Source organism: Terrapene carolina, unplaced genomic scaffold, assembly GCF_002925995.2.
Source record: "Terrapene carolina triunguis isolate 2854851 unplaced genomic scaffold, T_m_triunguis-2.0 Scaffold31, whole genome shotgun sequence".
Classification (NCBI taxonomy): Eukaryota; Metazoa; Chordata; order Testudines; family Emydidae; genus Terrapene; species Terrapene triunguis.
In genome coordinates, this window is record NW_020664382.1 from 3,748,647 (window position 1) to 3,820,735 (window position 72,089).

A 72,089-nucleotide genomic window follows, 5' to 3' on the forward strand; every position below is an offset into this window, starting at 1 on the left:
AACACTTGAGAAAATTGGTAATGTCAATAGGGGTTTAGGAAAGAATGGCTCTTTGAACATTGTTTGTTGCTTGTGATGTTACTCACAGAAGAAACTGGCTCAGATTCTGCCGCATCAGAGAAAGTGAATGTTTCAGATTCTTTCAAAACACACGAAACTACGTATTTAATATCAGCTAAAGATGTTTTCATTCTATTGGCATCTTACAAAGAAAAACTGTTTTCCAACCAGCCCTTTGAAAGTCACTTTTAAACAGCAGTAAGGAATCCTAACAGGTTATAGATTCATTGTTCTGCGTTAGGGACAGGTTCTGATTTTAGCTGCTGTTATGTTGGTGATGTAATAAAATGCTACAGTGCAGTGGTCTGAGGCGAATACCACTGTAAGTATACAGTTTAACAGGGTGTTCGTTGGGTAACAGATGCTTTTAAATAGACGCATGTGGCCGGGGTGGGGGGTGGTGGGGAAAGGAGAGGAAGGTTGCTTGATTAATGAAGGGATTGTGTTTGACTTAGGAAGCACCAGTCTGAGCTTCACATGCAGAAGTAAAAACACTTCTTCTGAAATTTTTGCTTAAGTAATACAGATACATTACATCCCAAGCTACATTTAAAAAAAAGTTAGTTGTAAAGTCAAGCACCCAGCTGTTAGGAAATATCAGGGTCAAGGTTGCTGTACAATCTCATTTCAGCCTCCTTGTGCATATGCTTTATGATACAGTCTTTAATTACATGGGGGAGGGATAGCTCAGTGGTTTGAGCATTGGCCTGCTAAACCCAGGGTTGTGAGTTCAATCCTTGAGGGGGCCATTTAGGGAACTGGGATTAAAAAAAAAAAAAAATCTGTCTGGGGATTGGTCCTGCTTTGAGCAGGGGGTTGGACTAGATGATCTCCTGAGGTCCTTTCCAACCCTGATATTCTATGATTCTATTCTATGATTTCTCTTCATAATGGAAAATAATCACTCAGGCTAAAAAGGGGTAACAGTATTGTGGCTAAGAAGGTTGGAATGCTGACCTGGAGAACTGGATTCGATCCCTGCCACAAAGTTCATGGGATAGGGAAACAGTCACTGACAGCACACTTGTCACAGGTGGTCACGATTGGCGTGTTCCTTATTTCCTGACTCCCCAGCTTGAGATACCCGAGGTCTGATTTGCAGAAGTGCTGAGAACTCATCGCTCCAACTGAGATCAGCAGGAGCTCTGCTCTGAATATAGAGTGCTGCAAAATGGTGGGTACTCAGACAAATCAGCCCATGGTTTCTAACATCGGGCATCCAAAACTAGCTCACATTTTGCCAATTTTGCCTTTGTCTCTCTCCCTGAGTTCCCTATGTGGAACATTAGGATAATAATATAACCTCACCTCCCAGGGGCATTGTGAAGATTAATTAATTAATGTTCATAAAGAACTAAAGTCCAAATCCTCAGAAGTATTTAGCCTCCTAACTTCTATCTATTTCACTTGAAGTTGGGAGCTTAAATACCTTTGAGGTTCTCTGTCTAAAATACTGCAACGAGAGCATGTCAGGAAATCAGTAATTGTGTATTCAGTGCAAGCTTTGGATGGTGAGCAGGAAATAAGGCTTGGGAACGCACACTGAAGGGAGAGAATAAAAAGAAATACTGGCTAGCTGCTCGTTCACTGAGCATGTCCATCCTGTACACTGAACAAGGCAGGGGTCCTGTGGGGAAAATGATATCTGTCATGTAGTTAAAGACTATCATAATGCATATGCATAAGGAGCTGAATTAAGTTTGCATGGGCAACATTTATCCTGACATTTTCTAACTTTGGAGTCCTTGACTTTGCAACCATAACCTTAGAGCTGTTCACAGGACAGAAATTATATTTTGCAAAGGTTTGAGATTTTGAAATTTGGCTTCGTTCTGAATCAAACCAAAAACTCAGATTTCAAAAAATCTCTGAAGGAAAATTCTGTAATTTTCATTTTTAATTGATCAACATGTTTTACTTTTTATATTGTATTATTATAAACAGAATTTTAAAATGACAAGTCTTTTCAAAATAAAAAAAATCTAAATGTTTTGTTCTGAAAGTGTTGAAACAGGACATTTAGATATTATTGGAACTATTTTCCCCCAGGTTTTTCCTCCAAAAAGAATTTGACAAAATCAATAGGATTTCAAGGAAGCATTTTGATGGATGAGTATTGTCCAATGGAAAGAGGTTCCATCTAAGTTTTTCTGACCAGGTCTACTTAACATTCTTTTACTATACATTTAGTTGATGTAATTATATATATTTTTGTACGGTCAACAATTGTGTTTATCTTTAATTAAAAAAAAAAGACTAGTAACCAAGTTCTCGTTCCTACAGACACTTAAGTTAAGAATCTAGGCAGCATTTTTATCTTCTGTTATAATGAAGGTGTTCTCCTGTAATCCACCGTTCAGTGTGCGTTATCTGCACTGGAGCTGCAGAGGGCATAATCCACCACTGGATTTAGGGGACTTAGTCCCCAGTTCTGCAAGGAGTTTTGCAGAGATCAATCCTTGCACCCGTGTGGGACATAACTGACTTCAATGTTCCTTTGCAATGATGGCCTTTAGCTCACGATGTAGAGCCTCTTGCTTCTATATTCAGTTCCCACTGACAAAGAGCATGATGGTATTTACACTAAGTTTTTTTCCTCAATAATTAAGAAAAAACAAAAATCTAAAAATACTACAGTCTATGTTTAATGAGAAAGAAAATGGAATGAATGGCTTTTCTATAATGGTAATTGGAGAAGAGCCCAAAGTAGCACACTGATTTGACCCCTTTTCCCCTGAAATTTGGGGAAGTTCAGATCCAGACTTGGCTTTGAACTTCACAACCCAGAACGATTGCTAAATTAGGTGAAACAACAACTGTCTTCACCCTCCAAGCTTTGGGGAAGAACGGATACAGTGCTGAACTTAGACTCAAGACTAACTGTAGGATTAATATTACAGCCCATGCAATTGCTGAACTACCAACTGCTCATTTTAATGTGTAGGTTCAGATGAAAGCACATGCTAATTTATACAGCACTGTACTAGGATTTTTTTTTTTTTTAAACTGGTTCTCCCCAGCTACCCAGTTTGTCCAGTACTTCAGACGTGATCACGTCAAGGAGGGGTTGCAACTCCTCAGTGCCAAAGCTGCTAGTTGTGCTGGCTTGAAACAACCATTAAACTCCTTAGGACTGAAGCCAATTTCATTATGAATCATGGATATTGTGGATTACCACATACTAGCCTTAAAGGACAAATAACTTTGCTACTGCAGGAATAACAGTCTCGGGGAGATCAAAAACAAGGAGGGGAAAAATGCCTCCAGCCATGAAGAGTGGGACGAGGATTTTATATTACCTACTGTGACAGTGCACGACTCACTGCTGCTGCATCTCCTGCTGGTCATCTTAGGGAATTAGCGTTTCCAGCCTCCAGAGCACCCTCTGTTGACCAGTGTCCTGCTGCCACTGGCCCCCATGTCCCTTCTGGTCCCCTGGCCCCTTTACCCTGGGGCTGCCCTCTGGCAGTATCCCCACCAGTCTCTATGGGTCTCCCCTCTCAGGGGAACCCCCAACCCTCTAACCCCACCTTGCCTCAGTCATGGCCTACTGCCAGTCACTATCTAGCCCACACTCACTGGGGCAGGCTGCAGTGTAAAAGCCACTCATCATAGGCAAGGGGGTTTTGGACCTGCTGCCTCTGCCTACCTGTGGGCTGCCCCCTGCAACCCCAATACCTAATTGGCCTTACCCTAAGCCTGCAGCCTGGGGGGGTTTCCAGGCCAGAGCTCCCCAGCTCCTCTGGCCTTCCCCCAGCCCTGCTCCAGTCTAGGTACCCTGGTCAGCTTCCCAGGCAGCCAGGTCCTCCTCTTTCCATGTAGCTAGAGAGAGTATGTCTTAGCTTCTGGCCCCAGCTCTCTTATAAGGGCCAGCTGGGCCCTCATTAAGCCAGTCACAGCTGTGGCTGCTTTCCAATCAGCCCAGCCTTTCCCCTGCCACAGCCGTCTCCCAGGGCTGTTTTAAGCCCTTCAGGGCAGGAGCGGGGTGACCACCCTGCTACACCGATGCACATACAGCAAAGCAAAACCATACTGTTAAACGTTGTTGCTCGTGTGATAAACGAAGGACATGGGTAAGCTCCTTCATACAGTGGCCCAAAATTTTCAAAAATGGGTGCCTAAAGTTAGGCTCCCAGGACCACATTTAGACACCTAAAAAGTGGCCTCATTTTCACTGACTCTTATGGGTGCTTCTGAGCACTTCTTAAATCAGGGCCAAAACTAATCATTAGGAACCTAAAGTCAGGCTCCTAAATCCTTATTTTAGGGGCTTAAAGAAGTGGCTTGATTTTGCCAAAATGTCCAACATCCAGCAGCTTCCATTGGCTTCAGTGGCAGCTGCTGGGTTCTCAACACTCCTGAAACTCAAATGCTGAAAAGTGGTGCCTAACTTTAGGCACCCATGTTTTAAAATCTTGGCCATGGACTCTCCTCACTGACATGAGAGAAGAAAGAGGAGAGAAGAACTAGCCAAAAGAAATAGTGCTAGACCATGAATGAATACACAACTGCTGCATTCATAGAGAACCAACCTCCTTATTATTAACAGCTTCTATTGCACAACATACTGTAATGCTACAATATTTAAACTTCGGAATGACTCTTGTGAGCTGCTCCTCAGATTCCAAATACAATTAGCCCCAAACAGAAACTATTTTTCCTTTAAGGTTTTATTAGAAAAAGTTTCCAAATAAATTAAAGGAGTGAAATAACAAGCATGCCTCGTTAGCCACAAGTCCAAAAGTTCCCAAGCCCTAGGCTACTTCAAAGCATCCCTCAAAAATAACAGGCTTCCTGCCAGCCTAGGGATTCACTCTATGCTGGAGTTTATAGACCCACAGATGCTGCAGTTACAACCACAATACTGTTGTTTTGTAGAGACACAGTCAGCATAACAAGTTACACAACTTTGTTTGTGTTCACACAACTTCTCTATTGTCACAATCATGGTTTTGCACCTAGCACTCTTACCATGTTTTCATGAGTGCATTCTGAGCAGCTATGTTATATAGTACCTACCATCAGTGGCTTGGGCTAAAGACTATGGGTATTCACTCCCCCCACCACCACCCCCTCACACACCCCACTTGGGATTATGGGTAGGAGATACACCTCCCAAGTATTTAAAAGCAGAAGTAACAACAATAGCTTCTCTCTTTTGCCCTTCCAGCCTTTAGAAGAAATAGCTTGATTAGTTTATAGGTTTTTTTTAAAAGTTTGTTTATGTGCATGGATATGTTTGTGTGAGGGGATATGTGAAGAAATTCAAGGAAAATTAAGAGAAACAATGAATTTTGCCTTTATCTCTGAAAGTGGTGAGGTCCATGGCACTTTTGATCACATATGGCGGCAAGTTCCATAGTCTATGTCCAGCTCTCCAGAAAGTTCTGCCTCCTGCCACATTCATAAACCTCTCCATGTCAGTCATCAGTTTTTGCTCCAATGAAGTGTAGCTGTCATAGAAAGTGGGAGGGAGAAGAGTTATATCAGAGAGCCATGGAAGGCTTCAGATATCAGGATAGTAATCTTAAATTGTACTCTGCGTGAAATGGGGAGCCAGGACAGCGAGCGGAGCACAGAGGGGCCATGTTCATTGCTGAGTAGATGGGCTGCTGTGCTTTGAACCAATTGGAGCTTTATCACTATGGCTTCTCTCTGAGGTAGGAGGCTGGGCATCACAAATGCATATCCAGCAAAAGAATGTGCTGGGAGTTTTAAACCACCCATCATCTATCTTCTGGATGATGTATCTAGCAAGGCCCTGTGCGATTGTTTACATACAGGGCAGAGATGTCCCCAGAGCCAGGCACATAATGTTGGGACCCTTATCTTGTGGGAAAGTGCATTGTGGCATGTCTAAACTCTCAGAGCTATGGGAAGAAGGATGACTGGCTTTTCCAGATAAAGTGGGAAGGTTGGGGTGCCCAGTGACATAGCAAAATAGTTCTGTGCCTGACCAGGGGCCAAGCCATGTAGCATGGATGCAGCTAGCAGCTATGGTATTGAGAACTGTCCCTTTAAGGGCTATAGCTTCCCAGACAGGAAGGCTGTGGGAGGGGTGCTGCGGAAGCCCATGATCTGTCATTCAGAGACAATTTGGAACTGGGTCACTCAGTGAATAAAGATCTTTTTCAAGTATCTTGGGCCTAGAGTAACTACTAAATAACACAGCAGGGACAGCACAAGGAGAAGTAAGATTCACCAGTTAACCAATTATTAACAGTGTGCGGTGTGGCTACAAACCATATTTTTAGCCAACAGTGCCTGTAAAGTGGTGAGGGGAATGGTAAAACCTTACTGTAAAGGTGAAGCCTAAATCAACTTCTATTAGATCCGAGCTCCACCTTTTTCCAGTGCCTTCCAAATTGTCAGGACTATTGTAAAAGTTAACTTAATTTTGTGGCTGCAAATACCTGGGCTCAAATTTTGCCTGTGCCACTTGCACATCAAAACACAGGGAGGCCAGGTCTCAGTTCAGCTGAAAATATACTGCACTAGGGAAAGCACTTTCCATTGGAAACATGTAAAGAGAAGTGAGATCCTGCCTAGGCCTTGCTAGTAATGAATCATGGTAGATAACTGAATGAAATGACTCAGTCCCTATGAGCTTGTAAAATCCAGACAGGTAAACAGAAGTTACAGTGGGCAGAGCTCCACCTTCTTCCTCTCCATAAATGGTGCATGTTGTGTACTTCCGACTTACCTCTGCTTGATCTGAAGAAGTGTGGCTCAATTTTCTTCCCGACAGCTGTGGTAGTGCATATCTTCCTTAGATATGCCTCGAATGGTGACGCCGTAGCATGATGCAATGTGATGATGGAATGTCACATTATTATTTTTATTGCCTAGTTATACAGTCCCATAGATGTACAAAGTGGTGTAAAATGTGATGAACAAACATCCAAGTCCTGGTTCCAAAGAACTTGTAATCTACAGCTACTACAACAGTGAACAGCATAGAGCAGAACAAACACAGGGAGGGGCGTGGCCGGGTCCCACTACTTTTACAGCGTGATTGTCTGCCAGAATGCTAATGATCAAAACCCCTATAAGCTGTTCCAAATGACAGTCTGCAGTGAGCTCACCCTTTTCCCTTTGGCCTACTTTAACCTGTCTGTAAGTGTCACATACCCCTATCTTGTACAGGGGTACATTCATGTTCTCAACATTTGCATCTCTGGCAGTGAACAGGTCTGAATAAAATAAACTTCACCTGCTATCAAGACAAAGCCTTTCTGTTTTGTTTTATAAGGGCTCACAGAGAACATTTATGCTTGTCCCAGTGAAGCAAATCATTTGTAGGCTTAAAGGACAAAGTTCCCTATGTAGGTGATATGGCTCATCTGGCAGCCCTGAACTTTAGTTCTGAGAATAACACCTACGCTGCTGGGCGACCTGCCAAGAGCTGCACCCACATGGGAGTCAGCTCAGCCAAGATGAAAGAAATTAGCACTAAACCAGCATGACTCTTCTTTCTCTCTCTCTCTCTCTTTTTAAGAAAGCAGTTTAATTTTGGCGCCAACCCCTATCTGTATCTTTTTGATCTTTTCCTGAAACTTTTCTGAGTTCTTCCTAAGGATTCTGAAAACATTCTACAGCCCCTAAATAAACACTTGAGAAGGCCAACGCTGCTATGATTACTGCTAATGTTTGGGTATAAAATGAGTATTAAGCAGCAAATGTCCATACCCTACGACAGCAATAATACTCCAATCTCATCAGCATCCCCTTCCCCTCCAGCAGACTTTGTACCACTTCCCTTGCTGCTCTCTACACCTTCCTGAACTATTGCTGCTATTGTTATTCATTATTTGTATTATGGTAGTGCCTAATTGTGGCCTCAATCAGAGATCCCATTGTGCTGGGCACTGTACGTGTACACACACACACACACACACTGAAAAGACAACTTCATGTCCCAAAGAGCTCACAGTCTAAGACCATTATTAGTGTAATAAGCAAAGGTCGCAGCACACCAGGCCACAAAAACCTCCCCTCCTTTAAATCAAGAAATGTGTGATAGGGCCAGGAATAGATCTTGGGTTTCCTAACTTGGTCTGGGGCTTTAAGCGCAAAGCTGTCCTTTCTCCTGAATTTAGTCTTGGTTCAAGACCTTATCTTCTAAATTTTAGCCTGGGGATGATTTTTAAGCAAATAGTGAGTTTGTATTGTAAAAGCTGACACACCTTAACTGTACTATATGCATCTGCTAGCAGCCGCTGCTATAATTATTGCTACCTTATCAAATGTTTTGGCTCCTGATGCTATCTTGTATGTTCTTTGCTTACATCATTGCACCTTTGAGCAGCGCTGCTAACATGTACTCCCCTTATTGCTTACTACATTATTTTCTAATAGGGGCGTTTCCAGCAATAGCTGCATATGGAAGACTCCATCATTAATATATATATAATAGACTAATATATATAATAGACATCCATGTTAATATATCACTCACACTCTGTGTAGGGCAACAAAGGAGGAGTCCAGACAGGGTGAGATTAACTGTCTGAATAGACTTAGCGAGGCTGTAGCATGAGGCTGTACTAAAGAAGAGGGTTACGAGAGTCCTCCAACAAAGTCAACAAAAGGCAGCAGATCCTGTGATGGAGGGATTGTACAGTAATGTGCTTTTAAAATAAAAACAGAATTAGCCAATTCATTTAGCTTAGTTTGAAAGTAAAAGCGGTGTTGTGAAAAAGCAGTTCAATCACAGTAAAAGACCATGCTGCCCGAAGCCTCTTAGCGAGCCAGAAAGCAGGATAGCCCAGTGAGCGTTTTGATTTCAGTAGCATTCAAATTCTCTCACAAAGTCTGTCAGCTGTAATAAAGAGATGAGGCAAAGGCCAAAGCTTGTGTCAGTTGTGCTTATTGTTAAAGACTATTAATTGTGAGGTATGTATTTTCCATATTAGCACCTTCACCTAGTGGTCTTGGTATTGGGAGCATTAACGACTGAGACGATCACACTATGGAAATTCTGGGCCAGGGGTCTGGCCCTGCTCAGTTCCCTTTGGTAGCACAAAGGGGACTTAAAACTGTCCTATCTTGGCAGCTGAGGATTTCCCCCAGGATGGGGGAATCCCTGGGTGGTGTGAAGTTGATGTAGCCAATTCTGTGCCATCCCCTTCTGGGCCTTGCCCCTGATGCAGGGGGCATTCCAGGGACGGGAGGGAGGCATAACGGCAATCCAGCAATCACGGCCACCATAACCACCCTTAAGGAACCATTACAATCCAGCACAATTTACAGCTAGAGACTAAATAAGCTATCCTCAGGATTGAAGTACAGGGAGGTGGGTGGAAAGTCTTCTCCAGTGCACCTGGGGAGTCAGCCCTGTGAGTGCTAGTCAAGCTGTACTGGAGAAGGTTGGGGTTATGTGTAGCTTCACTGCAGGGCTTTTCCACCCCCTCTTGCAGACTTAAAAGAACTTTTGGATGGTATAAACAGCTTGGAACAAGTTTGGTCAGGTTTTAACAATTTAGTGGCGCTTAGCTGAACCACTGTTCTGGCAATGATGAAGTGCTTCTCCTTATTCACACTCTGTTTATTGCAGCTCTTGTGCAGTTGTTTTTAATCTCCAGGGAACTTTGACTAGGATTGTTGCTATTTTCATTCTTGGAGGGGAAGAAACATGCCGTATATACTCCAAAACAGGTTCAGCTTGCAAAGGCTTGTTCCGGCACCCCTGTGTTCTTTGCAGTTTTAAGCAAGTTAAGGACAGGGCAAACTATCAAAGGCAATTGAATGCTCATACTGGATTGGGCTTGCTTTTGTCACAGTGATCCCACTAGCTCAAAAACAGCTGTTGGTTGAAATGCTCTGCAAACAATAAAAGGTTATTGGTGGCTGTTAAAACTATTTATCTACTGGGCTGTATGGTCTAGAACAGTGATGATAACATTGTTGAGCACAAGTACCAAGAATGAAGCATTGATTCACCAAGTTACCAGCAGTGATGGGGCTTCTGTTGCCTCCTCCATCCCCTGCCTGTGGCATGACTACAGTGGAGTGTCACAACACCCCATCTCATCTTAAAAGGAGGAAAATCCAGTCCTTCCCTTTCCCTCCAGTCTGACACTGAAACTGCTACATTTGCTTCAGGTGGATTGCCCCTACACCTCTGTTCCACAGCTAGCCTGCTCTGCACCATGCCATGAGCTCACCCTTCAACTTTTCAGGACCTGCTTCTGTCTTCCCAGCCCCTGCTCCCCACTGAAACCACGTAACCCTAGTCTTCTAGCACTGGGGTAAGGGGACGCACTAGACTATCCTTCTCACAGAGCTCCAGTTTGGAAGCCTAATAAACCAGAAGAGGGAGGAAACAAGTTTAGCTTGTTATTAAACACTTGTTGTTTCTTCTCCAATGGTAGCTTGCCCTAATACCATTTTGAAAGAGTAACATATCTGGTTTCTCTTGGAAAAAGCTTTATGCTCCCATAGGCCACCTAGTATTTTATTTCTTCTTTTTCCTGTGGTAATGTTGCTCTCAGGCCAAAGAGGCATCCAATTGAACCACAAATCTGGCTGCAGCATCTGTGCTAGAGCTGGTGGGAAACATTCTGGTGAAACCTTCTTTCATAGGAATTGTCAATCTGGCAAAAGCAAAATGTTTAGTGAAGATGGTTCCATTTTAAGTTCGGATGGAACCCAAGCAGGTTTCTGATAGAATCCTCTCTGGTTTTCTGCCAGCTCCAAGCTTGGCTCTTTGGTAGCCTGCCTGCCAGGCTGCTGGGTACCCCAAGATTTCTGAGGTCTGTGGTTCTGGAGCAGCACTGGGGTCCATTCACTTTTGTGAAGAACTTTTGAACTATTTCTTTTTTGTTCCTCATCAGAATGAAACCACATTTCAAAATAGCAAATTTCTTCACAAATGGGAAGTTCCTTTCTCTGTCCAGCTCTACTGTGGTCGTTGATGTACTGGGGGTTCACATATTTGCCTTTTTAGTGCCTGGGAGAGCCAGTCATACTCCTTCATTCAGCCCTCTTTATTTAGTTTGATCTGTTCTATTAATTCAGCCAAGAATGCTGCTGATCAAAACTGTAGAACTAACTTATATTGCTCAATTTACACAACAAAATATCTTATGCATTTCTTGGTTCATGGTGGCAGACTTTCTAGGCTATTTTGTACTTTTTCCACTAAAGTTTCACAAGGCCTCTTCCTAGCAAATATTCCAGGTATTTAACCTCTTCCTGGTCCTATACACATGTTGCTGGGTGTACTCTTAACCCTGCTATCTGTAGATCTTAAGGTACCTTCTCCAGTTGTTCAAGATGCTTGAGGTACTACTGTGAATGACAATGTCATCCAAATAGACTGCTGCATAGGACTCGTGTCCTGTGAAAGGCAAAGATAGTGTGCCAGTAACCCTAGCTTAGATTCAGGGTTGAGTTATACTTAGCTTTTCCTGTTCGCTCGATCAGTTCATCAATGAGAAACACGGTATATGAGTCAGCTTTGACAGCACAGTAAGATTTAGAATATCTGGAGCTTTGTATCTTGCCTTCTTTGGTATTGAAGCTGTTGAGCTTGAAGGATTGATCCCTCCTGTATCTAGCATTGCCAATTCTTCTTCTGGTAAGAATGCTAGGCATGAACTGGTTTTCTACACTTTTAACTCTTAAATAGCTGAAGAAAAGTTCTCTAACATATAAAAAAAGTAAAAACAAATTCCCCCTCAAGTTATCTTGAGACCTTGTATGCCAAATGTCAGCCCCAAATGAAGTGTCATGGCTAAATGTAGTTAATGATTAAAACAGTTTAGTTTTGGCAGTGTGCATGGTAGGCTGTGCCTTTAATACCAGTGCATGGGAAGTGAGGAACACAACCCTGGTTACCATAAACAGTCATCTCACCCATTGTGTATTAAAAGAAGTTGCTTCACTTGTTTGAGATTACCATCAAATGGAGTGAAAGACTCGAGCTTCTCTGAAATCTGGTTGTCCAAAATAGTAACATAGTGCAGAACCTTGAGACCACCAGGCCAGCTAGATACTTCTTCAGCTGATGTGTCACACCTGGAGAATCTAAGCTAATTTCCCCAAATCATCTTTTGTTGCAGTCAGCATTCTTACAGTGCATTGCATAATTGTCTGCAGATCGGTGTTGTATGGATTTTTTCATAGGGACAATCTTGAAAATATCATCAAAGCACAAAATCAAATCACAGTTTGATGGCATTCTTTGAATATCCATCTGGAAATTTCATACCACACTCAGAGTACAGAAACTACGTATGAAAGGTATAGGTTGGTTATTTGTTATGAACTATCACTTCATTGTCGCCATTTCATTTGGTATCACTTGCCTTGGACCAACCACTCATGTTGCAGAAGAATGACTTCTTTCTTTTATGTTTTGTAAGGAGAGTCATAGTGCAACCTTCCCCTAGCTCCATAAAGAGGAACTCTGCACGGTGTATAGTTGGCTCACTCTCTTCCTTGCCAACATACTTCCCCACAGCAATTATTTCCCCCAATAGCTCATATTCCTGACATATATGGTGAATTAGGGCAAAAGGATTCTAAATGAAAAGGAACTGGGGGCTTCACTCACCCCCTCCATCACAGCAGTGTTCCACCACCACATAAAACTCATATTACCAAATGGTGAGACAGGTTCTAGATGTTTCTAGTGCTGAGGTGTTTGGTGTGGATTACACACACACTTTCTAGGAGCAAGTGAATGCAATGATCCATAGAATAAAGGCTGTGAACTCTCACTTTAGAATTGCTCACTGCATTGTCTGGAGCCAAAATAATTCTATGGCGGGAGCGATGCTATTGGAGTTTAATGGTTTTACTGAATCAGTTCATGACAAGTTAGTGGAATGTTTCAGCGGGAGAAAACATGGTATTTTCCATAAGGTTTAATAATGGTCACAAGAAAGTGAAACAAGCCATACAAGTTAACAGAAAGTACAACAGAACTCTCTGGCTTGAAGTTCAACCCAGTCCTATAGCCCCTGAGTGTAGCACCCAGTCTTTCTGAAGGCACCCCACTTCCTGGCTTCCAAGCAGCCACTTTTATAGCTCTTCTCCTGAGCACCTGTGCCAGGGAAGGGAGATGATGACCTGGAGTTATCCTTTGTTCACTGGGGACCAAGTAATGCCCTTATAAACTGTCATATGATGTGTGAGGTAGTTGGTAAGCTTTCACATTTAAAATATTTCCTCTTGGTTTTGCTTGGGTGTGTGAAATACAGTGTAGCCCAACATCACAATGGAAATTATATTGCATATACTGCACTTTAGGTAAGGTTTTTATTTCACCAATTTAAAGGCCTTTTTTATTGTAAACAGCTTGGATTTATAAACCGACCAACTGACAAAAAGCCTTTGATTCATGGCTCTATAAAACCATGCAGGAGGAGGAAGTGTTTGAGATAACTAGATAAGTTGGTGTGTCACTGTATAACCATTTTGTGCCCTATGAAGATGACTTTTAATAATGTCTATTCATGTAGCTTTGCACACAGAAGAAAGGGAAAGTATTGGCTTTGATTGTTTAATTATTTTGGCCTGCAATTTGACATTTGCCAATGATTTTGCTTTACTGAGTTATTCAAGAGTTTTCTTTTGGACCAGTTTGGGCTTGGTTCTCCACTGTGCCCAAGCAGAGCCCTGAGACCAGACGAAGGGGACTTTCAGGAGACAATAGCTGGTTCAGTTGGAGTGAACTCTCTCAACCTGATGTGACACAAAGCAGGATGCTGATGGTAGGGACCCTCAGGAAACAGCATCTCAGGTAGTTTTGAATGTCTGTAATCCTCTGTTTTAATGACAAAGTATCCATGGCATTTATATGACCTGAGCCTGCTCCCTTATTGAATTTGTGTTGGTCATCTTGCCTTATATGTGAGCTGGCTACCTATGTGGTGAATCATGATCTAGCTTCCCCTAAAGGCAGTCTAACAGAAGAATGCCTTACACTTGTTGACTCTCAGGAGTCAGTATGAGAAAAGAGGTGGATGACTATTGAGAAAAGAGATCCTTCATAACTCAGAAACATTAACACCAGTGCTTGATTCTCCTTTTCCCATTAGCCCGCATCATTAAACATGCACAGTGTACTAAGGACCATGGTGCCAGCCAGAATGACCACAGTCGATGGAGTCACATCAAACATCATGTAGCGAAGTTCCCAGATCTGGTTCAATCCTGCGAATCCGCAGATCTCTGGAGTGGCTCTGCAGGTGGCCCCAAATAGGACTGGGTCGTGCTCTCCTTTGTGAGTCAATGGAGAGTTTGATAGCATAGTTTGCTGGGGTGTTTTTGTCCATCCCAGTGACAGGACCGGAGAGCATGCAGTGCTGTTTTTGAGTATAAGGAGTGACTGAGGGAAGACCAGATCTTTGTGAGATTGTGACAATTTGCATAAAGTCAAACCACTTTATGCTCAAGGTTTGGCACTGACAGTGCATATGGAATGCCTCTAGCTGCCCCAAATAAGCCTGTAAGAGGGCCCAGGTTTCTGACGCATATAGCAATACAGGTAGTACACAAGTTTGATAGATCCTGAACTTTGCCTCAGTGCAAAGATGTTTCTGCATCCGTAAGTGAGACATGGATGCAATGTCTCCTGCAATGTCATGCAGGAGACAGCAAGACCTGCTAATGGGAAAATGTCTGGGTTGCTGTGACCATTTGAGTTCTGTTTACACCTTAGGTAGGTGAACGTGTCAACGCTCTCCATGGTACTTGACCCCACCTGCATCAGGGGTTCTGGTGGCCCAGCTCTGAGGTTCTGAACCTCGCTCTTCTGCTATGAGATATTCAACCGCCTAGTGCAGGCAGCACCTTGGAGACATGGTGGGACACAGCTGAAATTCTGTGACTTCTCCCCAAGCAAGGCAGTATCATCGGCATAGTCTTAGTTGCTACACACTGTGAACAGATTTGGGGGGCAATCCAGACCAGTGAGGGGTTGTGTCACCGCTTACCCTGTAGCCCTGGGTGCCTCACAATGCTTTGCTACTGTAACTCCTGGGACACTCACAGTCAGCAACAAGCATGCAGGTCATACCCTGTGTATCTGTGTATAACTGCAAACCTGATCCAACAACTCTGACCCCAGTAGCCTACCAGTAATACACCAGTCACAGTCCCTGGTCTCTATCAGCCTTGGTTACTACTTGCAGGGTGACCCCAACATGCTCTCAGCTCTGAATTTTTCCAAAACTATGTGCTCTGTAATATTCAGCCCTCTCCTAAACAATTCAGAGAAATAATAAGGTTCATTTACTCCTCTAAAGACCTAAAAACAAATCACAGCTTATTAACTTAACTGGGGTAAATACACCCTTCCATTTAAACACAGCACTAAGTTGGTTTATTGTAAAAATAAAACAAATTTATTAACAATAGGACATAGGTTAAGTGATGCCAAGTAAAAGGAATAAAGTTAGAAAGGGTACAAGCAAACAACAGTGAAAACACACATCTAAACGTCTAACATTTAATCTAGCAAGGTACAGGCTTTGTTTAAGATGTTTTTTCTCACCTCTATTCAGTTCCCAGAGACTTCAACCTCCCCTTTGGTTGAAGGAACCATCTTTCTCAGCTTGCAAGAACGCTGGCCTCTTGCATCAGTCCAGTGATGGATGCCAAAAATGGCTTCTGTCTTTGCTTATATCTTCCAAAGTTCAATGAATTTGTTTCAAGAGGCAGGATGACCTCATGCTGCTCTTCACTTCCTGTGGGCTTCCCATCCCCCTGTATATAAATTGGGTTTCCATTGTTTTGATTCCACCGTGCTTAATTTACATAGGAGACAGGTAGATAGCTGCCTTCTTTCCTGTCTGCAAGGGAACCTGTTTCTCTCTGTTTGGCCACAGACTTCAAAACACAATATCATTGAGTATCTGTATTTCCTCATATAGTGTTAATACATACATTTCACAATGATTTTAATCAACAGTGTGTCATTAGCTTTCAGAAAAGACCTCACTCTATACAGTTTTACAATATCATGATATTGTATACAACTGGTTGATTCAATTGTTTATCACTTGAGGCTCTGCCCCCTTGTCTTTATAGACCAGTAAACCTTTGAAATGTGTTCTTTGAAAAGTAAAATCCAGACCAAGCTTCTGCCTTCTGTTGGCATGTGGATTCCATGCTATCTTCTATCCTGCTTGTTAGTGTGAGGTTTGTCTCCACCCCTTGTTAGCCTGATAGGTCTGCTTATTCGATATGTAAATACATTCTCATTGTCTTTCAAAGTACTTTGGTAGTAACTCCCAGGTGGGGAAAACACATTCCTTTGTCTAGTGTAGACCTATTTACCAACTCCCTTTGGCATGCCAGGTTTTAAACACACTTTAGTAATCATTCCAGCATATGTCCATAAAGCTTGATACACACTGCATACATACATCACACAAGAGTATTAATGATTAGTGAGTTATTAGTTTTCCAATGACATATTACATGACACTTTTTAGATACTGATTATAACCATAGTGAGTTGGGATACACTGAATTGGTCAGGCCAGCTGATACCAATGAGCTCCTTGCTCTCTGGCAAGTAGCAACTTGGAGAGGGTGGAGCTGAAATTCTCTGACTTCCCCACAAGCAAGGCAGTGTTATCTTCATAGTCTTGGTCAGTAAACACTTCTTGACTAACCTAGATTCCAACATGTGGAGCTGCAAGACCTCATATCCAGTCAACATCTCAACAGAATAGTACTGGGGTGAGAATGCATCCCTGCCATACACCTGAGGTTGTGTAGAAATGTGGCAAAAGCTGTGAATCAATGCACACTCTCACAGAGGTACTCATGTCGAAGATCGTGCTCCAGATTTGCCAGAACATCTGTAATGCTAAATCCTTTCAGTAGGAACTGAAGTGCTGACCTGTTGACCGAATCAAAAACCACTTTAATATTGATATATGCCACATGAAATGGGGCATTAAAGTCTTGCTTTGCCTTTGGACAAGTTTCAAATCAGAAAGATTTTAAATGGGGCTACTACTCTTCCTACAGGTCTCCTTTGTGCTCCTTAAACTGCTGCATCTAGGCCCTATCATCCTTACTTGGTCTCTGGCCACAGGAAATGTATGGGTCCTCTTGCAGGATTTTCTCTGTCTTTTCATCACATGGAGTAGGGGATGGAAGAGAGGTAAAAAGGTTTTCCCCTCCTTGTGAAATAAGAGGAGGTCCCTAGAGCTAGAGACACCAGGCTTTAACTTTCCCCCAACTCCTCCTTAGTTCAATACTTTCTCAGCCCCTTGGCCATGCATGATCTTTGCTCACAAGGCCATTTTCCCACCGGTGTTTCATTTCAGTTTCAATACTAGTATTTTCAGGGATCCACCCTTCTTCTCTGGAATGGCATTTGTGTGGTAGATGGTGCAACATGGCCTGACAGGCACCATCTAGATGAGCATGAAAAAAGCCCAAATACTAGACTGTGGATGACTTTGGTCTTGTGCCTTGTGGCTCCAGTGAATTGTGGAGGAGAATTATATTATCTGAAGATCATTTAGACTGGAGTGATGTTGAAATGCTGTTTGCTTCCTGTTCCTGGCACGCTTAGTTTTCAAGTTGGCTTAAGCCTCCTTAGAAGGTAACTTCTTTTTTTTTCACCATTCCATTTCCAGTCCTACCCTTAAATGCTTAAGCTTTGTGTCATTTTCAGGGTGAAATTTTTTGGCCTCATATTTCTTGACTCATAAGGTTGCAGTTGACCCCAGTATTTGTTTTCATCAGTACTTATACAAAACATTCAATTCTGATATGTTCATATTTGGACCAAATGGAAAGCACAGCCCTACCCATCACATGTTGGTACTTACTTTAGATGACTAAGCTCTGACACAGCAACTCTGCACACAAACATTGTATTTTCTTTACTTTGTGGTAAGGGTATGTGGCTTAGTAATCAGTTTGATTTATGATATTGTACTGACATGAAAATCCACAACTATTACTTTTTTGTCCTCTTAATTTTATGTTGAGGGAATGTGACTTTGCTACCATCACAGCTTGTGGATACTGCCCTGAAATTCCTAATTTGCATAATGACAGTCAACAATTAGTCTTTATTCCCCTTATCAATAAGGATTTTTCCGGATGTGGAATCACTAGTTGGCAGCATGCTGCAGATGATGAACTGTAATGACTATCCATGCCCAGTGCAAAGAAGGTGAAATTCACACACATGCAGAGCCTAAGAAAGTTAGCTTTGTGTGGAGAATAGAATCCTGTACCCTGCTGCTATTCCAGTCCCTTTGATATAAGTAATCCAACCTTCATGATACAAACTGTTCTGATCCAAACAGTGCCATAAATTCAGCCGTGGGCTTTGGTTTCCAAAGTTTAGAAAACTAGTATCAGACTGAAACAAAAAAGCACTTACATGTATGACATGGCTGATGACCTCAGCTGGCCTCTTGATATTGTAAGTGCATTTTTTCACCCATAATTAAATACAGGCTCAAAATGGAGGGTGCATTTACTTGCCCCTTCAGTTGCATTCAGTTAGACACTTAATTACATATCTCTTATTCATATCTTAAAAAACCACACTCAATCCTGTAAATTGGGCACCTAGCTAGTCTATGCAGCCATGTATTACTTTCAGTGCTACCTTCTTTCTTCCTCCTCCACTACCTTCACTTGTTTGTCACATCCACTTGTGCCTTATATTAACTTAGACCCAGATCCTGTAAACATATATGTACGTGAATAATGTGTGTGTTTGCAGGACTGAGGCCTTACTATGTTCATAGAAGCTATGTATTTATTGTGATCGTATCAGTACAAAGTTCTGAATTTTGTCTCCCCACTGACTTAGGGTCTGATTTTTGCTGATGGCCTGTATTATTATGGGCACATTTCTCACAAATAACTGGGCCTGCATTGAGGTACTGTGTGCAACTTTTAGACCACATCTAATGATCTGATTTAAAAGTGCAAAGATGTAGACACAAAACTGCAGGCATGATTATTTATGGGCTCACACCTGCACCTGCTAGGAGTGAGGCTGGCTTGAGGCCCAATTTAAAATCAAACTTCTAAAAGAAAGAAACAGCAGAATCACCCAAACAAATGAAACTGGCATCTCGCCCTGAAATTGCATGACTTTTAAACTATGGAAAAAATGAGGCCTGCAGGAGTTGATGCTGATGTCTATTTAATCACGTGGCAAATGATCTTCAGCAATACTGAACTTCTGCTTGCAGGTTAGGGCCGTACTTTGAATGTCTGCTTCAAACCATTTTATAGAGAGCATGTCTGGGCATTTAATAGAGGGGTTGGTTTGTTTATTTAAGTATCAGACAGAAACCACCATAGAAAGTTACTCTTGTACTATAGTAACCAGTGAGACGATTTGAAGTTGAGAGGAAAAATTCCATCTAGAAACGAGCCATTGCAGAGGCTCTGTATTTGGAGTTTGTATTTAATCTATGTTCAAGAGCAGTAAAATAGTTCAAACACTTTATTTCTTTATACATATATTTTTATGACTATGTATTCAAAGAAAGAAATCCAGTGTGCGAAACAAGTAGGAGAATTCATGAAGCCTGAGGAATTAGTGACTCCTGGAGACCTTTTACTTCACCCAATATCCATTCCTAACACTTCTCCCCAAATACAAATTCTAGTTGTAAGACTGTACTGTGATACCATAGCTGGCAGCACATCAGCATTCCAGGCAAATGCTAACATTAGGAGACAGTCACAATGCCTGCCACAAGGCTGGAGGAGGTTCCAGCTGCTGTAATAAATTAATCAATTATAACAAGGATCGGCAACCTTTGGCACGCAGCCTGCCAGGGGAAACCCCCTAGCGGGCCGGGCTGGTTTGTTTACCTGCTGCATCCTCAGGTTCGGCCGATCGTGGCTCCTACTGGTCAGGGTTCACCGCTCCAGGCCAATGGGGGTGGCGGGAAGCCCCGGCCAGCACATCTCTCAGCCTGCGCCGCTTCCTGCAGCCTCCATTGGCCTGGAGCGGTGAACCGCGGCCAGTGGGAGCCATGATCGGCCGAACCTGCGGACGCGGCAGGTAAAGAAATCAGCCAAAGGTTGCTGATCCCTGGATTATAAGGCCAGTAGGGACCACTGTGATCATCTAGTTGGACCTCCTGCATAACATAGGCCATCGAACTTCTTTGAATTAGTTCCTGCTTGGACTAGAGCACATCTTGTAAGGAAACATCCATCTTGATTTAAAAATTGCCAGTGATGGAGAATCCACCACAGCCCTTGGTAAATTGTTCCACTGTCCAGCTCCAACTTCCAACCATTGGATCTTGTTATACCTTTGTCTGCTAGACTGAAGAGTCCTCTATCATCAAATTCTGGTTCCCCATGTAAGTACTTATAGATTGTGTGATCAATCACCCCTTAACCTTCTCTTTGATACAAAACATAGAGTTACCTCCAGGAGGTCAATCGCTATAAGGCCTGTTTTCCAATTCTTTAAATAATTCTTATGGCTCTTCTTTGAACCTTCTCCAGTTTTTCAACATTCCTCTTGAACTGTGGACACCAGAACTGGACACTGTATTCCAGTAGCAGTTGCACCAGAACCAAATACTGAGGTAAAATAATCTCGCTACTCTGACTTGAGATTCCCTTGTTTATACATCCAAGAATTGCATTAACTCTTTTAGCCACAGCTCAGCTGATTATCTACCATGACATCTCACAGACAGAGGGCTTTGGAGGTTCCCAGGTTGATCCCCAGTGCATTGATCAAGATGGTGGCCATCACATAAGCACTGAAAAATGTTATCTTCTAAAAAATACATGGTGCAGTTAATTTCACAGATATTTCTGCCAAAGTACACAGTAGTTTAGTAAAAGAAAGTCTTGCAACTCTCCTATCAGATGAGTTATAGAAAACCAGAGGGCACTACCATTTAATGTTTCTGCAACTATTACAACAAATCTCCTAGGTCTTTGTAGAAGAATCCAGTTGTTTTTAACACTAGTAAGGCCTTGCATATTTTGAATAAAGCTCTGAATAATAATCTGATTACTCCTGGGCAAATATACATATGACTTGACCTGAAATTTCAAATCAATTTAAAAAAAATTTGCAATGAGCCTGACTCTCAAATTTTGGGTACAGATTCAGATCTGAACTTTTCCAAAGTTTGCATAGAGAAGTTAATTTTGAAAAAAAAAATATTGAAAGTTGATTTCTCATGAATTGTTCTATGGCTGCTAACTTTCCTCATAAAAACAAACAGAAATCCCCAAACCAAGATTGTTTTCTGCATGTCTTTTACCTTAGAAATTCATGTCTTGCCTTAAAAGACTCTATGATGACTTAAATTGCATCACAAGAGGCAAGAAACTAAAAGCTGAACAGTTGATGAGAGAAGATATTTTCAGTCAGGGTGTCTGTGTTTGTCCACACTGAGTTTGTGTGTGTGTGTGTTTTTTTGCACTGGTCTGAAAAGTAACTTGCATTTGAAATGAGGATAAGCCACAACAGTGCAAGTAAGGGCTTGTTTATACGGGGAAGATATTCCTGAATAAGGTAGGGTATGGATTTAAAGTGCTATAACTGTTCTTGAAAAATTTCTTATGCAGTCACTCTTCTTCTGGAATAAGAGTAACTTTTTCCAGTTTAGCTTAATCCACTATCAAAATGTCTGGACTAAGACTGTCCACTTCCAAAGTGGATTCTGAATGGAATAAGTGTGTCCACATTTGGAGCTATTCCATAATAGCTATTGAGGAATAGTTTATTCTGCAATAACTTTCAGTCAATGTAGATAAGCCTTAACTATTTACAGTAGGGTAGTATGTTTACATTAGAATTTTGCACTGCTGCAGCTGCACACAATGCAAACAACTGCTCACCTCCAGTGTAGACAAGACCTAAAACTCTTTATTTGTATTTGTTTTTGTTAGTACCTAATTAACTCTAATACCGAGGGATGTGCTGGCCGCCGCTTCCATTGGTCTGGAGCGGCGAACCGCGGCCAGTGAGAGCCGTGATTGGCCAAACCTGTGGACGCGACAGGTAAACAAACCTTCCTGGCCCACCAGGGGACTTACCCTGGTGGGCCGCGTACCAAAGGTTGCTGATCCCTGGATTATAAGGCCAGTAGGGACCACTGTGATCATCTGGTTGGACCTCCTGCATAACATAGGCCTTAGAACTTCTTTGAATTAGTTCCTGCATGGACTAGAGCACATCTTGTAAGGAAACATCCATCTTGATTTAAAAATTGCCAGTGATGGAGAATCCACCACAGCCCTTGGTATATTGTTCCAGTGGTTAATTACCCTATCAAAATTTTGCTCCTCATTTCTAGTGTAACCCCACTGTCCAGCTCCAACTTCCAACCATTGGATCTTGTTATACCTTTGTCTGCTAGACTGAAGAATCCTCTATCATCAAATTCTGGTTCCCCATATAAGTACTTATAGACTGTGTGATCAATCACCCCTTAACCTTCTCTTCGATACAAAACATAGAGTGACCTCCAGGAGGTCAATCGCTATAAGGCCTGTTTTTCCAATTCTTTAAATAATTCTTATGGCTCTTCTTTGAACTTTCTCCAGGTTTTCAACATTCCTCTTGAATTGTGGACACCAGAACTGGATGCTGTATTCCAGTAGCAGTTGCACCAGAACCAAATACTGAGGTAAAATAATCTCGCTACTCTGATTTGAGATTCCCTTGTTTATACATCCAAGAATTGCATTAACTCTTTTAGCCACAGTTCAGCTGATTATCCACCATGACATCTCACAGCTAGAGGGCTCTGGAGGTTCCCAGGTTGATTTATTCAGAAGCTTAAACTACTGTCATTAACTTTTATGCTTTTTGTCATCCTGATAAACCAACAGCAAGATTATTATTATTTTATTTTTTTTGGATGCTGAAATGCTAGATTGCTCAACAGCTCAGCACTGACTCCTGGCAAGCAACCCTTTAAGAGATCAAATAGTAGGGACTTTTACAACGATATGATGTAACCTTCAACTCCCTTATTGTAAGTGTTGTGTTGCAACCTTTGCCTGTTTTTAATAGTAAAGCTGTAATGTTTAGAATAGAGAGTTTTTACTGCAATCTTAGCACACTAGCCTTACACTTCAATAAATATTTCATAACTTTACCAGTGGAGAACTCTATGTTCAGTGACTTAATCAGGGGCTTCAGTTTCCAGTTCCTACTTTTATTTTTAGCTAGCTTTGCCAAATGGAAAGTTTCCCTTTGCTCTGCAGTTGAAAGCAGCCTCATGCTTAGTTCTGTAGCTGCTCTGATAGCAAACAAAGTCCTCACTTCTACAGCCACAGAGGACATCTCCATCTAGAGCTAGGTGTTGATTCCTTCAGCTCTTTGCCTGGGACAGAGACAGAGCAGTGTGAAGCAAAGGTAGCTTCAGGCTACCTCTGTGCTTCTCATTCTCTTTTTTACTATAATCTTCTGTTTTCTCATGGGGCAAATTCTGACTCCTCCTCTACAGCCAAGGATAATTGTTCATAGACAAACCAGCGCTGTTCTGCTTTGTGGGAAAGGAGGCAGTTTTGGTAGACATTGCCCAGGGAGACTGTACCCTCTTCATGTCCTCAAGCCCCCACCGGGGAGGGGAGATCACTGCATTCCAGCGTGAGTGGGGCAGGAGCAGGTCTGGTGGGTCTGTGGCTATGCCAATACAAATGTGGCCCAATGAAATGCTCTCTTATGGAATCTGTGGACAGAGCTTGAAAGCTTAGCTCTAAAAGAAGTGTAAACAGCTCCTCTTCATCCCCACGGGGTGTTTGTTCTGAAGCCTAATGAAGAATGTTTGAATGTCAGTGTTGTTAACTAGTTCACTGTGAGCGGAAATATCCCAGGGATTTGCGGATCCAGGGTGGGTGGACAGTATAGAAACATGAGATGGAAAAATACTTATTTTAAAGGTAATCCACTTCCTTCCTACTGCAGGAAGGAGAAAGAGGGCTGGAAGCACGAGGGCTGAGGGAGAAGCTATTAAAGGAGGGAAGAAAAGGAAAGTGTAATGACAGCAGTTGCTTAGGGATGGAGTACTGCAAAGATGTGCTTCCCCAAGCCAGGGCAGGGAGTGGCGGAGAAACTGTCCCTCTGGCTTTAGCAGCTGAGGGGAAGTTCCACTCACACATGCTACCCCTTATTTTAACCCCTTCTCATCATTTGTACTTGCTGGGCTGATGGCAAGGCTCAGGCCTCTCTTAGGTCCCTACCTCAGCAGCTTTAGCTTGCTGAGTTAAAGCCAAGGCAAGGCGCACAGGTCTTTATGAGGGGTCTCTGAGCTCACTGGCTCTGCACATCTGCTTTTTGGGCTCATGTCAAGGCCCATGCCTCTGCGAGGTTACTGGTGCAGCATCTCTAGCTTACTGCTTTTAGGTGTAGGGCCAGACTTTTATGAGCTCACTAGGTCAGCTCCTTTAGCTGACTGGGGCTATATCTTGGCAGAGACTCTCTGAGGTTACATATGCAGTACCATTAGTTTGCAAAGCTCATGTCAAGGTTTGGGCCTCCAGGAGACCTCTGGTTCAGCATCACTAGCTTGCTGAGATGATGCCAAGGCACAAGCTTCGTGAGGTAACTTGCTCGGCAGCGCATAGTGTCTTTACACAGTCTGATGAACACGAAACCAGAAAACCTGCTATCATTATCAACTTCTGGTTTGGTGTCATTTCATCCTCTTGGGATACAGGTCAAAGGACATTTTGGTTCTTAGGGGAAAATCATTTTCTGTGTCCATATAACTGAACTGGTGTCAGTAGCTAAACAGTGTGCAGGCAGTTAATATTACTAGTTACTGGTTTGTCATCCGAGTGACTCCCAGTTAAACTTGACTAACTGAAGGGCGCGGTTAGGGAATGTTGGAAGAGCCTGTATTTGACAAACTGTTTTGGAGCCTGAGCTGAAGTTTGCGAAAGAATTAGAATCTCAATCAAAACTGATTTCAGGTGGGTTCTGTGTAAATCATTCACAAACCTAGATAAAAGCAAACAAAAGTGGGCTTAGGGCAAGTTCCTGCCCTGTACAAGTGAGTGAAGATACTGTGGAGACACAATATTAAGATATTAATAATTCTTGGATTCATTTGATTTTTCATGCTTGTTTTTTTCAGTAATTGCTCCTTCCTCTGACAGCGATTTCTATAAAATTATTTTGCCTTCTTAACTTCATGTGCTTACTGTTTTATTTTAAGGGTTGCTCAGAGGCTGCTGGGCAGCTGGTGGGTTTTTTAAAATATGTGAGACCATTTTAATATTTTCTGGAGGAAAAATTAATGTAATAATAATATAACTCTTTGGCCTGACCTTGCTAAGGTGGCAAGAACTGCTAGTGATAATGGCTCTACTGAGTTATTTGTTAATGGCTGCACTTTGATTGCTTTAAAAAAAAGGGGGGAGGCGGGGGGGGGGAAGCCACACCAGCACTCCAGTTTCTGCTAAACAGCTGAGCTGCTTTTGTGATGGAAAGACTCACAAGTTTAAGGAAGGAAAATGTACTGTATATGGACCTCTGTGCCATGTGGTGGCTTTCATGGATGACTCAATACATGCAACTGACCTGGTTCAGGATTATATGATGGGTCAGAATTCAGTGCACCAGTGGTTACTGTTCAAAAGTGTCTTCTTGAACTGCTTTCATAGAACAGTGTTATTGAAACGAGGGTAAAGGCAGCAAACACCAGAAGAATGAAATAGCCGTAGTGTGTTGTTCAGCATAGTCCAAGGGTTATAATTTAGGAGTAGTGGTATGGAATTTAAATAAAATTAGGTTGAAAATGAGGACAAGTTTCTGATCAGTGAGGTCTATTTAACTGTGAGATAATCTTTCAAAAGAAATGAGGGAAGGTCCATTACTTGACTCACTTAAAACTGGCCTGGGCAATGAATTGGAGAGTACCATGCAGTTTAGGGTATTGGCGATGGTATGGATTCAGAGTCTTTCCCAGCTGTGATTCTATGATTATAAATGTATAAAGACCTGTATATGGACTTACTCATAGCTGAGTAGCTCCCTCAATGTTTGGTAAGTTTTGTCTAGTTAGATGTTTATATATATTTTAATTGATTACATGTTTAATAAAATGAGGGCAGAGGAAAACCTATGAACTTTCCGAGTTGATATCCTGTATATGGAAAAGCTAGGCTGTATTTTGAACCTTCCAATCCTGACAAAGTCCCTTTAAGAGAAAGTAGAATTTTGCCTGCACTGTCAACAATGCATGTGTTTGTTTAAGGAACCCACCATACCTACCTTCCTGATACAGAAGACAAGGAGTGTTGTGTCTAGGACACTGGGGGAATTGGGAATTGTTCAAAAACAGTTAATCCTTATGTAAAGATTGTCCCTGTTAGACTGCCAGAGTCTAGGCAGCCTGCTAAGTGGTAGTAACATAAAGCTGGAGATTTGGGGGCTGATCCTTATTTCAGCAAGAGATGTGGGTTCTCAGCACCTCTCAGCAAATGACATGGGCGAATAGGGGACGTGTTTTTAATGCAGAAGTGGTTTCTCTGTTGGATTCATACCTCTTCCTCCTCTACCCTACAAGTGCATCGTTCCCTTTCACTTTGCCAACGCCATCCTGTTCCATGGTGAAACCCTTAAGTTAAATGAGAGAATCACATTTTGCCTGATTCATCTGTGACCTTACATTAAATCAGTGACACTCAGACTGAGGCTTGGGATCCGCAAATGGCTCTTTAATGTGTCTCCTGCAGCTCTTTGCAGCACATATTAACACACTGTGTGATTTTAATTATTAACCAATCTAAGTTATTAACCAATTAGGATGTTTTTACTATGTTATTAACCAGTTGTAGAATACTTGTGAGAATAATATATATAAAAATAGTAAATGAAACAATAAATTCACACTCTTTTGGGCAATGTTGTTCACTAATTTGGCTCCTGAACCACTGAGGTGTGAGTATCACTGCATTAGAACCATCTTCAACATGAAATCCGTTTTAAGGACGGGGATTTGTTCCCTAATTGTTCAGTATAGGTGGCTTTATCTTTAGCAGGGCATCATCCTGGGATCATCTATCACACAACAGTGATTCTGTTTGCTATTGATTTGTACATTTGCATGTTCACTGTAAGTTCATGGGTGTTACCCTTTGTTAGCTAAAATTCACATTAATTAGTAACACAGCAAGGGCCAGATCCTCAGCTGACATAAATGGGCACTATTCTATTGACTGCCAAGGTACCTGGTCCTTACTGGAGTGGACAAATCTGTTCTCTTTGTGATCCACAGCATAATGAAAGCTTGGAAAGAAAAACTAGGTTTTAAAATGCTGACTCCCAGGGAGTTACATTAGGATGCATCTGGCCTCTGATTTTTATGTCACAATTTATAAACCGTTTACCACCAGGATTGGGCTTTTTTGCTGTCTACCCATGAAACGTATGAAACAGACTTTTTTCTTCCAGAGAATGAAAACTTTTTTTGTGTGATTTCATAATACACAGGGAGCTAACCTTGTTATTTATGTCAGAGAATAAATGCCAAGAAGGAGAAAGGCAGAAGGACAGAAAATGGCATAGCTTTGTTCCTTCATCCCCAAACACAGAAAATGTTCAAAACATTTCTATTCTATATGAGACCTACCATTAGAAAATCTCAATTTGCATGGGGCAAATTATACTGACACAGAGGGTTTATATAGTTTGCTTACTTTTAATAAATGTGTATGTTATATGGTTACTGACTGTGTATCACATGACACACATTAGACATGAAATACAGGACTCCTTCATAAAGGAACACACACATTGGTGTGTAATGTGAATTCCTCTCACTTTTAAGGGCATATTCCCCCCCACACACATACACACACATTTTCCCTTTAGCATTAACATCAGTCACATGTCTAGCATATGAATCAAGAGAACAGTCACAATGCCGTGAACACATATGCCTGAACTGATGAAAAGCTACCTGCTGAGAAAGAGAGAGAAGTTATAAAAGCAAGTTAAGCTGGAATGTGTCGGATTTGGCAATTCTGTAACTCTGATATTTGCATACTACTTTGTGAGGGCAGCAAAAAGTAGCTGCTGGTTTCATAATGAACAAAGATCTGTGTAAACTGTAGCTGTGAGAATGCAGCCAGTTCTGTTATAGCAAAAATCAATCTTTCCCCTTCCTCTATTAAAACTGCATGTGAAATGTTGTGATAGTTTAAACCCTAACCATAGTACAATTACAGGTTCTTTTCTTCTTTTTCTTTTTTTACTCCAGTGTGCTTCCTTAGCAAAATTAATATTGCGGAGTCTTTCTACTGGTAGACATTTATATTGGATCATGGTATCAGAGCACCTTACAAGTTATTAAATATTAAGGGCCAAATTCTGCACTTAAACACTGTGCAACCCCATTGATCTCAGTCGCTGTAGAATTTAGTCGTATGTCTTTGGAATATCAGTGCAAAATGTCTTTTTAAAAATTAAGTGGGCCCTTAATGTTAGATGGAGTGAGACTTTGCTGTTACTAGTCTCATATACGCTAAATACTTTTGAAAGGTGCTGAACTATTATTATTTGTATGAGGTTAATAGCTGGAAGCCCTACCTGAGTTCAGGGCCCTATTGTGGAAGGCATTGTACAGACACTAAGCGATAACCCAGAGAGCTTACATTCAAGATGGACAAAGGAAGCTTTATTATCCCCATTTTACAGATGGGGAGCTGAGGCACATAGCTGAAGTGCCTTACCCAAGGTCACAGGAAGACTGTGACAGAGATAGAAATAGAATAATAATAGCCGCTTTGGCTTCTTACTCAATGAAGTCAATGGGAGTTTTGCCTGAGTAAGGAAGACTGGACAGGGCCCTGCAACACCTCACTCATTAATAAAGTGGCACTTCATAGATGGAGGTGGCATATTCAGCTTGAGGAAGGAGCTCACTGTATGACAGCCTGCCTGTCTCTGGAGCAGAGATGACAGGCTTTGGAAGGATCTGCATTCAGGTCTTCACATCTGGAAGGACAGTTGGGTCAGACCTTTAGGAATGGAGAGAATTTATTGGAACTTAGCAGTCATTCCTTTGGCTGTGGGAAAAGAGTAGAAGTTTTCTACATGGTTTGTTCTCCAGTCACATAGAAGACCCTTTTTAAATGGTCTTTGCCTATATTATATAGGGTTATGGCCTGTGATCTATGTCACATCCACTAATATGACAGTGCAAATGGTTGGGTTCTCATAGACTCATAGACTTCAAGGTCAGAATGATCATCTAATCTGCAGGCCACAGAACCTCACCCACCCACTCCTGTAATAGACCCCTAACCTCTGGCTGAGTTACTGAAGTCCTCACATCATGGTATAAAGATGTCAGCTTACAGAGAATCCACCATTTACACTAGTTTAAACCTGCAAGTGACCCAGGCCCCATGCTTCAGAGGAAGGCAAAAAAAACCCCCCCCCAGGGTCTCTGCCAATCAGACCTGGGGGGAAGATTCCTTCCCAACCCCAGATATGGTGATCAGTTAGACTCTGAGTATGTGGGCAAGACCCACCAGCGAGACACCTGGGAAGGAATTCTCTATAGTAACTCGGAGCCCGCCCCATCTAGTGTCCCATTACCAGATGTTGGAGCTATTTGCTGTTAGCAGCTGCAGATCAGCTACATGTCATTATAGTCAATCCCACCATACCATCCCCTCCATAAACTTAAGCTCAGTCTTGAAGCCAGTTAAGTTTTTGCCTCCAGTGCTCCCCTTGAAAAGCTGTTCCAGAATATCACCCCTCTGATGGTTAGAAACTTTGCCTAATTTCAAGCCTGACCTTGTTGATGGCCAGTTTATAGCTATTGGTTCTTGTGTCCACATTGGTGCTTAACTTGAATAACTTTTCTCCCTCCCTCTGATGTATTTATAGAGAGCAGTCATATCTCCCCTCAGCCTTCTTTTGGTTAGCTAAACAAACCAAATTGTTTGAGTCTCCTCTCATAAGACAGGTTTTCCATTCCTCGGATCAGCCTAGTAGCCCTTCTCTGCACCTGTTCCAGTTTGACTTCATCTTTCTGAAACATGGGAGACCAGAATTGCACACAGTATTCCAGATGAGGTCTCACCAGTCCCTTGTTAATGGTACTAACATTTCCCTATCTCTACTGGAAATATCTCGCCTGATGCACCCCAGGACCGCATTAGCCTTTTTCACAGCTGCATCACATTGGCAGCTCATAGTCATCCTGTGATCAACCAATCATCCAGGTCTTTCTACTCCTGTCACTTCCAACTGATAAATCCCCATCTTATTGCAGAAAATCTGGTTGTTAGTTCCTAAATGCATGACCTTGCACTTTGCACTATTAAATTTTAATCCCATTTCTATTACTGCAGTTTACAAGGTCATCCAGATCTTCTTGTAAGATATTCCAGTCCTCCTCCATATTGAAAGTACCTCCCAACTTTGTGTCATCTGCAAATTTTATTAGCACACTCCCACTTTTTGTGCCAGGAGCAGTGATAAAAATGTTAAATAAGAATGGTCCTAAACCTGATCTCTGAGGAACTCCACTAGTAACCTCCCTCTAGCCTGACAGTTCACTTTTCAGTGTGACCCGTTGTAGTTGCCCCTTTAACCAGTTTCTTGTCCACCTTTTAGTTCTCATATTAATCCCTATCTTCTCAAATTTAATTAATAATTTTCCAAGTGGAACTGTATCAAATGCCTTCCTGAAATCCAGGAAGATTAGATCTACTGCATTCCTTTGTCTAAAAAATCAGTTATCTTCTCAAAGAAGGAGATCAGGTTGGTCTGGAACAATATACTTTTTGTAAAACCATCTTGTATTTTATCCCAATTACCATTCACTTTTATGTCCTTAACTAGTTTCTCTTTCAAAATTTGTTCCAAGAACTTGCACACAATTGAGGTCAAACTAACAGGCCTGTAGTTTCCTGGATCACTTTTTTCCCCTTTTTTAAAAATAGGAACTATATTAGCAATTCTCCATTCATAGCGTATGACCCCTGAGTTTACAGATGCATTAAAAATCCTTGCTATTGGGCTTGCACTTTCATGTGCTAGTTCCTTTAATATTCTTGGATGGAGCTTACCTGGGGCCCCCGATTTAGTACCGCTAAACTGTTTGAGTTTGACTTTCACCTCTGATGTGGTAATTTCTACCTCCATATCCTCATTCCCATTAGCCACCCTGCCATTGCCCCTAAGCTCTTCATTAGCCTCATTAAAAACTGAGGCAAAGCATTTGTTTAGGTGTTGGGCCGTGCCTAGTTAATCTTTAATCTCCACCCCATCATCAGTGCTTAGCGGTCCCACTTCTTCTTTCCTAGTTTTCTTCTTATTTGTATGGCTTAGAACGTTTTACTATTGGTTTTAATTCCCTTTGCAAGGTCCCACTCTGCTTGGCTTTTGGCAGTTTCCACTTTATCCCAGCACTTTCTGGCAAGAGGTTGCTTTCCTTGCTGATCCCTCCCATCTTCCATTCCTTATAGGCTTGCTGCTTTCTCTTAATCATCTGTTTGAGATGTTTGCTCATCCAGCTTGGTCTGTGGCTCTTCCCTATGAATTTTTTCTCCTTGCTTGGGATGCAGGCTTCAGATAGTTTCTGCAACTTTGATGTAAAGTAATTCCAAGCCTCCTCCACATTCAGATCCTTGAGTTCTTTGATCCAGTCCACTCCCCTCACTAATTTCCTTAATTTATTAAAGCTAGCTCTTTTGAAATCAAGGACTCTAGTTGCAGATCGATTTTTGTTTATCCTTCCATTTAGTTTAAATTGAATGAGTTCCTGATTACTTGAACCAAGGTTGTCCTCTACAAACAGTTCTTCTATGAGGTCCTCACTACTCACTAATACCAAATCTAAAATAGCATCACCTCTTGTTGGTTCAGCAACTATTTGATGAAGAAATCTGCCAGCTATCACATCCAGGAAAATGTAGGCCCTACTGTTAGTAGTAGCACTTTGTCCTCTGATCTATATCTGGGAAGTTAGTTTCCCATAATCACACAATTACCAGTAGTATGTATTTAATCAAAAACATTAAAGATGTCTCTGTCCATCTCCAAATTGGATCCTGGTGATCTGTAACACACCCCAAGTACTGTATCAGGGGGACCTCTAGTAGCTTTCTTCCCCAAAGTGATTTTGGCCCAAACAGACTGTCTTATCCATTCCATCACTTCTAATTTCTTTACAGTCCAACTCATCAATATACAGTGCTATTCCACCACCTTTTCCTTTATTTCTGTCTTTCCTGAATAGCACATACCTGTCAATACCTGTACTCTAGTCAGGATTACAATTCCACCATGTTTCTGTTTACCCTAATATCTGGTTTCACTTCCTGCACCAGTAGTTCTAGTTCCTCCATTTTGTTAGTCGGGCTCCTTGCATTGGTGTACAATCATCTTAATTGTGGGCGAAGCCAAGCAGCCACATTCTTTGCCCGACTGGGAACACAGTCATTCTATTGCTAATCTGACTAGTATCGGCACTATTCCTTCCCCTTAATATCCATTCTCCTACCCCCTACTGTTCCTTTCTTACTTGATTTTCCTCCCTCTCAATGTTAAAATCAGGTGTGCAGATCACATGAGCATCTCCCTAGAGAGCCTAGTTTAAAGCTCTTTTAATCAGTTGTGCTAACCTCCATCCCAGAAGTCTATTTCCCTCCATACTCAGGTGGAATCCATCCCATGGGAACAGCACTCAGGGTTAAAGTCATAGAAGAGGCATGTTAACGTGGGCAGTTTAGATCTTGTGTACTCTGTGTTCCTACTGATGTAAGATTTTTTTTGTTGAATTTGGAAAATAGAAAAAGGAGGTTGGGCATTTAAACACAAAACTTATCATATGAACAATAACCTGTTAGGCTTCAGCTCTAAATGATAGTGCTGTGTTTAGGAAATGCATATTGAAAATGAACCTTTATGAACTGAAAGTGAGATTAGGGCTGAAACACCCTATAATCAAAAGCATAAGAGTGGCACAGAGAGGAAAATAGGATGGTAGACAATGACATGGCTGTAAAGGAAATAATACATTGATGCCTCCTGCCCCCCACCCACCCTCATCCTAGAAACCTAGGCCAAAAGCAAGTCATTTCTATATCTACAATGTAGTACATTATATTCTCTAGGGGCCTGACTCAAATCCCACTGAAAATTTTGGGTGCCTTTCCATTGACTTTATTGGGCTTTGTCTTAGCCCCTAGAAACTGTATTTCTGATCAAGCTATACATTCCTTTGTTAGCTGATAAGACAGCTACAAACTGCAGCCTGAATTCAGCAGACCCCATGTGTAGGCCTGCAATAGTGGTGGTGAGTATGGCGTTTCCCCTCTTTCCCTTGTATGGGCCATGGAAAGGCTAGAAAGAAGGACAGTCCTTGTGCATGATTTAGCCCTCAAAGTTCATGGTGCATCACATGGCCATTGACAGATGAGGTTCTGACCAGCTAGTCCAAGACATTTGGAAGAACAAGTCTGAGAGCTTTTCCACTGTGTTTTGTTTTAAAGAGCACTTTATAAAACTACCTATTCTGCTTTTACAGCAGGTTGAATCCAGTGCAATAAGAGCAGAATTTGGCTCATATTTTTGTAACTACTCAAACAAGGGAAATGTCTCTTTCAAAAGCACTTGATCATAGTGTTTCCTCCATTTTTTCTCCTTTAGAGAAAGGCAAGCTTAAGCAGGACTGGCATGTTATGGCCTACTATCTTATTGGGGGGAGGGGGAGAAGAGAAGAAAACAAATGACTCATGGTATTTGCAAAGTGGCTCTTATTCCATACCAGGTGGTGTTGGGAATGTTTTTCAACATGAGTGGGAGTTATGTACTCTGTACACATGTACCAGTTTGGGGATAGGTTGTAGTGGCTTTTCTACAGAGCCTGGAGTTATTCTGGAATACGTGTGTCCATAATTGCACTTTAAAATTCACACTTTAACTCAAGCTGGCATTTGATAATTTGGATTAAGATAAAGACACTTGAAAATATTGTGTTCATCCTTCATCTGGAGAAGTTACATAAATTCTTGTAACTTGAATCAGACGTATGTACTGTACTCTCTAGCAGTAAAGGGGGAAGAGTGTCAGCACAAGGCTGTTTGAGGAAGGGCATAGAGCCTTATGCAACATGTTCTGTACAGGGCTAAACATCACCACAAAGAGTGATTGCCTGATTCTCCTCCCGTAAGAGCTGTACACTGAGGTACCTCAACTCTTTTCAATGGACTTACTTCCAGTTTACACTGGTCCGAGAAGAGAATCAGGTCTGTGACTTCAGAAGGTATTTCCACAAAGGACTAGAAGACAGCTAATCAAGATATTTAGGAATTAATAGAAATTAAATTATGCACACCATTTTTTTTCTGTTTAAGATGTTTTAATAAAGATTTGTTTTTTCCTCCCTCTCACTGTACAACACATTTCAATGTACATCAAGCTCAGATAAAAAATAAAGCTTTCTTACAAATTACATTTTTCCAGTGAATCTTTTTTTGGCAGTAAAAAATAGCTGCTACATAAATCCCTCCTGATCTCTGAAAAAGGAGCCACATTTCCAAAAATAGAATTCATATTTTAATCAGATGGGATAAACCAGGGGAAAAAAAAAAAGGCTTGTATATAAATTGTTTTTAAAAGGACATGCATAGAAGTGAAAAAACATGCACCATTCATCCATGTTAATGTTTTCATTTTCAGTTAGGAGAAACAGGCCCTTTATGCCCCAGACTACATTAGTTTCTTGTCAAAATGCCAAAATGAACAAAGTTTGCCAGCTACAGTTATGGCAAAATATTCAACCAATACCATCCATCTAACTTTCATATTACAGGCCTACAGTATAATCATGTACTAGGCATTTTACAGACTTCCTCAAACTGCAAAATGTTCTATGGCCTATTCAAACATGAAACAAATGTTTACATTCTTCCTATTTCAAACGCACATACAATTAGTTTAAATTACATTATACAATATCTGTTAAATAGGAACATTAAAGAACTTCAAGAAGCAGCATATAAATATATACAAACTGACTTGAAATGGTGTGATTTTTTCACTCTCCCTTGAAAGGAAAAAATAATTGCTACACCTAGTTTTGAAACGTAAAACAAAAATGTTTCTGTACCTAACATGTTTGTGTAATAAAATGTACGAGACAAATTTCTCTCTCTGCTTTAAAATAAAGGTTACATAGGTTATTTTTAAAAATGCATATCATGATGTAAGTAACGTGGTTGTTAGAATTCTAGCTCAAAACTTGATGTATTACTGGTCACTCTCCAACCTTTGGTATTAAAAACAACCCATAATTATATGGCAGTGTAAAAAGCCAAAACATTTAACCCTAGAGCATTTTCACGTCTTCAGGTTAGAGCTAGGCACTGTGCCATCCGCCACACTGCTCCAAAGAACTTGGTGCAGCAATACTTGAAGCCATTGCGTCTGATGAAATAAGGCCACTTCTTCCTTCAGCTTTCCCCGATTACAAAACCAGTTCAAGGTCCTTATTTCTTAACAGTTGCACCAATCTGAACAGTCAAAAGACTGACTGCAGATGGGTCCTAGTCACAGTTCAAAATCTTGCAATCTTTGCCAGTTTTGCATGATATTGCAGTGCTCAATCTTCTGTGTCTAGCTGCACTCCCAGCATGGCATGAAGTTCCTCTGCCGTGTACCCCAGCAGGTTCTGTAGGTCACATACAAACCGGTACACGTAGCGTTTCCCTGACGTCTTGTGGATGATGTTCTTGTCATAATAATAGCGCAGGCCTCGGCTTAGTTTCTCATAGTTCATTTTTGGCTTGTTTTTCCTCCTTCCCCACCGTCGTGCCACCTTCAGCCCCAAAGGGGGAGGAAAAAAGGCAAAAACAAACTAATTAAAGCATACTATCTTGGTTGCTAAATAAGTTTAATTTTTCCATTTACCATCATCTAACCAAGTCATTTTGATGGTTCAAATGCCATCAAATCATTGAGGATACTTGGATGAGTAAGAGCTGAAGCCTTAACAAACAATCTCTGATTGAGTTATTGGCCAGACTTTGATTAAAAGGAATAAGACCTAGGGTCTATGAACGTGACACCAATAGACAGTGGATGGGTGCATGAGGCACCTTGCCACAAAAGGGGTTTAAAAAAAAGCTGTTAGTGCAAGAGAAGAGGCTAAGGTGAATTCTTCTCTCTCAAAGAAGAACCACCTCACATGTGAGAGAGTACTGTAAAGTGAAAGTTGAATTATGTGAAGTCACTTAAGACCATATCCATATCCAAAGCTCACTGAAGGCAATGGGAGTCTTTTCATTGACTTCTGTAGGCCTTGGATCAGGCCCCTTAACTGCATCAGAAAGTGATTCCATCATCCATTAGAGGGTTGGAGTTTATTCTCTTAATGACTAGTTTTAATTTCCAAGTTATCACAGCAGTCATTTGATGCATGTCTAAAAACAGACCTTTGAAGGCCTCGGTATTCTGTGCATCTGCCATGTTTCTCTCAATTCCCAGAGGTTTTTATCAATTAAGTTACTTTCTTTAAACAGTTAAGCAATGCTGTAAGTTAAACGTAAAGGCAGCATGCAGAGTAAGGCTATAATACACTAAACTTTTACGTACACCTAGGTACTTGACTGATGCTCTAAGTCACCCAGACTGCACAGTAAAGCATTTACAGAGGCAGAGACGCCTGATCTTGTAAACACTTTGCCTTGAGGGGTGCCTTTCACTGATGTAGGATCAGGCCCTAGATTTTTATTAAATCACAATTAGCCACATACCTCATCTGGGTCAGCAAGTTTAAACTCCCATCCATCTCCAGTCCAGCTAATAAATGACTGACAGGATTTGTCTGTTAGTAACTCCAGAAGGAATTGCCACAGTTGTATAGGTCCACTGCCTGTAAAAACCAAGAAGAGTAAAATTATTAACCATAACTAAGGGATATAGTAAGACACATACCATAATCCTAAGATTTATCTGATATAATTTTAAGATGTTTGGCTGAGGCAAAGAACAACGACTGTTTCTGTAACAGGAATCTGCTGAAGGATACATTATAATGAACTTTGTCCACTATTTTAATTCGAAGTAGTTATTCGAACCAAGCTTTGCTTCTCCCCCCACTTCATTCCTTTCTGCTGGCAGCTATATTTAAAACCTTAGGGTCCTAAACTAAAGTCCTTGCCCTGATGAAGCTTTCAGTGATGAGCATTTTGCCTGAGTAAGCACTCTAGGAATGAGTGCTTAGTGGGTGAGTCAGTGCAGGTGAACTCCTTGAACTGAATGAAGGTTTTGTCTGAGTTTCCCTCCTTTTTAGACAGAGGAGGGCTACCAAAAATAGAATGCATTCCAGGTTTTAATACAGTCTGTTTTTTTATTAGAACATTGCATTATTAGTGAAGAAGTCATTCATGAACAAACGATGAGTAAGGAAGCGTGTACCTCTCAACCTCCCTTTATCAAAAATGGACATACACCCACACAAAGGATCAGAAACGCGAGAACAAGAGATATATTGCGTGACATCACTTGCCTGTAAAGCCTGCTAGAATTGCTGCTGGTATAACTGGTTTCCCTTGCTCTACAGGATCACTTCTTTCTTGAATGTAATCTTTGAAAGACATTGTAGGTTTGTTCAGACATAGAGACTGGCTACAATCATCTTCAAAACTTTCATAAGAGGGCACACGTTGTACATCCACTAAAGATGATTGGCTGTTCCAGGACTGAAGTTGAGAATCTGTGCTTTCATAACTTTCTGTGCCGCTGTCACTGGATTCATGCTCTCTAGGCTTACCTAAAAAATTAAATAATGGTTGTTATTCACTTTTTTCTTAACGTGGTTTATACATACAAAATAGAGTGCACAGAGCATAGAGCCTTAAACTAATAATTAGCAAATGGATAAGCTAAGTCTTACCAGAGTTATCTATCAGCAAGTTCAGATTGTTTGTGAAGTCGTGGGTCATGGAGCAGTAGTTCACATTGACTGTCTCTAACTGAGCTTTGGGGAACATGGAAAATTCTTGATCTGGGCTGAGGAGATTTGGTCCTGCAGAAGTCTGACATAAGTCACTCAGGAGGCTGGCTTTGGGGTAGCTATGCATTTGCATACCATAAGGGGCCTGTTCTGTATTAAAACCTAAAGTGGGAAGGAGAGGGAGAAAAAAAAGGAATGGATTAGTTATTCACTACAGTCCTTCTCATAAATGTAATACCTCCATGTAAGCAGAACAAAACCAAGTCAACCCTTCCACTGCAACACAGACGTACAGTTATGCCACCAAAAAATATTTTTTAGCTGAAAACCTGACTGGGTATGAATGATAGGCTATGTGTCTAATCCAAAGTCTACTGAAGTCAGTTGAAGGACTCCAGCTGACTGCACTAGGGTTTGAACCAGGTTCTGTATCACACAACCTATATCTGCTGTATGATTCACAGATTGCCAGTTGTGCACAGAGCTCTCTGGGGTTTCCCAGAATGACAGAACACATAGAAAGTGCTGGGGAGGCAGCTAGGTGGTCCATAGCAGGATTCCTCTCGTGTTAACTGATCAGCAGATTAAGAGAAATGTACTGAAAATACAACCTCATACATATAAGCAGTATTTGGGGGTGGGGGTGAGAAAGATGTCAGGAGAGGGCCACTGGTCCGTGCTCTCCCTCCCTATTTACTCCATCTGCCCTCCGAGGCTCTATATTGCATCCACCTTCCTTCTACCAAAAAGGACCAAAATATGACTCCTGCTGGATCCCATCAGTGCTGCTTTTAGATTCAGCCTGGTAGTTGTGGTAATGGCCAGTTTGTACTAAACACTTGATTTTTGGCAATTCGTGTACCAAAAACAAAATCTGGGATTTCATAAATTTTCTGCACAAATCAAGACTTTTGATTAACCACAGCTTTCACATAGTCTTCTTTCCTCCTGGTTTCACTGACTCCAAGGATTTGCCTCAAGAAAATATCTAGTCTGATTATTTTCAGTGTTCAAACCAACTTGCAGAATTACAGTGTGTGATATCACATGCAGCATAAAGCCAAGGAAGTGATTTTAAATGTCAACCAAATCAGGATACCTACTTAATGAGTTGTTATTGACCCAGTGTGGGACTGAGGTAAGATGAGAGTTTTCAACATATTGGTCCAGTCTCTTCTCTTGACTGTCTGAAAACAGAACAAATATTCTTTTTACACATCTGACCAGGACATTATGGGGAACTTCAAAGCGACTGGAGGTATTTCTGACAGTTACATGAAGTTAGTCACCTGACATCAAACTTTCAAAGAAATAACTGCTAGTAGGGAAAATGTCATGCCAATGGAATTCTAATATTTAATCTGTCTAAAAATCTGCAATAAGGCCCTGATCCTGCAAACACTTCAGCAATTGCTTAACTTCATGCACATGTGCAGTCTCATTGAGGTCAAGGGAATTATATGTGTACTTAAAAGTTTGTAGGATCTGGGCATTAGGTAAGTGTTTTACACACAGGACTAGAACAGTGAAGAGACAAAAAGCAAAACCACCAAAATCCCGCTAGACAAAAGAACACTCAACTTCCAAAGCTGTTTGTTTGACAAATGATTAAATGAAAGACAGCTTATGGTAACAATGGGGAAAGGAAAAAAAAAAAAAGTTTCCCCTTCTTTTTCAATAGTTATTTTGCCTCTCATTTTATCAGATGATATGGGTGGGCAGATCCCTGCATCCATGTGAAGCCTCTTGACAAAATTTGTCCTCATCCCTCTTTTGTCTCAATGAAAGCATCCTCAAGTCTCTCTGTCATTCCTACATTCATTCACTGACTTATTCCAAAACACTGGTAAGAGTCACTAGTAACATGAATTGACCTAATTTGACTTTTGGTTACATATTTTTTTCAGATTTGAATTATATATTGCATCAGATCTACCCTAATCTCATTTATATGAATGACCATTCCGTATAAAACTGCTGCTGAGACAACTGCACAGTCTGGCAGTAATTGACAAGCTAGTGACAACTGATGATTGCTTTTATGGTCTCCAGAAAATGATTTTTTTTAAAGATACCTTTGATAATGTTTAAAGATTTTAAATTCTCTGAGTTTTTTAGGCAATTACAAAACCACAACTTGGTGAAATACATCAGTTGTGTTTGACAAGGTTGCTTTGTTAGCCAAAAAGGACTCCTGCTCTGTGATCCTATCTAGTTACCTTTTATCATCTGTTCCAGGTGTTCCCACAGAATGTCGCCTACATAATCAGGAGCTAGCTCCAAGAAACGTTCCTTGCCCAGGCTGCACAAGTCTTGGCCGTTCATAACAAACCGATGAAAGTTCACATTTGCCAAACTAAACTCCCTGGTAGCCCAGAAAAGCCACTGGCAAACCTGCTGTTCAGTCCACAGCCAAGGATCTGCAAATGGGGAGTGGGGGAAGAGAAGAAAAAGAGCATAACATTTAGAGGCAACTCTTGATAGTTACATTCATAAGAACCTAAAATAAGTTTAGTTAAAAAGATATTGAGTGAGGGCTCATGTTTAAAAAGTTATCTAGGAGATCTAGTTCTGAAGCTCAAATATCAGTGATTTATTCTTAATTTTAAGTCAGTGCTCTAATTTTTCCTTCTATCTTCTTTTAATCAGTGGATGAGCTCAGTTTACTTGCTCCTCTCTTATGTTGTCGTCTAACCAATCAGCATAATTTTTGCACTAAAAAGGTTATAAAAAGAAAGCACTTACTATTCGGGATACCCAGACGACACTGTTCCTTTGCGAAGCCACTGAAAGTAGCTTTTAAGGCCTGACTCATCACAGCCTTACTGCATGGGGTTAAGAGAGGCAATTCACAGCTGTTTGACTCTAAAAGAATGAAGGGGGGAGGGGAAAAGAGAGAAACATTAGCATTTAGGCTAATGAACCAGACAGACAACGGAGAATCCACTATGTTATATGCATCCGAAGAAGTGGGTTGTAGCCCACGAAAGCTTATGCTCTAATAAATTTGTTAGTCTCTAAGGTGCCACAAGTACTCCTGTTCTTCTATGTTACTTAAAGAACAAGCAAAAGAGGCTTCCAACTATAAAATGGGACCAACTATGGCAAGCCTTATTTGTATGTAATAGGTTAGTTTATGCCAGCGTTTAAGATTTTGTTGCAGCTAACGATGCAGACTCAGATTGACTTTGGTAGTACGAAATATGCCTTTGTTATGTAGAGTCAATTATCTTTATTAGAAAATAAGAAGACTGCTGCTTCTTCTTTTCCTCCTCTATAATTTGAGAACCAAGTGATCTCTTGTCAACTCCAGATACCCTGCACTGAGCTTGAGAACTAAGTAACAGGCAGGGTAGCAGTGAGGAGTAGGCTTGTGGGTACATTTACCACTGCACTAGATTGAATGTCAGACCCACTCATGCATAGATCAGTCAATTGAATTTGTGGTGTTGTCATGCCTTATTCAATGATTAGACTGTAAAACATTTTTGGTCACAAGCTAGTTCCCAATGCCAAATTTATGTAACTGGCTGATGATCATGGTACTGAATTTTATGCAGCCATAAACTGTTATAAATTCTTAATCTAGATAATCAACTCCTTAGTTAATGCTGCAACCAACTTCCATTCAAAAGAATAATTTAGCCCCATCCTATCTTCTTTATTAGAAAGATTTGGCATGAAAATGTCCAGACTTCTTCTGGAAGTAAAGAGCATTTTCAAGAAAAGTTTGAAGAAAATTGGTCAATTTGTTTTTGCATTACATGTCATTAAAAAAAGTTAACTGGATTTGATATTCTGACTGGTGTCTAACATTTCCTCGGGTTCCCTCTAGCTTGGAACCAGGTTGTCACTACCTCTTCAAACTTTCAACTTTCCACAGATCTCTTTGAAAACGAGTGCACAGATTGTGGTTGACAAAGTTAGGTTGCACTCATGTTGTTAATAATCGCTACATCTAATAATGTTAGTGTCACAGGGAGAGTGCGCATACACGTGTGATAAGCTGTCAGGCTTTAGGACTGTGCATGAATCTGCAAAGCTAATCTAGCTATCTATGGCCTGCAATGAGCTCCACATTAGCAAGCAGGTCCCTCTGCACACATGTGGAGCTCATTGCAAGGTTGAATAAAAACTTGGATGCAACACCCATCACCACTGTATCTGAGTAGCTTGGGAATAAGCCAGTCAGAGAGATCTGAGGTGAAGATAAATGGAGATCTTTTAGTGATTACAGTCCTGCTACAAGGATTTCAATGTGTTACTTAAGCAAAGTTTCTAAAGCTGCAAAATAAACCTGACAGAAAAGGGGACCAAGGACCTTGCAGAGTTCTACATTTATACACGTTCAGCAGGACTAAATAGAGCTCTAATATTCTGTCTTGACCCATTTTAAAAATACACCAACTTGAGTTATAGAAATGAACAAGTAAAGGTAGGTAAAGATTATTAGTAATGTTAGTCTTAACAGATACACATATCCAAAGACCTCTTTAATTCTGCTCCAGTATGCGTAACTGGCCTTCTACAGACAACAGATCCTCTTATATTCACACACCCTACTTCAGTGTAGGTTTTCAGTAAGGGAAGCTGTAAGCTAGCAATAGAACTACTCATGTGAATAACTTAAGAATGTATGTAAATGTCTGCAGGACTGAAGCCTTAAACTAATATTTAAAAAAGTCTTCTCTATTATTAAAGACTTATTGTTGCGCATTGTAGGTAACAGTGACAGAAACCTAGTTAGAGAAACCAGCACTTTCTATTTTGACTGATGTGGCTGATCAAACTAAAACACAAAAAACAAACAATATTTACCATAAGAAATTGAATCAAACCCTGTTGGTACTTCTTGAAGGGTTTGATCTTCATTTAAAGAGGGAAAATATCCTGCAAACAAAGAGTTTGTGACATCAAAGACGTCAAATGCTGGTTGATGCTGCAAAACAGTTTAAGAAAAAGAATATTCAGTGTAAGTATTCTGCTAGAGCACTGCTAACAGCAACTGCAAAGAGGACGGGTTAAGTTAGTATCTGGAGATTATGTACATACAGTCTAATAATTATTAATGCAGTGTTAAGGGTTGTATAGTTAAAATAAAATTAAGGTTTCAACAGCAATGTTCCTGTGTGGCACATTCTATATGTCCTATGGTAAACATTTTTTTTTTTTAAACATGAACAGTGGAATACTAAGCTACACATTATACAAAATAAGCTAATGCTATATTTATATACTGCAGATGAACTAATGTTTGTTTCCTGTCCTTCTGGGCCAGACCCACAGATGGTGTAAATCAGAATAGATCACTGACTTCATTGGAGCTAAACTGGCTTACATAATCTGAGGATCTGGCCTTCTGATTTTTGACTGTGCAACTCTGATACACTAAAATGCCAAAGAGCTGTGTTTAATCTTTTCAAAGACAATGCTGCCTGTATTAAATTGTTAGAAGTTAAGTCACCCCAATTAGGCTTTTATGGTTCTACCTCCATAGAGGTGAGAGGATCAAGTTCCCAGATGAGTGGTTATTGACTGGAGGCAGCGTTCTGCAAGACTGTGTTCGAAAAGCAGGCTGCTTTACAGTGTGTTTACAGTGTGACAGCTGCATCTTTAATTCAAAGATACTAGACTATTTTAAACTTGAGGAGATACAAAGAAAACTACAAACTTTCATTATAGTAGGCACAACTAGCAGCTATTTTAACCTTTTCTATAACTGAAGTTTTATTCTAAACAGGTTTGTATCTAAATTTTAACTGATTGCTAAATTGTAAAGAGAGATTAGTATCATTTTTAGCCTTGTAATAGACTGCTAATGATAATGACTTCCTTTAAGTGCTAATTATTATACTAGAAGGACTAGTGAATTATAACAAAATAATTGCCAATGTGAAGATGCAAGTAGGTTTACTTACATTTTTGGAAATATTTAATCTGAACCACATTACTGTAAGACTTTTACATGATTTATGAAGAAGAGTCTTTTCTTGGGTTTATTTTATTTTGTGGTTTAGGTTACCTGATTGTACCAACTACTGCATTTCACAAAAAGCAGCTTGTTAATCCTCAGCAGTCTCTAATGAGCCTTTGCTAGTTTAAACAAACGAACAAGAATAAGCAGGACTGGCTATAATAGAATGTTTGAGGGGAAAAAGGAGAGTGATTTCTGATGAGCTAATAGTCACTTTTATTAAAGATTACAAATATTTGTAGAAAATCTTGTCTATCATTCAAATTCTGAAGTGCTCTAGTTGGGAGGTGCTGTGTACATGCAAAGTTATTACTGAATCTCCCAGGCCACATGCACCCCTTCTTAGTAAATATGTCTAAAAGTTACAAGCTTTTTCTACAAAAGTGAGCTGAATAAGTTTATACTTAACATGCCAACTAGTCATGAAAAAGACTTGTAGCAACAGGCAGAGGCTATCACTAGAAATTCCCATTGATGAGATTTTTAAAACAAAAAAACAAAAACGCCACAAGCCAAACCTGTGGATACAGTATTTGGAAAGCTACAGAACACAGCAGTGATACCCATATGAGAGCATCTGCAGTAAAGGGGAGCCAGAGACTAAGGAAACACATACAATATCTGTTGATGGTTCCTATTTGCTTAGGCATCCACTTAAATGTTAATGTCAAGGTACAAATTTCAGTTGAGAATAAGCTAATGCTCCTCAGCATAACACAGATTTGCTCTCAATTGACTGTACTAACTTAAATTGTTTTTGCAGAATAGCATATTAAGTATCTGGTCTTTCCCTGAATCCACCCTGGTTCCTTTCTGGAGTTTACAGCGTCTCTATTTCGGTGTATGGTGCTATTTTTGTTTTGAAAACTGGCAGGGCAGAAATTCAAGAAAGACACTTTGGCTTGTATGTAGTATTGAGGCTGGTTTTTATAACAAGTTGCTATGCATTTCAGTATGTAATTCATGGCAGCCTATGATCCACAGAAGGAAGAGGCTGGCATGAAGAAAAATCTAGAAGTCTTCCTTCTAATGGCTAATTTAGTCCAAAAATACACTGAGCTGACCGGCAGACTTAAAGTAATATTGTTCATACTAATTAAGACTGTTCATGTACATATGATAGCAATAAGAAAAGTCAGAGTAAAGATACTTGAAAGATTTGTTATCTGTGAAATAGTTAATAAAACCAGCTGGTCTGCTACTAAAAATGCTTTACATGTTAATAGATAATAGTTCTGATTCACCATTTGTATCTAGAGAAAAGGCCAAGTTATTTCAACATAATCTGGAAACTCCTGTATTTTGTGTAAATAAGTGACCCTTACAGTGACTCACTGGAAAAAAAGCAGTAGTATATGAATGAGTAGAAAGCATACTGTACTCTAGTCTCAAGTTTCAGAAATGAGAAATTAGTTAATGTTTGAACATTGCTCTGAATAGGTAATAAAACCTTATATGGGATAAATCCTGCTCACCTTACTCAGTGTTAAAAAAAAGAGGCAAGCAAGCACTATGTGGTTTCATTGCAGTTATGTATAAATTTAGTAATACAGTGCAAAACTTGAAGCAAATCCAAAAAAATTGGAAACAACTATGCAGTGGTGGAATAGAGTTTTAAGGGTTGACATAAGATTGCGACAAATTTTAATCTATCTCCAATTTCCTTTGTGCCTGGCATAACTCCTGCACGGGAGAGCACTCAATTCACAAATTTCACATAAAGCTTCCTATTATGCTCTATGAAATGAATATTTGGTTGGTTAGCAAAACAAATTATATAAGCAAGTTGGAAAAAAAAACATTTGCAACTGACTTTAAATGAGACTGATATATTGTCTCTGAAACACTGGCATTTCTCATAGCTTTCTAGGCCAAAAAGTTTGACAGGTCTTTATTCAATTTGCCTTGATCACCACAATACAAGTGACCAATGCTGGCTATAGATCTTTCATGAATAATTACAAAAAAATAATTAGTTACATGGATGCCCTTGCAGACATTTACAAAAATGAAATATTTTAAATTCTGTTTTTTCTAACCTGTCCTTGATCTGTAAGTATCTTTCAAAGCAAGTCAAGACACTTGAACAACTGTTTCTTACAAATGAGACTGAATAGTTTTCATGCATTTTACTCTAGATTTTCACATAACCACAGAGAACTTAATTTTCCTCATACTAGACTAATGCTTTTATATATATTAGTCCTATCAAAATACATTGACAGCCTTGCATGAAGTTAAATATAGAAAGACCATATCTAGGACCCAATTCTGCTGCCCTTACTTACACAATTCTGATTGAATTGGAATGGATTAGAAATCAGAATCTGACTTTTCATCTTGCTTTCCAATCTTTAGGATGGGTTTGTCAAATGTATATTTTCCTCTTTAAACAGGGTGCTTTAAATGGCTAGGTATAAAGTGCTTGCTCCTTATCTTATAGAAGTGTCAACAAGAAGGAACCCAAATGTAATTAGTGTAGTCTCTCCTCAGCATGCATATGCATGTCTCTCACTAACATGAGAAATGTGTGCATGAAGTGGGAGATTAGGCCACTTGTTTTTAAGCATCTCTCCTAGGAAAACTCACCTTGAGCATTCCTCTGTAGATGTTAGATACAGGAGCTACCTGATCCATGTTCTTGATTCCAAAGTCACTCATCTGAAATGAAAACAAAATGTATGAAAAACTTGTTCTTGCAGAAGGTAAGAGTCCATTAAAAGAAGCACCTTATCTACTCTATTGTAGAACATAAACTTGTAATACAACAAAATGCTTCATTCAGAGAATCCTCTGACAAGGCAATAATATGAAAGCTTTCATCTGGAGTACTATGTCCTCAACACTGGGCATGATTTACACGTTTTGAATTGGGATGAACTCCATCAAAATCATTAACATTAAAATGGTATGAGACATGTATATGTGAGAAGGATCAAGCTCTTAGTATACAAGATGAAAGACTTCCTAGTGCCTAAGTTTGTTGAATTTAAGTTTACAAGCCTATAAAAATTCTTTGCTTGCCAAGTATTTATTGCTTATCCATAGGTACCTTCAAGTTTTGGTCCCACTGCTTTAAGTGTTCATGCTTTGACTTTTTGAATTTTGACTTTGTTTACTGGATTTTTACTAACCACCCATAAATGACTTACGACTGTCTCTTTCCAACTAGGGGTGTGGGGCTGCGTGTAAGATTTAGTGATTCCTCTTTGTTTTCACTCAAAATATTTTGGAACTAAATCTTGGACATATGTATTTTGGGACAATCCAGAGTACACACAATCAAGTACTGATACAGGTTGTTTATAATGTGAATTATTAACCTGAGAAAATGTAGCTTCTGATAGATGGATACAAGTTTCAGTTATTTACTCTTTGACAATCAGTTAAATAAACAGTATTTGGAGACTAAGCAAAATAAGCAACAACCCATTATGAGCAGATGTAATTTCACAACACTACAGGGTTAGGTACTTTGGACACATCAGAAGGAACATGCAGTGAGAAATCTCTGAAAAAGCTGACTGTGTCTGGATGGTAGATGTTCTAACTATTACACATTTTACATTCTCTCCCCTTTTATGGAAATCGCAACAGTCTATTCCAAAGACTGATCCGAGTATTTATTAAAGAAAATATCCCCAAAGTGTTACACTACCGTTTTGCACACTCATAACTTAAAATGTAACCAAGTTTGGTAAAAATATTTGTTTGGGGATCAACTGTCTGCCAAGTTTCTGCCTAAAATATCTTACTACAGTTATAAACTCAACATCTTAAGAGGGTTTGTAATATAATGGGACTGGTAACAGACTTGCCTGCAGTAGCATAAAAATACTATCCTGTGGCCTATAATACAATGAACAGAATTGTGTGTGATTTTATGACTAGTTCTAAATCTATGTTTGACAAAATAGTGAAATATTCATAGTAGCTCACTTAGCAAGGGAGTTTCAAACAGAAGGCAGGACCGTAGGCTTATGGGCCTTGCTCTGGCTTATCATAAGGACAAACCACATTAAACATAAATGCTTTATCAGAATCCACTGAGACACTGTTCATTTAAAACTTTTCCTTTCACTTTGTCTTAGCACAATGCTGGCTTCTCCACCCTCACAGAAAGTGTATAGAAATTAGTATTAGTCCATAAATGCCATATCAGGAAAAGGTCAGCCTCACCATTCCCACATCAAAGCTGTAGTTATTAGAAAACCAAATTCTTTCTGCCCCTCTTAGTTAGTTCTATATACATGTATAAAAAATAATAATAATAATAAAAAAAAATCAAGTACTCAAAAGAAACTAAGCAAAACAAACAGCTTGCTGAAATGATACACATCCAAAGTATCTATATAAATAAACCAATAAAATCAGTCTCTTTTTCTCTTCTCCTTTGTCTGATCACTTAGGGTATGTCTACACCCAGCCGCTAGTTCGGCGGCTGGCAATCGAAGTTCTGGGTTAGACTTATCGCGTCTTGTCTGGACGCGATAAGTCGAACCAGGAAGTGCTCGCTGTCGACTGCGGTACTCCAGCTAGATGAGAGGAGTACCGCGGAGTCGACGGGGGAGCCTGCCTGCCGCGTGCGGACCGAGGTAAGTTCGAACTAAGGTACTTCGAACTTCAGCTACGTTATTCACGTAGCTGAAGTTGCGTACCTTAGTTCGATTTGGGGGTTTAGTGTAGACCAAGCCTTAAAATCCTAAATATTTAAACTTAAAGGCTCATTTTGATTTGTGTCGACTGTTCTTCCACATACAAAACTCGACTGAAAATAGAAAACTGCATTTGAGGCACAATACAGTCAGGTAGACTCCACCTAAATATGGAAAATGCTAATTGGTGTGATTTTGTGGAAATGAGAACACAAAATATCCCATCTCTATTATGAATGTGTTGGTAATGAATAGTGATCTCTACACAGTTCAGGTCATAAATTCACTCATCAAGTGTCCTCCATCCCTTCCCTGAAGATATTACAATTTTAAATTAACAGCTTATCCTGCTAATCCTGTTGTTGCTCCTTTTCAGAGTATAATGAATTTCTAAAGCTTTTTTTAGTTTCTAAGTTACTACTCTTTATATTTTAATGGTCTCTAGCTATGAGCCTCAACTTCTAGATATAGCTGCAATTTATGATGCAGAAATGCTTCTGTATATGTTTTCAATAACCTTAATTTTTGGCCCATTGTTTATTGTGATTAGTCTGAAGATTTCAGATGAAATCCTGGCCCCATTGCAGTCAATTGTAATTTTGCCAATGACTTCAAGAGAACCAGGATTTTACCTGTCATTTTTTTGATTTGTCTCAGTAAGTGTTCACAATACAAGTGGTATTTTATTAAAAAATAGTATCACAGGCATTTCTTCCAGTATATTAAACTAGTCACTATTTCTCTATGCCAGTCTACTCACTTGCTATTTCAAGCACAATCACTTTCCCTTTTTGTCAGTATTGTATGTTTTGAAGGCAACTGGAAATAGACACTGTAGCACACAATTATATGCCAAAATCCTCAATATTTATTTTCCTTTGATCAAATTCTTCAAGTACAATTTGTATGACAAATGAAAGGATTATTCATAGTGTTACCAGTTTGGGCGATCTACCAATGAGGCAAAGGTTTCCAGCTCTGTGATAGGGAACTCACTAGCATACTGGAAAATAAACTGGGCTGAGTGAGTGTGCGATACAGATCTTTGCAATAGAGAGACTTAAAGTTGGAGTATTTCATTGAGATAGTGAATGTTGTTGTTTTAAGTTCTTAAAAAGGCACAATGGCTCAATGTGATTGGGCCTCACTACCCACTCCTTCACTAAACACTGACAACTGATTCCTTGGCTACAATGAGCCTAGCTAGCAGAACACCTTTGTCAACACCTGTGCATGGCTGAGAGTGGGTGAACCTAAACAGACTCAACAGGATCAAGCAATTAACTAATACTTCTTCTGAATGCTGGTCAACTTCTTTCAGCAATAACCAGGTACTTCCTTTACCTAGAGTAAGCCTGTACCTATTTAAAAGAAAAACTAAATCAGTGTTAATATTTGAGACCTAACTAATTAAGCAGCTAGTCTTCATAGGCTAGATCCACCAGTTCTTCCCAAGCAAAACTCCATCTGACTTCAAAGTGTTTTTATAATGGCCTTAAAAAAAAAAAAAAAAAAAAACTAAAACCACACACCCAAGAAAGCTCTTAATTTCTAAGTTTAACTATTAGATTCCAGTTAGTAGTGATACTACCTTAAATACATGACAGATGACTTGTCACGCAGTTGATACACTTGCCCATAAAAATGGTGTAGAAATCATGTAACTAGACCTTAAAAAAAACAAACAAACAACACAACACTACCTTTAAAACTAAAAAAAAAAAAATTAAACCAAAACTTCTGAGGTATCTGCCTACCAACTCTTTGCCCTCACCACTCAGTCACATCCAAAGGACTTCGGTGAGTTCCAATGTTTAACCTACTGCTCAAACGTCCAGAGTATCAGAAACAATTTATGAAACAATTTTTATGTGCCACCTTCTTCCTACCACACTAGTGGAATAAAGGAGATCATCATAACCCAGCTATAGATTCCAAGAACTCACAATTCAGTGCAAGACCAGCCTGGCTAAAAGAACTGCTAAATCTCTCTCACACCGGCAAGGCTGGGAAGAACCTCCCTGTAAGGGGGGAAAACCTTCAAAAAAACAATTTCGATTTGCCCTCTCCGCTTGCCTCCAAATCGGCTCTCTCCCCTACTTAACCGGTGTCACCTGACTCGCCAATCTAAAATATAGCGATTCCCTTTCGGGCTTGTTTCTCGCTCCAAACCTAGGGAGGGGGGCAGCAGCAGGGCTAGCTGAGGGAGCCGGGGGGCGAGGAAGGGTCGTTCCGCGCACAGGGCACTGCCCGCGCCGGAGTTCGAGGCAGCTTCCTCCCTCCCGCCCGCAAAGTTTGGGCGCAGCTGCCCCGGGGCAGATCCCGAGCCCGCTGCGGTCCGGCGCTAACTCCAGGGGCGGCTGCCGAAGCTGGGGCTGTTCGCCTCTCCCTACCAGCGGCCCCACACCCCATCGCTGGCAGACGCAGCGTGAGACAAGAGGCACAGCGGAGCCACACGGCTGCCAAGCGCCCCCTTCAACGCCACCAGTCCCCTCCCCCTTCAAATCCATCGCACCCCCCTCCCCAGGGCCGCCCGGCTGAACCCTGCGCCTTACCTGGGCCGCCCAGAGCCGAGGTCCCGCAGGGAAGCTCTCCAAACCCAGCGCTCGCTGCTGCTGCTGCTCCTACTCCCTCCTCCAAACGCCGCTGCCTCGTCTGGAGCCGAAATCGCCTTTGCGCGGTCAAACCAGCCGCCCCCGCACGGAGCAGAGGGCTCGGCGGAGCAGGAGGCGCGCAGGCGGGGTGGGGTGCGGTGCGTGGGCGCTGCCAGTGCCCGCCGGTGCCGGTGTCTCCGAGTGCGCCGCGCTCCGCTCTGTGCGCTCCTGCGAGCCTTTCGCTGGCTCTTCAGCGGGCAGGAGAAGAGGGCGGAGCTCGCCTCCCTGCGGGCCCAGCCTCCCCGGCTTACATGAGGAGGCGGAAGAGCCGCTTCCTTTTCTTATCGCGGTTGTTGTCCTTTCGAGTCTGTCTGGGCTGCCAAGCAAACAGCCGCCACCCCCTCCCCCGCCGGGGTGTGAAGGGAGCCTGGGCTGGGGCTTTCACGGGCCCCCGCCTCTCTCCTCCGTCTGTTTGTTGTTTTCTTCCCTGAAGGGAGGGGGCCAGCCTGCCTTTGAGGAGTTTACATCACAAAAGAAGAGAGAGGGGGAAGAAATACCTGTATCCTCTGAGAGAGATGGGTGTGATTCTCTCCAAGAGTCCTGGGGAATTCTTCATCACGGATGATCTTATTTTTTTTTAACCCAGAGTGGATGTTTTTCTAAAAGCTCAGCACTAGGCACTATTCGGGGGACGTTCTGTGGCCCCTGTTATACAGGAGGTCAGACTAGATCAGTGATTTTCAACCAGTGCTTAATTTGTAATGAAAGAGGTGCCCAGGCTCACGCACTTAGGTGCTGGGGCTCAAACAATTTTTTTTTTATAATCATAACTGATGCAGCAAGCCCAAAGGTGCCGGGCTATGAATTTCCAAGCCTAAAGGTGCCAGGGCTCAGCCCTGACACAAATTAAGTGTTGTTTTCAACCTTTTTTTCATTTGTGTATCCCTAAAAATTGTGAATGGAGGTGCGGACCCTTTTGAAAATATTAGACATGGCCCACGGACCCCCTGAGGAATGTAACAGCTGTTCTATGGCAACGACAGCTTTTTGCGGACCCCTTACACATAGTCTGTGGACCCCCAGGGGTTGAAAACCCCTGGGCTAGGTGATCATCCTGGTCAAGCCTGGCCTTGGACTCTGTGAAGCTAAGAACATCACAAGCATATAAAATATTTAGTTTTTAATTGAACCAAATGATGTATCCACACTGTTGTAAGATGAGGTGTGTCAGGCTCTTGGGCACAGAGCAACATGAAAATAGTTCTTCAAGTCTGCCTTCCAGCCTGGACAGTATTGAGTGCCATGGTAGAGGATGTATCACGTTAAACTGATACTGGGTTTGTTGGGTATTTTCCATTTATCACTGTAAATACTTCTAAGGATGAAAAAGCACAAATGTTGTCATTTGTTCCAAGCGCTCCATTCCTGTTCATTATTTTTGATGGGGAAGTGGCCATGCCAAATGTTAAATTATGGGATTGATGTAGGAATTTCTGGATGAAATTTTATGGCAAAAGATCATGGTCATAATGGCCCCTTCTGCCCTTAAAATGTATGAATCTTCCAGAACTGAGTACCTTTCATTGAAACACTTCTTGCTATCAGCTTGGTAGCAGATCACAGCTGCTGTAGAAAGGTTTCAGAGTGGTAGCCGTGTTCATCTGTATCAGCAAAAAGAACGAGGAGTACTTGTGGCATCTTAGATACTAACAAATTTATTTAGGCATAAGCTTTCATGGGCTAAAACCCACTTCATCAGATGCATGCAGTGGAAAATACAGTAGGAAGATATATATACACAGAGAAAGCTTATGCCCAAATGAATTTGTTAGTCTCTAAGGTGCCACAACTACTCCTCATTCTTTTAGCTGCTGTAGAATCACACAGAGAGATGATTTCCAAGTAGCCAGCTCCCAAACCATTTAAAGAGTTTTAGATACAAAACCAAGACATTTCATCTTATTCATTTAGTTGGGAGGCTTCAAAAACTTTCAGATGTGTAACCAGGATTCTGGTATAGGTGTGAAATCCAGCTCTACCACATAGAAAGGACAGACAATATCTTGGGACAGCCAAATATTTATTGGCTGTTCTTTTTAATGTAAGCAACAGGGAACTGGGGGAATACAAGTGAGAGTTCAATCTTCTGGGTTGCCTCAGGCAACAAAACCATAGAGCTGACTGTACAGTGTGTTTTTTGTTGTTAAGAAAACCTGGACCTCTCTTTACCTGCAGGACTGCAGTGTATTTATTCTGAGTCTTGATCTTTCTCCCCCTTCATTTATTTCTAGGGTCACAGTGATAAAATTCATGGACCTTTTAGGTTTAAGATAGTTTGCAAGAGACCAGTATTATGTATTTGATTATGTTGATTTGTCTGAGACACTGACTGTTCTTTTTGTATCCTGTAAAAATATTTTGATAAAACGGATGAAATTTTCATTGGTCACATGTGACTTTTTGTTGTGTTAGGGGACAGCACAAGCTGGCTTTTTCAAACTCTCAGGGGAGCCAAGCAGATATTTTAAAGCCTATGTCTCTGATCTTTTCTGAGCTGAACTTCAATATAATCTATTTCTGATTAACTGTTTCAAGGGATGCAGAGTAAACTAAAGATTTTATGTAACAGAGCTAAATCTTAATAGGGTCTCCTGATTAACAAAAGAAAGTGCTCTAGGCATTCCCTGTCAATACAAAATCTCAACTGCCTTGTCTTGCTGCCCTCTCTCTCAAAGGGAGCAGTAGTTTATGCAGAATCCTATTTACTAATACTGGTGCAGAACTGTCCTACTGGTTAAGGGAGACAGGCCTAGGTGTCTGCACAAGTAAGTAAATCCATTTATTCATGTCTGAATATCAGTGACGTAGCAGAATTTTCTAAAGCCTTCATGATCCATCACTAACTTTAAGTACTCAGCAGCTGGTCTTCCACTGACATGCCACACACCATCCATCTACTTGCTTGTCGTCCCCTATTGTGATGACCCACCATTCCTTCCACAGTAACTTTCTCAAGTTTATTTCTATCTCTACACCTGTGACCAAAGTGCATAGGCTCGTGTCTGTTGTTTTCCGACATCAGAGTCTTCTTCTCTCCAATAATATTTCTAACAGAGGCATTCGTCCTTTTTTCTGTCCAAGAGATAAGCAAGAGTGTTTGCCAGTGCCGCCTTTCAAAAGCTTCAGTTTCCTTCTTGTCAGCAGCATTAACTTTCCACAATTCACATTCATAAATTGCTATGAAAAAAATTAAATTTCTCATCAGTCACCTCTTTGTGCATTTCAAGGAGCTGTGGTTTTTCCACACTTTCTTAAGAGAGGCCATTCCAATCTTAGGCAGTTCTAAAGAAATCAGAAGAACCTTCCTGGTTGGATATATATGATCCCAGATAATTAAATTCATCTACTGCCTCTATAGTTTGTCTGTTAATTGTGACTTCCACTTGCGTCCTGTTTTTGTTAGTACACACATGTATTTTGTTTTCATCACATTCAGGAATATTCCTCAATAACTGTTTTTACAGACTCCAGTTTTTGTTGCATTGCATCCGTGGTTGTAGCAAAAAGTGTGTCATCTGCATATCTGTTGTTGGTTAAGAGGTGTCCGCCAATGGAGATCTCAGCTCCTTCCACTTTGTTAAACGTTCCAAAGCTTATCTCATAATAAATTCTCTGCATAAGTTAAAGAGGCTTGGGAACAAAATACATCCTTGTCTCACACCCCCGCACAGTGGAAAACCACTCCCTGTCACCTACTGCTATTTGCACTGTGGTCTGGTGGTGGTGGTAGAGACTTGCAATGAGTTCAATGAGGTGCTTTGAAATCCCCATATCTGCAAGTATCCTCCACAGATGGTCATTATGGGTGGCATTGTATGCTTTTGAGCAGTGTACGAAGCACGTGATCAATGGGCGATCATACTCTCTTCATTTTCAGTGATGTGACAGACAGTCATGATTTGATCATGTGCCTTGGCCATGATCCTTGAAACTAGGTTGTTGTGGTATTAGTTCTGCTTCTATCCTTTGTTTCATGTGATCCTGGATTACGTAGAGCAGATATAATGTGAGATATCATGAAAATGATATGATAGTTACTGCACTCTGTTATGTTTCCCTTCCCTTCCTTTCCCTTTGGTATGGGCAGAAAAATTCCTTTTGTCCAATCTTCTGTCCAATTTCTAGTCATCCATACACCATTAAAATTTTTTCACGTAGCCTGTGAATCTGTCTGCTCAGTTTCTCATAGTCTGTCCTGCGTTCTTCTGTCTCCAAGCCAGTCTCTTTCACTCTGTCATTTTCCTGCCAGCTCAAACACCTTATCAGTTAACCATGATTTGGGCAGAGACTTACTTTTGGGAATGTGTGCTTTGGTGGTTTCAGACATAATAATTTTTTGGGAAAAGCAGAAAAAACTCAAGACTGCCTTAGTCAAATCAAAGAGACAGAGAGACTCTGAGACCATGGTGAAGAGAATTCACTTTTGAATATTTTCCCATTGGTTTTAATTAACACCCTTATACCACCAAAGACTTATGAGAATGAAGCCTTAAAAAAAAAAAGTATGAAGTAACTGTATTTTTTTTCTTACAGAATTTGTTTTATAAGTCAACCATGTCACTTATTCTATTCATTTCAACAACAGTTCTGTACTTAGTATCTTCTGCAATAGTTTCAGATCACAACATTTAAAAGCAAGTTTAAAATAATTATCGGGTGTATACTTAAAACTGGTACCTGTTCAGCTTTGTGAATTTGAATCAGAAGCAGATACCAGAGTCATGACACGTGAGTACTCTTCAGGCCTCGAAAAATCTGCTTGCCCCTGGAAAGTGAGATACTTCCCCAAGAGAAAGCAAGGGCCGTAAAGTGTCAATTTTTTGCACATTTTTTCATTAAAAACATTTGTTTCTCGCTCTTTTTGAAAGTTGACCTCCCCAAGAGGAGGTAGAGTGGTCCATCGGATAAGGCACTGGACCGGAAGTCAAGAAACATAGGCCGTATGCCACTGATTGCTCTACCATTGTGTGTCTTTGGGCAAGCTACTTAACCTCTCTGAGTCTCCTGATTTGTAATTTGTACATAATTATGATTCTTTGTAACCCCTTATAAAGCACTTTGATATCTGCAGATGAAAAGTACTGTAGCCCTGCTTCAGAAGGGTATGAATGTAACTCACATTCTTGCTTTCATTCATAGCATAACTCGGTAGCTGTTACTTTTATGTTCAGATTTCTGTACTGGAATTCAAACTACCATTTGAACATTGATTTCACATCTCAGAATCAGGATTTTTGGCATTAACAATTGTAGTTTCTTTTAGGGCTGGTGGTGCAACTTTATAATTCCCCCATTTGCTGCCCTTAAATAGTGGCTCCCCTGCAATTTGTGGTTCTGGAGGTCTGTACTCTATGGTTTGTAGACCAGTTTCCTCAAAATTAGATTCTTTAATTTAATACTTTCCTTTTCCATATAGCTTTTTCTCCAGCCTCTAGATAGGGGCTTGATACCTGTTTCCTTCTGTCAAACGTGCACAAATCAGGCAAATTATGACAGCACACTTTTGAGAGAGACACAGAAATGGCTTGATTATGATGATATTTCTTAATACAAGAAAGTCCTGATCTAATAAGGTGGCATCTGCTAAACTCACAAGGGAAACAGTTATAAACTGTATGTCAGCTGGATAGCGATTTTAATTATAAGACTGACAAGAACAATTATGCCACCATTAATAGAGGGGAAGCAACTCTCAGAAAGGATAAGATGACAGATTGGAAGTTACTTATATTTTGTTGATCGTTTCTGTGCTGGGATCCTATGCAAAAATAAAATCTTTTAAATAACTCTATTAAAACTAATGCATACATCAGTATTTTAGCTGCAAAATAGATAGTTATGCCATTTTAAACTGAATCAATCAAATTTACATCAGAACTTGTTTTGTATTGATTAGAAACACTTGGTATTAATGCATCTCTATGTCTTGTCTTAGGTTCTGCCTATTTCGCTCTCCTCCCCCCAACTAACTTGTGGTTCTACCTGTACTGCATTTTTATTTGTTTTAACTTACTATAAAACATGGTGACACATGTGAATGGTTCAGCATAAGTCAATGAATAATCACAACGTCAGTGCCATTGTGAAATCTCCATTGAGAATCTTCATTGTGAAATCACTGTGGGAGACTGGCACCTTCTTTGCAGCTGAGTTCTCACAATGTTGCCAAGTGACTAGGAAGGTGTGACAGCCAGACAGTAAAAAGGGAAGAGAAGTGTTAGGGTCAGAATTTCTAGAAACTGATGTTGCATGGGGGGTCTCCAGTAATTCTTCCACAGAATACTTTTCTCAGTACACTTTCATCATATGGTGTCTTTCTAGCGAGGAAGGAAATGAGTCCTCAGATTTTGGGGATGGTTTTGGTTTGCTCCCTGCCTTTCCCTGGTATAATGTCTTCTAAACTCTGTAAAGAATGTCCCTCTGACTTTGTGATTCCAAGTGAAAGAACTTGTTGAAATGTCAAAGTATTTAAATATGGGACATTTAATTGGTCAAATTTTTCTCTTGGTTATGTGTCTCCCATTGATATCACTAAAAGGGGTGGATACTTATCTGGGGGCATATTTTGGGCTAATCTTACCAATTTGGCTCCGGCTACTTTACATCTAACCGCAGGTCTCAAAAGGAGAAGGGTATATTAAATTTCCTTCTGATTTCTCTGGTCTTGAAGTGCATGTGTGACTCCTGTTCTGTGCACAAAACTCCCACTGATGTCAAGACAGAGAAAAATAGGACCCAAAGAATGTATGGCTTAAACAACACGGGGTGTGTGAGAGGGAAGGTATGAGGAGGGGCTTCATTACAATGGGCACCCAGATGAATTACAGCTGAATGCCCCAAAATTCCTCCTGGGACTCTGGAGAACATGCTGGGGTGGAAGCCTGCCATACTTTTAAAGGATGCAGTGTGGGCTCACCTTCCCCAGTGGGGTGCATGGGGGAGGGAAGGGGAGCCTGAGGACAGACATGGCCTCACTCTCACCACACCCTCTCCTCCCACTGAAGAGCCTAACAGTGCTGGCTGCACTGTCTTGGAATAGTCCTTGCACTCAAGGCTAGAAATGACAGCAGTCCTTGCTCAGGGACACAATATCGATGGTAGACCTGTGCTGTCTCCCTTTTGCATACCCATGCAGCACCTGCAACAGTCTTGCTCAATGGATCATTTGTATTAAGTACTGTTGTAAAATGAATCATCTTGGATTAAAAAGTCCATATGTGTGTGGACCTTCAAGATAACTTTCAGTAAAACTACAGAGGACACCCCATATAAGGTCATAGCATAAGGGTTTGGGGAAATAACATCTCCAAAAGCTAAATGCCTATTTTTCTCAGTTTGAAAACATCAGCATCCAAACTAAATTCTATTATAATTTAAACAAAACAAAGGGCCAAATTCATCAACTCCATGATCTAAATAAAGTTACAGCAGAGATGAATTTAGGCCACAATGTTTACTCAACTGGTACCCAGCAAATGATTGGTTGTGTATAAGTTGGAGTAGAAGTAAGACAAGTGACCCTCCCAGAATCTACCTTTCAAGCCAATGTGCATTCCATTCCTTCTGAAGAAGAGACTTTAAATTATTTGGAGAACAAAATTTGATCAAGGTAACGTCTGGAAAGACATCTCAGTGAGTCATAAAGTACAGTAATTTCTTCATGTGTATCATTGTGTTTAATACATGCAGACTGGCATTAACACTTACTGCAAAGGCAAATACTATGCCAAAGTTCTTTAGGCAAGTTTGAACAAAATAATCAACACCATATATTCTACTTGTGTTGGATAAAATTGATGATCATTAAATAAACCTTACAACTCAGTCATTTATACTTATAAAAACTCAAAGATATTTATGCTCATGTGACTTTTGAATTGGCGAAAATGATCTGAGCATGACTTGCATAACTTTTGCAGTTGGACCGATGGAGATGCATAACACATGAATTTTATTATGTATCATACAATTTGAAAAGTTAAGTCTTTACTCTTCATATTAAAGTAAAAGCTTAGTCATTATACTACTCAGCCTCACAGTTGCTTAAGAGATTGCCCAAAGTACACTTACTTCATTTGGTGCTGTTGGAGGCATAAAATAAAAAGCATATGTTAATATTTTTAAGGCCAAATTTGTCCAGAAACTGAAGAGAACATTCACTGGTTTTTGGATCTCTTGTTTTCCAAGAGATTGTGTCTTTTGAAGTTTCAGCAACTGAAAGGTTTTATATCTTTTATTGTTTGCATTTCACACAATGCTCATTTCTTTTATAAGCTTACCTTGCTGTTATAAGTTTACCTTTCCTCTGTACAGACTTACCATGCTGTTGTCCCAGACTTTTATCACTAACGTGATTTCATCACCAAAGTTAATTAGGTTTCTATGGATGTGCACAGCTGAATGATTCCTTCACCAGTAAATACTGTTCATGGTTTAATCTATACACTTTTTCCATATTTGGATTTTCACCTTTTTTTTAGGTTACAGTAATTGCAGTTGGTATTTTGACAGGATGGCTGCTTTTGCCCCAGATACATTTAGGAAGGCATTGTAAAATACAAAATCAAAAAGCCCCTGATACCACGCTTGCTTCTTGTTCTGAAAGCTACAAGTGAGAGTTTTTGTCACTGGATGCCACTTCAGAAGTTCTGCCTTACCTACATCCTTTAACTACTGACATTCTGCTACCTTTTAGTGGATTAGCCTAATAATGGTAAAGGTTTGGTTGATTTTTTTTTTAGCAACTTTTAACTTTTCTGTCTATTCTCATCATATGCATTCTAAAACAAATCCTTCTTCATACCTCTTACATTCCCCACTACACGGAGACAATGTGTTTTATGTACCAAGTTACAGGATAATAGGGGTGATGGGTGGGGACTCGAGGGAAAAAAGTGAACATGGCATCACATCCAATTTCTTGTTTGATTACAAGTAAGAAAATGTGACAATTGAGTGACCGTCTGCTTTTATCCCATGCTTTAATGTGCAACCCAAAAGCAATGGAGATATCTCCTCCCTACTGTAGTTAAGGAAAAATAAACATTTATTATATATACACACTATGCTTCACATTATAGCTCAAATTCTGGCAGGTGCTACCCAAAGGCACCCAAAAGCCACATGGCTCCCAGTACCAGCATTGTGGGGGAAGCTGTTTGACTATTTTGACCTGCACACAAATGCATGCAGAGGCAGTCTGCTCTATGGGCTCTCTGAACTCAGATAAACTAGGGCTGCCAGGGTGTAAGCCACGTATTGGTTGAAATTCATCACTGTGCAGAGGGTTAGCACGAGGTCTACACACCACTTCAGTTCTATTTTAAATTTCCAGTTTCCTGCATGGGATATTTCCTACATAGAGAACAAATTAGGTCCTACTGTCTACAGAATTTGAACTAAATCTCACAGAAATACTTGGCAAGCTAAAGATAGTAGCAGGCCTGATGTGTAGATGGATATACTGTACTTGGAAAATTGTCTACCTTTTGCTAACAGACATCTCTTCAATGAGGCATGTATTTTGACTAAGTGGCATCGTCTGCCTTTTTTTTGCTTCTGCATCCCTAAAGTCATAATGTCAAATTAGTCATTTTTATACCAGAGAAACTTTAATATCTACACCCATATGTATTCCAGAACACTGACAAGACAAAGCCATTTTTATAAAACTATAAGCAGTGATTGTTCTATTTTTCCAATACTTTTTTTAATAGGGCAGGTGCAATGACCATATCTCTTATCAGTAACTAACAATGAATCACTCACATTCTCTAGGTGTTACATGCTTGCATTAGTCAGCCTGTCCTGTGCTTATTGGAATTCAGGCAGACAAAACATTGCTCAAGGTGTATCATTTAAGATTCATTGAAGAATATCCGTGTGCAAACAGCAAATGAAGTAGAAAAATGGAGATGATGGCTTTTTAAAACATTTGTAGACAATATACTTGGTAAGCCCCGTCACAGAACAGTTTAAGAGTATTATTTATGAAGCAAAAACTGCCAGTGTCACTTGACCCAGCTTTGATCTACTTGAGTGAAATTCACTCCATGTATGTAGAGCCTAAATACTTGGGCTTCTTTTGGGTGGATCGTAGGTCAATGGGGAAGGTGAAATCCACCATCATACCCAACCTAGGGCCAATGTGTAGGACTGTCATACAGCCCAATGCTGGCAACACCTCCTCCATGGCCAATCTTCCAGTTTATGGCTTGAATACCATTCACAGTCCAGTGTTTTGGTTGCACCAAGTACTAGGGCCACTGGATCTATGTAAACACTGATCCGCAACCCTTCCCACTGGTCAGTTCCCTGGCCTACCCACACTGTGACCTCCTGCTCCAGCCTGTGCAAGGCTGGCATAGAGCTGGATGGGAAATGGTTTTCCTGTCCTGCAAGAATTCTCAGGGTTGTTTGTTTGTTTGTTTGTTGTATTAAAAATTCCTATCCTGAATCAGGATGACAAGTTAAAATTTCAAAAAATTTTGTTAACTGAAAATCTGGAGGGGGGAAAACATTGCATCATGTCAACTGAAACACTTCATTTTGATTTCAATCGTTTAAAAAACCCCTACATTTTAAAACTATAAATGTTGAAATGAAAAGTCATTTTGACCAAAACAGAACTTTTTCATTTCAAAGTGGGATATTTTGACAATTTTTTAACCTGGTTTCAAAAAAAATTTGAAATCGGTCCAAACCAACTCCTGCCTGTGAACAGTTTTCAACAAATCAGTATTTTCTAATGAAAAATACATTTTGTCTAAAAATTCCCACTGGGTTTAGGCTGGCAAGTAAAGATTCTTTTTGCGGTACAGCCCCTATGCAGCTGCTCAGCAGGGAGAGTCAGTATAGCATCTATGGGGGGCAGTGTGTTGACTCTCCACACCAGGATGAACAGGGCCGGCCCACAACATTTTGGCACCTGAGGCAGGGAGCTCAAATGATGCCCCCATGTCCCCTCACTTGGGCCAAAACTTTGAAAGGTCTCAATTCTGCCTTCTTCCTGTTCTTCTCCTCTCATGGTACTGCTCTGCTACCTACCCCAATAAAGGAGAATTAACAACTTAAAATGCCTTGTTCAAAAATTTTAAGTAACGCTTAACTTTCAAATGCCTGAACAGCAAATGTAACTTTTCTTGTCTGCATAGTAAACACTGGCATTTTTATCTGTTTGAATAATCAAATTGGTGCTTTTCGTGCCTTCTTGGTTGCAAAGATTTGAACTGCTTCCTGAAGGTCCACAGTCTGGGCCAGCTCATGCTCTGTTGAGATGGTTGCAAGGCCGACCAGTCTCTCCTGTGTCATTGTGGAGAGTAGATGTGTTTTTATTAACTTCAGCTTGGAGAAGCTGCGTTCGCCACTGGCAACTGTTACAGGAAGTGTTAGAAGTATGCACAGAGCAACAAAAGCATTTGGAAAGAGGGTGGTCATCTTATTTGTGCACATATATTCCAGAACAGCCTTTGGAGTTGATCCTGCTGAAATGTATCTTGAAAGGGCTTTCAGTTCATCACCTAAATCACTTGCATCAATATCACGCATATCAACATGTGTCAACACTGTCTCTAGTGCCCTGCATTGCTGGTGTAGGTCTTCTTCAGGTATAGTGAGGAGTTTTGGAATATCATACAACATCCCAAATATACTGCCGTGTTCCTTGAGCTGCATGAAACGTTCTTCAACTGACTGTATTGCACAATCTACCACCTGGTTAAAGAATTCAACTTTGAATTATTGTTTGGGGTCTCTTATGGGATTATCCTGTGCCTCGTAATCAAAATGTCTTCTTCTTCGGTGACTCTTGTATTCTTGAATGGGTGGGAAAATATCTTCAGTGTGAAGTTCCTCTGCCAACTTCTGTGCACTCTTCAGAACATTTTGAAATCCCTCATCTGACCGGTAAGACTGTAAGTATGACTTTACTTTGTCCAGTTGTTCCATTGCTCCAGATATATCAAGGTCAACACTTTGGAGTCTCTTGCTTACAACATTTATTTCAAACAGTATGTCATGTCACAACACTAAGCCACACAGAAATATGAAATTATGTATGTTTCTGGTGATTCCATTTCCCTCTGCCACTGTTCTCCCACGAACAGTTCCTGTCATAGCATTATCCTCCATAATGGCAACTATGGCATCATCTATCTTCCCAATCTGGTGTTTGATAGGCTTTATCGCCTCCACTCGACTTTCCCATTGTGTGGCACTCAGTGGTTTCAGTGTCAGAGAGGATGTTCCCAGATGTTGCTTCAAAATTTGCCATCGATGCAGAGAAAAATACAAGATGCTTTGAATTACATTAAAAAATTCAGCAGTCTCACTAGAAGCTGATGCTGCATCACTGACCACCAAGTTCAATGAATGAGAACTGCATGGGACAAAAAAAGCTCAAGGGTTTAACTCTCAGATCTGTGTCTGCACTCCTCTGTTCTTTCCTCTCATGTTGGCACCATTATCGTATCCCTGACCTCTTATGTCAGCTATCGTAATTCCTGTATCTTCCAGCTTTTTAAGAAGCACATTTGTCATACCAGCTCCTGTAGTATCATCAATGTCAATAAATTCTAGAAAATGCTCTCTGACAGTCACCATTGCAGGGACATTTTCACTGGGTTCTGTTGTTGTTACAAAATGCACTATTAAAGTCATTTGTTCCGTATGGCAGAGTAACAGAGTAATATATTGCGGACTTCAGATCTGCCACAATCTTCTGTTTGACTTTTGTTGCCAGTAACTGTATGATCTCATTTTGAATTGTTTTTCCAAGGTAATGGTATGTGTACATTTCTTGGGTGGTGACTCTTCTTAAATGATCCTGGAGTACAGCATCAAACTCAGCCATAAGCTCCACAATTTCAAGGAAGTTTCCATTGTTTGGCACATACAGCTGATTTGAAGTGCCACGCAGTGCTAAGTTTTGGGTAGAAAGCATTCTCACAATGGCAATGAGCCTTTTCAGAACATTTTGCCAGTAAAGAGACTCTGATGCAATCTTCTCTTGATGCTGATGATCTATGGTGGCCTTTAACCATAGTCTCATCTCAAGCTCTTTCCACCTATGGAATGTTCTCTGGTGATTTGCTGCCTTCTCATGGCATGCCAGATTTCTAGCCAGATTTTTCCAGTCCTTTGTTCCTGTAGAACCCAATGTGGCTGGAACATTAGACTGGAAGAGTTTGCAACAAAAATAGTGTGCAGCATTCTGGGTTTTTGAGTACATAAGACATGGCCTCTCCACTTTGTCACATTGGGGATTTCACCCCAATAATGTGTTGGATGGAAACTTCTATTTTCTTTGTCTTTGGGGAACATGAAGTTTTTCACTTGTTGTGACCCATGCAGTACAAGGAAGTCCCTCCGGCTACTGTTCAAGTGGGTCCACAGTCCTGGATCATCTAGACTTAAGGAACTAAACTCAGCAGCAGCAGCAGTTTCTTGCACCTCTACCACACTCTTCTCTGATCTACGCTTTTCTTCAGGAATGCGCATGGTTACATCCATTTGAGATGGAGATATGGATGCTGCAGTAGCTGCCAGGTCACCTGCACTCTGACTAACTGGAAGATCAGGCATCTCCTCACCACTCACATCCTCACTGGGGCCGGAAGGCTCACCGTGAACATTTGTGTCTATGTATCTCAGGAGATCTCCTTCCTGCTTAGATAGAAAAGCTTCCTTTGCTTGCTTGCTTCTGAATGCTGCCCCAAAGGGGCATTTTCTTCTTTCACTCATGACTGCTGTTCTGTGCCAGCTATAGTGGCTCTCAACACTCAATTGAAGGGGACAAATAAGCAGGCTGGTAGCAGGGCCTGAGTGAGGGAACATATCAGTGTCTTAAGGGCCTAACTGGCTCCTACTACTTCAGTTGACTGCCTGTTCTTCTCAAGTGAGTTCAGGGAAGCAGCAGGAAACAGGAAGCTCCCTGAGAAGCTGGTGTTAATCAGTCCAGGCTCCTGGGGGTGCTAGAGAGGGACATAAGAGGCTCCTCCTCCTCTCTCTCCCTGCAGCTCCTGCTGCTTTCTGTTATTCCCTCTCACCTTTTCTCCTACCTGCCTCGTGTGCCCTCCTTCCTCCAGCACAGCACTCTACCATCTCTGTGCATCTAGAGCAGAGAGAATACATATGCACCAGCAGCAGACACAATTTTCTACACTCTGGGTCCTAGTGGCGCCCCCCTACAGTCTGGCACCTGAGGCAGCCGCCTCATGGTAAGGCCAGCCCTGGATGAACTTCACCTTTTGGCCCAGACTTTGGCCTTCTTACTCCTTGCACTGGTGAGCAATTACTCAACCGAGCAGTCCTGTTGACTTCATTGGGACTTGTACTATAAGGAACTGCTCACTGGTGTGGGCAAAGGGGTCACAATCTGGGCCTTTGTGAATAAGCAACAATTGCAATTTAGTGCATGCGTGCTTTCACCCAGTGTCTGAAAACTTTGGATTCCTGTGAAAATAACTTTGCTAATTCACTACTGTTACCATAGTGTAAAACTGCTGTTTTTTATTGTTCCAATATAACCTAAATTATTAATCTGACAGATTTATAGAAAAGCTGGGATGAGTACAAAAATGTTTTTAATTATTATTTCTTATGTATTCTGCTGTAACTTCTAAATTAATCATTCCTTTTCACTAATGATCTGTGTTACTTTAGCAATCAGTACACACTTTATATCTCTAATTTGATTCATATATGGAATATGTGCTTTGGAAATATTATTCTTTAACATATATGGAAAAATCTCTTGAGCCAAGTTCAGAGAAGAGGAAAGTGAGAGCAACTCCACTGACTTCCACAGGCTTTATTATGGAGACTTGTATCACTTTCAGACTTGCCAGGTATACAAGGGAGAATCCAGCTGTTCTGAGCTGATCTGTGGTCTGAGAAGAACAAACCCTGTCTTGTTTTCTGCTCAAATACAAAATTCAAAATATGGAGATTTTGATCTTGCCTTCTTTAAATCCCTTCTATGCCCTTGCACAAGCTTACACTCTTTGTCAGTTCCAGTAATTCTGGAAACCAATGCCAATTGCATGCAGGAGCCACCATTTCAGTGTGAGACCACCAGCACCTGTGAGACTGTAGGGGCCATCAATCCAATGACCTGGTGGACGTGCTCAAATAGCAAAACTCTTGGTAGCTATCTCTTAAAATATCCTATCTCACATTCACACCATCTGCTGCCCCTCCCAGTCTCCTTGGAACTCCCACTGAGGCCATCCCTTCTACTGGCTGACCTTTCAATTTCTACCATTGACAGACATGCTAAAACAGAGGCCTTCTAACTAAACATAGTTGCTTCAAAGGTGTGTTCTAAAAGGAACTTGTTGGACACCCACGCAGAGGAGATAACGATCAGCCCTAGACAGTAAGAGGATTGGCTTTTGTGCAGTAACAGAATACACTACAGTGAGAAAAGACTGGGGTTAAAATGTGTTGTAAATCGTAAATACAGCTGCCTCCAATGGCACACATTTTGACTAGAAAAGCTTCCCTGATTTTCTTTGTGTCTCTGCATCCTGTTTGCTTTCACACTGCAGTGGAGAGTTCAACTACTGAGACAGAGGCGAAGAGGGCTTAAATGACTACGCACTTGACTCCTTTTGGCATTTTGAGTATTCTAAGGATATTTCCTTCCTTTCTTCCCATCCCCTTTCACATGTCATGCACACACACATGGAGCTAATCAGTGTATTAAGACTCCTTAGACTGAGTCAGCAACGTTTCTGGATAATGTTTTTTGAGAGACGAGGGGAAGATTTTTTGTTTGTGTCTGTTTTGCATAACTTACAGGGAGCAATATTGCTGGGATGAGCAGAATAATGAATCACTTACACATATTATGTCCTGACCGTGTTGGAACTGGATGACTCAGAGTTGATAATAGGATGCAGAACATACCTGCATTAATCTGGTTTGGATTTGTAGTGTCTGGAATTTGTTACCGTCTGTAGGCTATTCACTGGCTAATGTGAAATGAGTTGGTGACTTCACACTGGCACCTATTTGCAACTGGCCACCACAGTTGGTACCCATGTTGGTCAAGTCTTGGCAGGAAGGTCAGGGCTGAAAGAGCATGGAGACTGGCCACTCATCTGTCTCTAGAGAGTGGTCAGATCTGTTATCTTTGTTTCAAATGCATATTATTTATCACTTGCATTACCCCTTATTGTACCATAATTGATCTGTGAATGATTAGGGGACTTCGTTATAGGTTTAAACAGAAGGGGACTGGTGGTGGTTTTTTCACTGAGAGTCCTGCTCTATAGAACCTGCTCCTCTCCCCACTTCAATAGGACTTCAGGGTTCACTGCAAATTTTATCTATTTCCCAGGCTTTCTCTGGGATGGGATTGAGCATGTTTTAGGGAGTTTTGTTGTTTGTTTGTTTTTTAATTGGGAGGATTTATCAGAAAGTGGTCCTGTTTGACTTTACATCTGTATTTTATAAATTCTGAGCATTGGATGGGCACAGATTTACTTTAATAAATATAAAACCCTAAAATAAATATAGCCTAGAGAACTTGAAATCTGGCAACTTTCATCAATACTAAATTCACTAGGCAAATCTTTAACAGATCTCATCCCTAACCCTGTCTTATAAACAGTAGCGATCACATTGTCTAATGTGGCTTATTACTGTCTTAATTTCAGGAAAGACGTAGACAAATTGGAGAAAGTCCAGAGAAGAGCAACAAAATGATTAAAGGTCTAGAAAACATGACCTATGAGGGAAGATTGAAAAAATTGGGTTTGTTTAGTCTGGAGAAGAGGAGACTGAGGGGGACATAATAACAGTTTTCAAGGACATAAAAGGTTGTTACAAGGAGGAGGGAAAAATTGTTCTTCTTAATCTCTGAGGTTAGGACAAGAAGCAATGGGCTTAAATTGCAGCAAGGGCGGTTTAGGTTGGACATTAGGAAAAACTTCCTAACTGTCCGGGTGGTTAAGCACTGGAATAAATTGCCTAGGGAGGTTGTGCAATCTCCATCATTGGGGATTTTTAAGAGCAGGTTGAACAAACACCTGTCAGGGATGGTCTAGATAATACTTAATCCTGCCTTGAGTGCAGGGGACTGGACTAGATGACCTTTCGAGGTCCCTTCCAGTCCTATGATTCTATGATTCATCCGGTGGTTGGATGGATGATGATGATTTGTATTACATGAGTTTCCAGGTTCCCAATAAGAATCAGGTCTCAGCGTGTTGGATGCTATATAAACAGAGTAAGAGTCAGTCCTTGCCCCAAAGATTTTCTCAATTTAGTTTGACAAGATGGAACAGGAGGGTATAGTAGACAAGGGAGTGATTGGGGAGGGCTGATGATGGTAACAGCAATGGAACACCAGGTTGATTGGATATGCTGTGTGCCTAACTTGCAGTTTTCAAACCAGGAATTACATACTACAAAGAGGAGGGATTAATGAATGTTGACAGGCCATTCATCTCACCATTATCATTGTCCTCCTTCAAGTCCCTTGCTAAAACTCTTCTCTGCCATGAGACCTTCAAAAAACTTGACAGTGGTTAGGGAACTAGCTTGCTGTGATTTGCATAAGGAAGAAGGCACAAAGATGCTTGACCCAGATCTTAAAAGGCATTCAGGTACTTGACTCCCACTGAAATCAGTAAGAGTTAGATGCCTAAGTATCTGTGAGAATTTGGGCAGTATAGGTGGAGCAGAACTGGGGTTGAGCAGATAGGCAGGGAAGGACTAAACTGTAGAAGGCCAGGTCATGGTAAGGAGCAAAAGTCTATGTTTGATGTGATGGATAGTTTAGAAGAGAGGGGCAAAGTGACAAGCCAGGAAGATGATTTTAGCAACAGTGTTTTGAATGGATCTGAATGGGGCAAGGTGGGTATCAGGAAGGCCAGGAAAAAAGTTGCAGTAGTCAAGATGGGCGAGAAATACCCAGTTGAAGGATTAGACCACACTGTAACACTTGTTCACATGACAAAAAAATTAAAGAACAAAATTTGAGGCCACTTTATCTAAATCAGTTCAGTGGCTTTTCAGCCAAAATAAAATCCAGTTTAGTGAGCTGGGTACATAACGTGTGGTGTGGTGTGTTTTTATTATTACTATTTTTATTTAACTGTTTTGATGTCAAAAATATATCAAGTGTGCCTTTTGGTGAGTGAATAATAGAGATCGGTTCTGCAAAATGTTATTAGTGGGTGTTGTTTTGCTGTTGGCCAACATTCTGTTGCCACGCCCAGAAGTATCCTTTTAAAGACCCTTCCAACGAGGAGCTATGGCGATAAGACAAATATTTGGCAACGTGCACTGAAGCAGTTGGATGAAGTGGTCATTTCTAGGGAATAGTAAACAATGTTGGAGTCATGCCTGATCACTGGTTCTCCACTATCAGTCATCAACTCCTCCTTCTCTACATACTATTATTTATAGCAATGACTATTATGTTACTTTAAATTTGGGGTGCACACTTATTTAATTGAAATTAAAATCTGAACTTGTATTTAGTGATCTGAATTCCTATCCTTACTCATTCATCTATCATTCATGAAAATTATATATCTGGAATGTGACATGTGCATAATTAAGATTAATTAAAGCCACAAACAGTATGCTGAAAGACTTGCATTTAAAATAGGGACTTGAATAATTAAGGTAATTAGTCAGATTGGTTGTAATGTAGCTTCTTGAAAATATGGAAGAATAAATCACTAATTTTCTACATAGAGCTGGACAAAACATCAGTTTGGTATTTAATTTTGTAAAGATCAATTAACTGAGGTGGTGCAAATCTGAACCCCTTTTTATTCAAACCTCTAACATTCAGGGAAGGGGATAAGTGGCAGATAAATGGTTACAGTGTTGACCCCTCTGTATAAGGATTTTTTATTGTTCAGAATACATAAATAAGAATTCAGTGTACCAGCAAGAATTCCCAAACCTAGCAGGACACTTCCCACTTTTAGTTTCCACAATTTTGGTTTATAATCCTTAATTTATCTGCTAGCTCTCTACAGCTCTTATTTCACTCACAGCTCCTGTACTATGGTTAGTGCTTGCCTTAGATCTGTGTGCAAGATACAACATGGCAAGATATCTCATGTTCTTTATCCCTCCCTGTAGGCTTAACAAGCTTCCTAAAACTTTCAAGGAAGGTGTGATGGAATCTAACACCCACACTCTGGGAATGCACCTCTTTGTCATCATGAGTTTACGAACTACCACTGGAGCTAGAACTCAAGGAGAGGGAGAGAACAGGAGAAGGGTCTGGAGTATTGCACAGGTTTGAAAGAATGTCCCAAAATTGAACCTTTTGTTCTTTATCTACATCGGGGTTGGCAACCTTTCAGAAGTGGTGTGCTGAGTCTTCATTTATTCACTCTAATTTAAGGTTTCACATGCCAGTAATACATTTTAACATTTTTAGAAGGTCTCTTTCTATAAGTCTATAATATATAACTAAACTATTGTTGTATGTAAAGTAAATAAGGTTTTTAAAATGTTTAAGAAGCTTCATTTAAAATTAAATTAAAATGCAGAGCCCCCTGGACCGGTGGCCAGGACCCGGGCAGTGTGAGTGCCACTGAAAATCAGCTCGCGTGCTGCCTTTGGCATGCGTGCCATAGGTTGCCTACCCCTGATCTACATGCTCCTTAGTTGGACTAGCGTCCTTTACCTTCAGTGGCATTTTTTGCCTGTGTAATAGGGAGCTGTGGATAGGTTTCACAGTCACTGTACCATATGTATCACTAACTCATTACTGTAAAACACTCCATTTTTAGAGACTTGAAAAGGTTCATTACAAAACCTTCTTTTTTCTTGGACGTAGAGACCTTTACACAAAAGGCATGCTAGTTAAATTATTTATTGCAAGATATGAGATTTTGCATTTCCAAAAGTGTTAACGTGCTCATGCCAAATTCTGCTCTTGGTTACACAGTTCCCAGAATTTGGATCATTCTCTTCTATGTTTTGCATTAAAACCCAATTCAGCAAAGCACTTAAGCACCATGCTTAAGTCCTACTGACTTCAATACTTAATTCTGAGCATGTGTCTAAGTGATTTGTTGAATAGGGGGCTTTGTTTCTCAACGGAATAAACCTACAGGGGGATGACTAGCAGGGTTTTTTTAACCAGCTCAGAAATATTTTTAGAGTCTGACAAAACGATACTTTATAACAACAAAAAGTAAGCAATTGAAAAAGAGGAAATAATGTCTCAAGGGAAGTCAGCATTACCATCTTTCTAATTACTAATCCTTTTGATGTTGTCAACTTGTACCTAAGCAAGGGGAATCATTGTCTAACTTCCTTCCTATTTAATGCGGTCACTTTATTGCTTACAAAAATGGCCATTGCTGGTAACACTTACCATTTAAGGTCTAGATTGTGACATACAGACACAGCCTTGTGTTGGGGGTGATGTCACGTTGAACAGCCCCAGAGAGAGCATGGGGAAGCATTCTGCCTTGAGGAGGAAGATGGCTTCCCAGAGTTTCCTAGGGCACACAGAGAATGTGCCTCCTACACAACACCCCTTTGCGGGGTACCTCTTGCTCTTCCTTGAATGGCCTGCTGGCTCTATTTATCAATGCAAAAGAGAGGCAGAGCCATGCCTCCTCCCAGCCCCATACTGGGATTCTATGTAGGGTTACCATAATCCAGCAAGCAAAAAAGAGGACGGGAGGAGCCCCGCCCCTGTCCTGACCTAGCCCCGCCCCTGCCCCTCCCACTTCCCCCCTCAGAAACCCAACCCTCCCCCCGCTCCTTGTCCCCTGACTGCCCCCTCCTGGGACCCCTGCTCCTAACTGCCCTCCAGAACCCCACCCCCTACCTAAGC

At 40.8% G+C, this 72,089-nt stretch overlaps 1 protein-coding gene across 1 annotated transcript; it reads right to left on the minus strand.

The window, feature by feature from the left end:
• Window positions 1-35,311: 35,311 nt before the first annotated feature.
• Window positions 35,312-51,442, minus strand: LOC113406456 (protein C-ets-2). The gene is made up of 10 exons (XM_026651514.2): window positions 51,167-51,442; window positions 46,546-46,617; window positions 42,801-42,921; window positions 40,728-40,847; window positions 40,202-40,402; window positions 39,086-39,169; window positions 37,923-38,144; window positions 37,536-37,799; window positions 36,781-36,899; window positions 35,312-35,843 (listed from the first exon to the last, which is right to left on the minus strand). The coding sequence occupies exons 2-10, from the start codon at window positions 46,615-46,617 to the stop codon at window positions 35,628-35,630; spliced, it is 1,419 nt and encodes a 472-aa protein (XP_026507299.1). The 5' UTR covers window positions 51,167-51,442; the 3' UTR covers window positions 35,312-35,627.
• Between the last annotated feature and the right edge of the window lie 20,647 nt (window positions 51,443-72,089).

Coding starts and splice junctions, on each gene's coding strand:
- LOC113406456 (XM_026651514.2), bottom strand. CDS start 46,617: ATGAGTGACTTTGGAATCAAGAACATGGATCAGGTAGCTCCTGTATCT. Junction 42,922..46,545: donor TCTACAGAGGAATGCTCAAG/GTGAGTTTTCCT, acceptor ACTGTTTTGCAG/CATCAACCAGCATTTGACGT. Junction 40,848..42,800: donor GTTTGATTCAATTTCTTATG/GTAAATATTGTT, acceptor TCATTCTTTTAG/AGTCAAACAGCTGTGAATTG.